Source organism: Lissotriton helveticus, chromosome 2_2 (genome assembly GCF_964261635.1).
Source record: "Lissotriton helveticus chromosome 2_2, aLisHel1.1, whole genome shotgun sequence".
NCBI lineage: Eukaryota > Metazoa > Chordata > Amphibia > Caudata > Salamandridae > Lissotriton > Lissotriton helveticus.
The window spans coordinates 36,301,869-36,373,957 of NC_136060.1; positions in this window are offsets into that span (position 1 = coordinate 36,301,869).

Genomic DNA, 72,089 nt, shown 5'->3' on the forward strand with positions numbered 1-72,089 from the left:
ACAACGCCCACAACAGCAAGGAATTATTCAACATCGTCAAAGAATTTACCAACCCATCAGCCAAATCCAACGACATCACCCCCTCCCAAGCCCTCTGCAACTCCCTAGCTTCCTTCTTCCACAACAAAATCGCAGACATCCACAACAGCTTCAACAACCGACCCGAAGAACAACCCCCCCAACCTTCCGCAGGACCTTCACCCCCCTTGAACATCCTTAACGACTGGAACCCAATCTCCACTGAGGACACCATCCGCCTGATGAACTCCATCCACTCAGGATCCCCAACTGACCCATGCCCTCACCACATCTTCAACAAGGCAGACTCCATCATAGCACCACACCTCCGAGACGTCATCAACTGCTCCTTCAACTCCGCCACCTTCCCGGAAAGCTGGAAACACGCAGAACTCAGCGCCCTTCTGAAAAAACCCACAGCTGACCCCACCGAACTCAAAAACTACCGCCCCATCTCGCTTCTTCCATTCCCGGCCAAAGTCATTGAGAAAACTGTCAACAACCAGCTCGCCGCCTTCCTCGAAGCCAACAAATCCCTCGATTCTTCACAGTCCGGCTTCCGAGCCAAACACAGCACTGAAACCGCCCTCATCGCAGCCACAGACGACATTCGAACTCTACTGGACAATGGAGACACAGTCGCCCTCATCCTCCTCGACCTCTCCGCTGCCTTCGACACAGTCTGTCATAACACCCTTCTACAGCGCCTCAGAGACGTAGGAATCCAAGGAAAAGCACTGGAATGGATCACCTCGTTCCTCACCGGAAGAACACAGAGAGTCCGCCTCCCACCATTCAAGTCAGAGGCCTCTGCAGTCATCTGCGGCGTGCCACAAGGATCGTCACTCAGCCCCACCCTCTTCAACGTATACATGAGCCCCCTTGCGGCCATCGCTCGCCAACACAATCTCAACATCATCTCCTACGCGGATGACACTCAACTGATCCTATCACTCACCAAAGACCCTACCACCGCCAAAACCAACTTACACGAAGGAATGAAAGAAGTAGCCGAGTGGATGAAACACAGCCGTCTGAAACTGAACTCAGACAAAACAGAAGTCCTCATCTTAGGCACCTCCCCCTCCGCCTGGGATGACTCTTGGTGGCCAGAAGCCCTTGGAAAAGCACCCATCCCGACGGACCACGCACGGAACCTGGGCGTCATCCTGGACTCCTCACTCTCGATGACCAGACAAGTCAACGCCGTTTCATCATCTTGCTTCAACATTCTTCACATGCTCAAAAAAACATTTCGCTGGATCCCCACCGAAACTAGAAAAACGGTCACCCACGCACTGGTCACGAGCCGCCTGGACTACGGAAACACACTCTACGCCGGTACCACCGCAAAACTCCAGAAAAAACTACAACGCATCCAGAATGCCTCAGCCAGGCTCATACTAGACATCCCACGTAAAGAACACATCTCTGGTCACCTGAAAAATCTCCACTGGCTCCCCGTAAATAAGAGGATTACTTTCCGCCTCCTAACCCACGCACACAAAGCACTTTACGAACTTGGACCCGAATGCCTCAACACACGATTGTCCTTCTACACCCCCTCCCGTCAGCTGCGATCCTCCAACCTAGCCCTTGCCACTGTACCTCGCATCAACAAAACCACCATGGGAGGTAGATCCTTCTCCTACTTGGCAGCTAAAACCTGGAACTCACTTCCCACTCACCTTCGCCTTACTCAGAACCACCTAGCATTCAGAAAACAACTTAAAACTTGGATATTTGAGAAGTAATTTCCCCACCCTTCCTCTAGCGCCTTGAGACCCTATGGGTATGTAGCGCGCTATATAAATCTCTTGACTTGACTTGACTTGACTTGACATGGGTAGTATCTGATTGAATCGATTAGTGAAAGGGTAGTACCTGGCGCATTTGGTGAGTGCCTGGGTAGTTTCTGTGTGATTGCATGAATGTATGGGATCTGCCTCAATCACTGCATAACTGCATCAGCAGTGCCTGAGTGAATCAATGACTGCATGGGTAGTGGCTGGTTGAATTGGTGAGTGCAAGAGCAGTGTCTGGGTCATTCTTTGTATGCATGGATAGTATCTGGGTGAATGAATGAGTGCAGGGTGTGTGCCAGGGTGTTTGGATTAGTGCATTGGTTGTGCCTGGGAGATTGGATGAGTGCATGGGTAGAACCTAAATGGATTAGTTTAAGGGTAGTACCTGGCCCATTCGGTGAGTGCATGGGTAGTGTTTGTGTGATTGCATGTATGCATGGAGACTGCCTCAATCACTGCTTGACTGCATGGGCAGTCCCTGAGTGAATCCATGACTGCATGAGCAGTGGCTAGATGAATTAGTGAGTGCAAGCGCAGTGTCTGGGTGATTCTTGAGAACATGGATAGTATCTGTGTGAATGAATGAGTGCATGGGTAGTGCCTGGTTGTTTGGATGAGTGCATGGGTTGTGCCTGGGAAATTAGATGAGTGCATGGGTGGTCCTGGATAATTGCATAGGTGCATGCGGTGTGACTAAATGGATTAGTGTAAGGGTAGTACCTGGCCCATTCGGTTAGTGCATGGGTAGTGTCTGTGTGATTGCATGATGTATGGTGACTGCCTTATCACTGCATAACTGCATGGGCAGTGCCTGAGTGGATAAATGACTGCATGGATGAATTGGTGAGTACAAGAGCAGTGTCTGGGTGATTCTTTGAGTACATGGGTAGTATCTGTGTGAATCAATGAGTGCATGGGTTGTGCCTGGGAAATTGGATGAGTGCATGGGTGGTATCTGGATGATTGCATAAGTGCATGCGTAGTGCCTAAATAGATTAGTGTAACGGTAGTGCCTGGCCCGTTCGGCGAGTGTATGGGTAGTGTCTGTGTGATTGCATGAATGCATGGGGACAGCCTCAATCACTGCATGACTGCGAGGGCAGTCCCTGAGTGAATCCATGACTGCATGGGTAATGGTTGGATGAATTGGCAAGTGCAAGAGGAGTGTCTGGGTGATTTTATGAGTGCATGGATAGTATATGGGTGAAGGAATGAGTGTGTAGGTAGTGCCTGGGTGATTGGATGACTACATAGTTAGTGCCTGGAAGATTGCATGAGTGCATGTGTAGTGTCTGGGTGTTTGGATGAGTGGATGGATAGTGCCTGAGTTAATGGATTAGTGTAAGTGTATTGCCTGGCTCATTGGGTGAGTGCATGGGTAGTATCTGTGTTATTGCATGAATGCCTGGGGGCTGCTTCAATCACTGCATGACTGCATGGGCGGTGGCTGAGTGAATTGATGACTGCATCGGTAGTGGCTGGCTGAATGGGTGAGTACAAGAGAAGTGTCTTGGTGATTCTTTGAGTGCATGGATAGGACCTGGGTGAATGAATAAGTATAGTGGTAGTGCCAGGGTGATTGGATGAGTGCATGGATAGTGCCTGGGAGACTGAACGAGTGCATGGGTAGTGGCTGGGTGATTGCATTAGTGCATGGGTAGTATCTGATTGAATGGATTAGTGAAAGGGTAGTACCTGGCGCATTTGGTGAGTGCCTGGGTAGTTTCTGTGTGATTGCATGAATGTATGGGGTCTGCCTCAATCACTGCATAACTGCATCAGCAGTGCCTGAGTGAATCAATGACTGCATGGGTAGTGGCTTGTGATGTATTCTTATAGGTTCTGTATCGATCCCCCTATTCCTGACCCTGTTCTGGTTAACAAGTTAACTAGCAGCCATCCCATGATGCAGAAACCGTTATCTGATTAAGCCACACTACGGCACAGGAACGTGTTATCTGATTAGGTCATAACGCTTGCCATCTAATTAGACAAGCGATATTCCTCCAGCCCCTGATAAGGCATACGGAGTTCTCAAAACAAATCAAACCTATGACAACCTGGGAAAAACCCTGCGGCCATTGTTTTGATTTCATCGAGAACTTCAGCAAAAGAATGTGCTAACGACCAAGTCGTATGACATCCTTATTGACGTATCTATGTCCATCCTTACGTCAATCTCGGCACCTTACAGGTATAAATATTAGCGGTATTGCCTTAAGCAAACACACGCGGTGGTGACGAGATTGGAGCAGCCAGACTTGCCGAAGCCCAGAGCAGAGCAGACCCCGCTGGCGCAGCCCCGCCTTCCTGACGCGCTGAGAACGAGACGCTGCTTTCTCCTGCCGAGAAATCCAGCTCCGGCGCTTCCGGGTAGCCCTCGCAGGCAGCCTGGAATATCGAGACCAGAGACGAGAGATACCATCCCTCATTCATCCTAGATTCAAGGTACAGAACTGAATAACCCCTTGCAGAGAATTCTTGAGTCAGTCACTTGGCAAAACAAACTTAACTTAAACTGCTACTTTCTATTCCCGCCCCCGTATTAGGCTTAGGTCAGGTACACCGGGGTAGGCGTAGTTAGAAACACCAGTTGAGTACGATTAGTCAAATGTATATGTGTATGTAGCTATTTTATCCATTTTAAACCACCTTATGGCTTAGAAACCATATAAATGTTTTTACAGTATTATTTTATACTTCTGCTTTTATTGTATGCACTTTACTTAACCATAAGTATTGCGATAATATCGATCCATTTCTCTTGTATGAGAAAAGAGACTGATCAATAAATAACATCTTTTATTGAACACGCCCGTCTCTTCCTTTTCTCTACAATCTGGTGAAACTAAGAATGCACGTACTGACTGAGTAAAATAAGTTGTCTTTTGTTTTCACACGACTCTAGAGATACACTCTTGATTAGGGGAGAGCAAAGTTGTCATGTTCTATGGTTGTCAGAAACTAAATCCCTTCTTGTCTATCCAGGGAGGTTCAACTCCTCCTTGCCTATTCGAGAACGTTTCTAGTGAACTCTGAGCTAGCTGGCAAACCCAAAACTTTAAGTCTAATATCGACAATAGAAGACCTAGTTAACGTCTGGTCTAGGCCTATACTATTGAAGGTATTATTCCAATGCGCAGAGCCTATTGGGATAATAGGAACTACACTACATGGCGCCCAACGTGTTTGGATAGGCGATAAAACTAACGCAAGACATTAGAGTAACTCAGTCGTGCTTTTTCACTCAGACCCCTTTTTTCCCATAATACTCCAAAGACGTCTGGAGTGGGTGAAAGGTCATATCCGCCAAACCTCGCAGGAAGAAACTCCTATGTATGGTTCTTGGTTTAGTCAACGTTGAAGGATACACCGTTCCAAAATATTGTGCATCTAACCTGATCTGCAAACAAACAAAATAACCTTCCTGACAGTAGAATGTCAGACACTGAAGAAGAAAGAGAGATAGCTAGAGTAGCAGCTGAACTCGTAGCAGCTGATAATACTATGCAAGAAGCAGACCCGGATTTAATACTCATCCCGGTCAACATAAGGAAATCTATAACTTTAAAACTTATAGAAAATGGACTGACACCTAGAGGTGGCACAGTCATATTCGTAATAGAGGCACACGAATATCGGCAGACATAGGTATTCTATTCATGGATACACTTTCCAGCAGCAAACGCTGTAACAAAGCACTTCCACTATCACAAAACAGAGGAACCTCCTGAAGAGTACACTCCTTTCGAGGAGGTGGAAGTACCACTTAAATTTCAAGAGCACCTGCTCTTGTTTAATGGCGCCCTAAAACACAACAATCACATCACCAGGCTCGGTCCATTAGGTAGACCAGGAGCAACGTGGCCGGTCCTAGCCGGATACACACCACATCCAGACATCGAAAGAATGTCTGCGGCAGATCTTTTAATACAAATAAAACAATTAATAAAAGTACATAGACAATTAGTCCAATATGTAATGCGGACTTCAACAATTCAACCAGCAATTAAAATTCCACAGCTGACCCCTCATCAGGGGAACACAAATAAAATTACACCACAGAACATACAGTCCTGCCTAGGTAAAGTACCAGCTAAAAGGGAACAAATACCATTCTGGTTAGCACAAAAAATCACCCAAATAGAGGCGGTGTTTCCAGACACCACCCCTGTGGATAAACACAGGATTCTGACTATCTGTCTTCCAATGGGAATCGCACCACACGTGGAGGACTGTGACACTTGGGGTACAGTCTTTGCGTCCATCTACACAAAAACGCATGGTGTTCCATCCATCTCGGTAATACCAGATGTGCTAAAACAAATTCAAGACGAATACGGTCCAGAACCCGCTTTAACTCTTGGTATGAAATTACTAAAAGACTTCAAGCAGGTCTCGGCAATACTATTAGCCAACATAAAGGGAGAAGCAGCAAACGTGGCGATCCGCCAAAGGTTAAAAGAAACAGATATAGCAGACCAACCAGCTGAAATTGCCAGAATTATAGAAAAATCCTATGAGGAACTAGGTAGAGATAGTTTAGGTGGAATACCAGTAAAACCCCAACTGATTGAAAGTCCTGAAAAAATATTTATTAAAAATAATCTAAACAGTCAAAAAAAGAAATGGGATGGAAACAAACAATCCAATCCAAAAGAAAAGAGATTCCAGTCCAGAGGAAGGTCTCCTCGGCGGAGAGAAAGATCTCCGGACCAAGGACCCAAGTCTCCCCAAAGTGAGCCCTCTGGGAAAAAATACAACCTCAGAAATAGGGATAATATAAAGAAACCGGATAGATATCAAGATTTTGATACACGTCCCTCTCAATCTTTTCAGACTTCCTCGCAGAAATCGGAAAGAAGAGGACGATCGGAACCCAGGGAAGGGCACGTCAAGTCCAAAGACAAGGAACCTGCTCATCCAAATAAGAAATTACAATTTCCAAAAAAGAAGGTAGCCAGTATTAAAGTAGTTAACAATGCCGAGAATACTGAGGACACAACTGAAAAACGGAGAATGGGCTCAGACAATGCTAGACAGCGCAGCAGAAGTGAGCATAGCTCGCAAAGTCCTTATGAATCATCTGGAGACAGTGGACACGAATGAATATCTTCAAGTGGAAACTGCAGACACCAGAGTTAGCAAACCTCACAAAATATATGAAATAACTTTACGTATAAAAGGGGATAAGACTAGAAAAATAAGGGGACTATTTTGGGATAATCTCTCCAAGGGCTATGACATCCTTCTAGCTGAAAAAGACTGGCCACCAGAGTTTGTCAGGGACTGCCCACATGGCGAAGAAATAATTATGCCTGCCTTCTCAAATCATATCCCAATTCATAAAAAATACACACTTGCTAGAAAGTGGGCAGTAGCTCAAGCTCCTGCTTTATATAAAAATCACGCAGGATGGGATGAGGACTCTCCTCCTCACAAAATCCAGTTAAAATCACAACCTACTGCACAAAGACAGTACCCAATTAAGCAAGAAGCTAAAAAACAGGTAAAAGAAATCCTAGATCAACTAGAATACCAGGGGGTGATTGAAACTTGCACCTCACAAATGAACAACCCTTTGTTTCCTGTCTCCAAACCAGACAATTCATTTAGTCTAGTTTTGGATTACAGACACCTTAACTCATGTTGCAAAACTTTTGCAGTGCAAAACTCGCATAGTGCAGCGCTAATGAATAACATAGTGCGCAAAAAATACAAAACAACATTAGACATCTCTAATGGATTCTTTTGTCAAAATATAGCACCAGAGAGCAGATATTTGTCTGCGTTCTCAATAAATGGCGCTCAAAAACAATTCTGTCGGTTACCCCAAGGGTTCAAGAACAGCCCAGGATTATTCTCAGCGAGAGTAACAGAGTTACTACAAACATATGATGACGAAGCATTATCTTATGTCGACGACATATACCTAACAGATGATGACTTGGATACTCACTTGAAGAGAGTGAACACCATAATACTTGGGTTCGCAGCAGAGGGTTACAAATTCAACTTTAAAAAATCTCGAATTGCCCATCTAACAGTCCTGTTCTTAGGATATGAATTATCAAGTGAAGGCAAAAGCCTGGCTGACAATTTCCTCGAGAAATGTGCCGTACTCCAAGCACCTAGAACACTAAAAAACCTACAGTCAATTCTAGGCTTCCTAAATTTCGGAAGAACATACATTGCAAATTACGCAGAAAGGGTCAAGCCCCTTTATGATCTAATAAAACCAGATTTTAAAAGAACCAATTGGACTCAAACACACACAGAAATTTTGAGATCCTTACAAACAGACATGTTAATAAAAACAAAATTAGAAACACGTGATAACACACGCAATCTTGTGATTCGAGTCATCCCAGGAAGATGCGGATTCACATACCTGACCTCTAATGAGGGAGAAAAGGTACCAGTTGCATTCAAATCGCACTTGTTCACAGAAGCTGAAAAGAAATTCAGCATTAAAGAAAACATTATTCATGCAGTTCAAACCGCAATAGCTAGAGAAAAAGATAAAGCTGAAGGTAGACACATCGCAGTCAGAACAGCAAAATCAGCCTTTGAGGCATTAACAACACCGTGTAATTTACCAACAACAGCATTGAATCCGGAATGGATACAATGGGTGAACTCAATTACAACGGACAAAGTAAAATACTACTTTGATCCAGAATTAAAAGAATTGAAAAATCTAGAATATGAAAGAACATTCCCTCTGCCAATCAACATTCTGCCATTACGACAGTACGCATGTGTAATCTATACAGACGGACATGCTCAACCCTCCGTTTGGGGAGAACAAGCATACAACCCCACATGTGAGATTACAAAGAAAGTGTGGCGCGGAGGTAAACTAAGACCTCTATTAACAAGAACACACTCAGTAGAAACTAATTCAGAACAAGAGACTGAAATAATAGCATTGAAAATGGCGCTAGATAATGCAGATCGCGAATTCCCGACACTCATAGTGTCCGATTCATATTACTGCGTCAAATCATATAACAACGATTGGCAGACATGGATTCAAAACGGTTACAAAGATGACACAGGTGCAACAATAAAGCAAAAATTGCTTTGGGAACAAATAGTTCTGTTACAAAAAGAACTACCAAAGACTCACGTGATACATACACTGAGTCATCAACGTGATGGCGTTCACGTTGCAGGGAATTCATTGGCTGAGACAGCCACAGCGGTAGCAACTAAATCGGCTTCCGTAGCTAGAAAAAAGCGTACAATGAAATACATTGACGGTGAAACAGTGCTGGCGGTAAAAACGTCATCAAAAGGCGACTGCTCAGCGCTACCGATCAACTATCCACTCAATTATACATACATAATCGATGCAAACTCCGTCCCTTTTGCTCGAATCCCTGGAGTGGGGGATAGAGTAATTCCAAACATGGACAGGAGAACTTTGTTAATTACAGACGCACATATGGGCGAGGGTCTCAGACACCTTAAACTAAAAGATTCTCTGGAAGAACTACAATCAGTGTACTGGTGGCCAGGCATGAGCCTGCAGCATCACATTTTTGTAAAAAAATGCCCGGACTGCAACAGAGATCGCAGTGGAGAGAGAAACGGTATACTCCCGTGGCGTTTCACTCCAGAAAGGATCAGCAGTAAAAAGCAAAGCGTCCGATTAACATATACAGGCTAGTTTCCACTTATAATGTAGATCCCCAGCGCTCGGCTGACGTCTGGACTGTTATACAAAGATGTGCGAGTCTAAATGGCATATACGCTAGGAGCATGCTACGTTTGACCAATGTTTTCACTTTAGCCCTCAAGCTTGTGGGGAAGCACGGCCAAATGAGCATAGCGATGCGGGATTCTTCTCACTTCCTTCCTGAGGGATACGGGATGGTGTAAAGAAAAAACCAAGGCATAAAGCTATCTATAACAGAAAGGATATTAGGTTCGGGAGCTGGGTGGGTCAAACATCTAATAAGTGTCCAACGTAGTCTAAATAACCTGCCAAGAAATTCTCTAAAGGGATTCAGTCCGTACGAATTATTGTTTGGAACTAGGATGTTAGTCTTAGATCTTGACAGTCAGACTTCAGTGGTAAAGGAAAAAAGCTTTGATATCAAAGATCGTTTGGTTATTTTGCAGGACTTAAACAAAACAAGAAAAGACCTGAGCAACATAAAGTTGAAACAACAGCCAACAACCACTGAAGAACCACCACCTGTCCCAGCAAGACCTGTCTGGATTCCAAAAGTCGGGGATCTAGTCAGAGAAAAGATCGCGGTAAAGAAGGAATTTGGGCCTTCTTACAGAAAAGAAGTTCCTGTCTTGTCTATCAACGGGACAAGATCAGTTGTACTACCGCCGCTTGCTGGAAAAAAGGAGAACCGAGTTGTATCCATCGACCTGGTAAAACCACAATCATGTGGCCGATAGCAAACAGTAGGCCAAGTGGACTCCCAATAAGTAGTAGAACACCAAGATTTGCTACCAATACAGAGGTCCAAACTAAGAGGCTAATCACATTCGAAACGCCTACAGAAGAACAACGAGGACTATGCAACAATGCATTGGAACTTAAACCTCTGAAAACCCAAATAAAAACATTTAGTAAAGACACACCAACCTACAATGAAGTAACAAACGAATATGCAAGAAACAGTAATCCTGAAGCAATTGGAACAATTGACAGAACTGCATCCGGCTACTTCATAAACTTCGATGATTCCTCTGAAGACCTCAGTGAATCAAAAACACAGCCATCAACAAAAACCTTTAAAGATAAAGCTAAAAAACTTTTGAAACAACTGAAAGAAACCTATCTGATTTCTCCATGGATTGAATTTTGGGTGGGCTTTGGTGCATTTATCCTCATACTTTGGCTCATCATGGTACTAACTTTGGGACGCTTCATTGAGGGAAAATATGCTAAAATGGACACAGCAAGTCAGAAAATCAACTTGATCCTCAAACCACACACATCTTCACACGTCGAGAAAAGAGAACTTTCTTCAGTCAACTTCACAGCCAATCCTATACCGGGTGGGGTAGCATGGGACAATACTGACTACGAAATGTATGGTCCGGTTGAGATCCTGAAATATCCACACCAAATTAAGATCTCGTTGAGTGACTTTGTAAAAAAAAACTCATTTGCTGATGATTGGGACTTTGAAAGTATAAATAATATGATGTCTGACTTAGTGATGTCTGCTAAATTTACAAAACATGATTATTTGCAGGGTTCGACTAATTATGATAGTATGTACTGTTACAACCACTATGGTAACCATTTTCTACATAAATCTGCACAACTTAGAAATGTTTTAAATTATAATCAATGGGAACATTGTGCAACCCCTCCAAAAGGAAGCTCAAGAACCTTTTACGACAAATATTCATACTTTTCAGGGTTCAACACAAGTAATGCTGAAACATTTTATTTTAAATTGTCAAATAAGACAGGGACAAAGACCATGCTAACAAACACGAAATTGATATATTCAGACTCATTTTTTGAACAAATGAATACTTTTGGTTTTGATTATTGGGACAAAAATGTTGAAGTTAAAAGTGTTTGGGGTACAAAAGAATGGCAAGTACAAGGTATAGAATCATTGTTTAGAGCCTGCATGATCCCAGAACAAATTATATTTTTAAATGACACTGTTCAACAAACTACCTGTCTTGGCCTAGCCAAAATCAAAGACTTAAATAAACCGTCTATTCCAAAGCCAACAATGAACAGCAATAGCTCTACAGATGAAGAGATAGACGTAAACTATATATTAAACCAAAACAGAACACATCCTGATTGGAAACAGTGGTTGATCTGGCCCACAGATACTAATAACTGTCAAGACAGATTCCTGAACAAAAAACAGGGGTTCAAATTGACCAGGCCAGACCCTAGATATTCCCAAAGACAACACCCAGGGATAATAACCACCTACAGTGTGGGCAAATTATGCCTTCAATGGCTACAAACTTCCACACTGACAGAAATTAAACAACACCTAACTTTACTTACTGATGGTGCTGACTTGCGTGATTTCATTATGGGACCGCGCAAACAGCGTCAAAAACGCTTCATAGCAGCCTCTGTATATGCAGCTTACAATGAGGCCTGGAAGGTTACTCAAATTGAGACAGCAGAAAGTATACGGGAAATTGACCGTATTAATTTGGAAACATCACTTTCTGTAGTGGACAATGGGTTAATGACTCTGTCCTCCAGAATTTTTTCTTTGGACAACATTGTGTCTTCAGCAATCGACATAATATCGCAAGACTTACTTTTGTTACAACACGGTCAGTCTCAATTGCGTTCTATTGTACAGCTTGGCTGGACGTTACAAAATCTGCGTTCAGGCTATGTGCCTTGGCGTTTAATCAACACAGCGTCACTTTTTAATATCTTTAACCTTACTGATAAACAAATCAGTATGGCACAAAAGGGTGCTGATTATACAATCCTGAGCATTGAGAAACTCGAGAGATTACCAGTGACAATGTCAGAACGACCTGTCAGTGAATGGATAATACATGGGATAATTAATATTCCAATATCAACCTTCAGGTTTCAATACTGCCAAAAATATATACAGGCTGGCATGTACGAAAAATTGGGAAACGGGTACATTAAGACAACATGGAACTTGCCCTATTCACATGCATGTGTCAGTAATAAAGGACAGAAAGTGTTTCTTAGTGGCAATAATTGTGCGATGTCACTAAGCGGTACACTTCTGTGTAATGGAATTAGTTTGCATGGAGCCTGTGAAGGGAACTCAAATAACCTTTCATGTCACCAGCTAGGCGCACCTGCAACAGAGATAGAACCATTCCTTAAAAGACTCTATAACGGGAGTTACATTCTAATTGTGGATCGCAGATGTTGTAGTCTTATGCCCGGGACTCCTTATCTCGTAACTACGACTGCGAAGGTCATGTGCTGTGGACACTCATTGTTCCCCAGCTCCTTTCCAGACAGGGAGGCAAGGGCATGGCCTAACTTGAAAATTACTTCTATTCGAATAGATACTTTAAGCAGAATGAAAACAGTGCTTCTTCAGACGCCGACCAGACTCACGTCATCAAAAGAAACGTATGATCTCCTAGTCGCAAGGACGACTGCAGAGATTCACTCATTGTTATCAACTAATTCCCCCATACATTTCGCAGAAATCCTGAATGAAATCTTAAATATTTCTGATACCAATGGAGTCTCAAAGGTATTTAAGACATCATTTTCGATGGCATTAACACCATTCAAAGCCATACTGGGTATTTTTCCAGATTTCGTCCATTCGATTTTTGGCGGACTTCCCCTCATTTTAGGACTAATTGCAGGAATCCTATTCTTGGTCCTTATATTTCGTTATGGCAAACCGTGTCACAGACAAAACACCTGCGACAAGGGAAGAAACAATCCGAGCCATTGGATACCGGGACCGGATATCAAAAATCCTGGGACTATCCCGGCTTAGAGACCTGAACATGACTTGGTTTCTTTCATTTCGACCAATGTGGCATCGATGTGTTTTACCTGTATTAAGGTGCCTGCTGTGCGGAGAAGAATGCGTGTTGGACACCTGTCTGACGCTACAATCAGATGCGCCAATGGATGCAGAAACATTGTTGAGTCCAATAAAGGCTCATGCTTTGTGCTGCCCTCAACGGCTGCCAATCCTGATGACGGCATTCGTGGAAACTTCACCACTACGATTAAGGGGTAGTGGAGTTCAAGATGAAAGCAGCATCGATCAGGTACGACCTTCTGTCAGCAATACTAATCAAAACGTCAATGGAGACAATCATGCGCACAAATGCATGGTTACACCTTTTTCCGAGTTAGTGGAACTCTCCCAGGAAGCTGTTGACAGCTTTTTCGACAGTCTAAATGATATGATGTTCTCACCAGAGCAGAAATAGAGACTTTTAAGCAAGCTAGCACACGGCGTTCCAAACACCCTGAATTTGGCCTTCAACTTTAATAGCAAAATAACATGAACAATTTTCCCTCCAGTTCACGGACAGCAATTTTTTCAGCAGCCCCAAAATATTTTTACGATTTTTCGGGACACTTATCTTCTGCTTAAAGTAAGAACTATTCTTAGAGAACTAAAATTTCTATTTTTAGAAACTTTATAGACATTAGCTGCCCGCTGGTATGTTCATAATTATGTTTATTCTGTGATGAAATGGTCTCGAACCTTTTTCTTCTGTATTAAGAGCCATTTCATGTGTAAATTCTCATATACCAATTAGCAATAATGTAAACATATGCGTGATCACTTTAGCATTATTCTACAGCTTGAGTGCATATAGTGCATGTGAATATTTTTTCCATATCTTACATTATTCGGAATGCATTATATGTATTTTGGGGTGGTAAGGTATACACGATACTCTACAGTATGTTTTACTATGCCTAGATTTGTAAACATGGCCATAGTTAGCGTGGAGTGGGTGTGATGTATTCTTATAGGTTCTGTATCGATCCCCCTATTCCTGACCCTGTTCTGGTTAACAAGTTAACTAGCAGCCATCCCATGATGCAGAAACCGTTATCTGATTAAGCCACACTACGGCACAGGAACGTGTTATCTGATTAGGTCATAACGCTTGCCATCTAATTAGACAAGCGATATTCCTCCAGCCCCTGATAAGGCATACGGAGTTCTCAAAACAAATCAAACCTATGACAACCTGGGAAAAACCCTGCGGCCATTGTTTTGATTTCATCGAGAACTTCAGCAAAAGAATGTGCTAACGACCAAGTCGTATGACATCCTTATTGACGTATCTATGTCCATCCTTACGTCAATCTCGGCACCTTACAGGTATAAATATTACCGGTATTGCCTTAAGCAAACACACGCGGTGGTGACGAGATCGGAGCAGCCAGACTTGCCGAAGCCCAGAGCAGAGCAGACCCCGCTGGCGCAGCCCCGCCTTCCTGACGCGCTGAGAACGAGACGCTGCTTTCTCCTGCTGAGAAATCCAGCTCCGGCGCTTCCGGGTAGCCCTCGCAGGCAGCCTGGAATATCGAGACCAGAGACGAGAGATACCATCCCTCATTCATCCTAGATTCAAGGTACAGAACTGAATAACCCCTTGCAGAGAATTCTTGAGTCAGTCACTTGGCAAAACAAACTTAACTTAAACTGCTACTTTCTATTCCCGCCCCCGTATTAGGCTTAGGTCAGGTACACCGGGGTAGGCGTAGTTAGAAACACCAGTTGAGTGCGATTAGTCAAATGTATATGTGTATGGAGCTATTTTATCCATTTTAAACCACCTTATGGCTTAGAAACCATATAAATGTTTTACAGTATTATTTTATACTTCTGCTTTTATTGTATGCACTTTACTTAACCATAAGTATTGCGATAATATCGATCCATTTCTCTTGTATGAGAAAAGAGACTGATCAATAAATAACATCTTTTATTGAACACGCCCGTCTCTTCCTTTTCTCTACAATCTGGTGAAACTAAGAATGCACGTACTGACTGAGTAAAATAAGTTGTCTTTTGTTTTCACACGACTCTAGAGATACACTCTTGATTAGGGGAGAGCAAAGTTGTCATGTTCTATGGTTGTCAGAAACTAAATCCCTTCTTGTCGATCCAGGGAGGTTCAACTCCTCCTTGCCTATTCGAGAAAGTTTCTAGTGAACTCTGAGCTAGCTGGCAAACCCAAAACTTTAAGTCTAATATCGACAATAGAAGACCTAGTTAACGTCTGGTCTAGGCCTATACTATTGAAGGTATTATTCCAATGCGCAGAGCCTATTGGGATAATAGGAACTACACTACAGGCTGGTTGAATTGGTGAATGCAAGAGCAGTGTCTGGGTCATTCTTTGTATGCATGGATAGTATCTGGGTGAATGAATGAGTGCAGGGTGTGTGCCAGGGTGTTTGGATTAGTGCATTGGTTGTGCCTGGGAGATTGGATGAGTGCATGGGTAGAACCTAAATGGATTAGTTTAAGGGTAGTACCTGGCCCATTCGGTGAGTGCATGGGTAGTGTTTGTGTGATTGCATGTATGCATGGAGACTGCCTCAATCACTGCTTGACTGCATGGGCAGTCCCTGAGTGAATCCATGACTGCATGGGCAGTGGCTAGATGAATTAGTGAGTGCAAGCGCAGTGTCTGGGTGATTCTTGAGAACATGGATAGTATCTGTGTGAATGAATGAGTGCATGGGTAGTGCCTGGTTGTTTGGATGAGTGCATGGGTTGTGCCTGGGAAATTAGATGAGTGCATGGGTGGTCCTGGATAATTGCATAGGTGCATGCGGTGTGACTAAATGGATTAGTGTAAGGGTAGTACCTGGCCCATTCGGTTAGTGCATGGGTAGTGTCTGTGTGATTGCATGATGTATGGTGACTGCCTTATCACTGCATAACTGCATGGGCAGTGCCTGAGTGGATACATGACTGCATGGATGAATTGGTGAGTACAAGAGCAGTGTCTGGGTGATTCTTTGAGTACATGGGTAGTATCTGTGTGAATCAATGAGTGCATGGGTTGTGCCTGGGAAATTGGATGAGTGCATGGGTGGTATCTGGATGATTGCATAAGTGCATGCGTAGTGCCTAAATAGATTAGTGTAACGGTAGTGCCTGGCCCATTCGGCGAGTGTATGGGTAGTGTCTGTGTGATTGCATGAATGCATGGGGACAGCCTCAATCACTGCATGACTGCGAGGGCAGTCCCTGAGTGAATCCATGACTGCATTGGTAATGGTTGGATGAATTGGCGAGTGCAAGAGCAGTGTCTGGGTGATTTTATGAGTGCATGGACAGTATATGGGTGAAGGAATGAGTGTGTAGCTAGTGCCTGGGTGATTGGATGACTACATAGTTAGTGCCTGGGAGATTGCATGAGTGCATGTGTAGTGTCTGGGTGATTGGATGAGTGGATGGATAGTGCCTGAGTTAATGTATTAGTGTAAGTGTATTGCCTGGCTCATTGGGTGAGTGCATGGGTAGTATCTGTGTTATTGCATGAATGCCTGGGGGCTGCTTCAATCACTGCATGACTGCATGGGCGGTGGCTGAGTGAATTGATGACTGCATGGGTAGTGGCTGGCTGAATGGGTGAGTACAAGAGAAGTGACTTGGTGATTCTTTGAGTGCATGGATAGGACCTGGGTGAATGAATAAGTATAGTGGTAGTGCCAGGGTGATTGGATGAGTGCATGGATAGTGCCTGGGAGATTGAACAAGAGCATGGGTAGTGGCTGGGTGATTGCATTAGTGCATGGGTAGTACCTGATTGAATGGATTAGTGAAAGGGTCGTACCTGGCGCATTTGGTGAGTGCCTGGGTAGTTTCTGTGTGATTGCATGAATGTATGGGGTCTGCCTCAATCACTGCATAACTGCATCAGCAGTGCCTGAGTGAATCAATGACTGCATGGGTAGTGGCTGGTTGAATTGGTGAGTGCAAGAGCAGTGTCTGGGTCATTCTTTGTATGCATGGATAGTATCTGGGTGAATGACTGAGTTAATGGGTAGTGCCAGGGTGGTTGGATGAGTGCATGGGATGTGCCTGGGAGAGTTCATAAGTGCATGCGTAGTGCCTAAATAGATTAGTGTAAGGGTAGTGCCTGGCTCATTCGGTGAGTGCATGGGTAGTGTCTGTGAGATTGCATGAATGCATGGGGACTGCCTCAATCACTGCATGAGTGCACAGGCAGTCCCTGAGTGAATCCATGACTGCATGGGTAGTGGCTGGAGGAATTAGTGCGTGCAAGAGCAGTGTCTGGCTGATTTTATGAGTGCATGGATAGTATCAGGTGAATGAATAAGTATATAGATAGTGCCTGGGTAATTGGCTGAGTGCATAGGTGGTGCCTGGGAGATTGCATGGGTGCAAGTGTAGTGTTTGGGTGATTGCATAAGTGCATGCATAGTGCCTGAGTAAATGGATTAGAGTAAGGGATTATTGCCTGGCTCATTGGGTGAGTGAATGGGTAGTATCTGTGTGATTGCATGAATGTATGGGAACTGCCTGAGCGAATTGATGACTGCATGGGTAGTGGCTGGATAAATGGGTGAGTACAAGAGCAGTGTCTGGGTGATTCTATGAGTACATGGATAGTACCTGGGTGAATGAATGAGTATATGGGTAGTGCCTGGGTGATTGGATGAATGCACGGATTGTGCTTGGTAGATTGGATGAGTGAATTGGTAGTGCCTGGGTGATTGCATAATGCATGCATAGTGCCTGAGTAAATGCATGAGTGTAAGGGTAGTGCCTGGCTCATTTGGTGAGTGCATGTGTAGTGTCTGTGTCATTGCATGAATGAATGGGGACTGCCTGAATCACTGCATGACTGCGTGGGCTGTGCATGAGTGAATCGATGACTGCATGGGTAATGGCTTGCTGAATTGGTGAGTGCAAGAGCAGTGTCTGGGTGATTCTTTGAGTACATGGATAGTATCTGTGTGAATGAATGAGTGTATGGGTAGTGCCTTGGTGTTTGGATGAGTGCATGGGTTGTGCCCGGGAAATTGGATGAGTGCATGAGTGGTGCCTAGATGATTGCATAGGTGCACGCGTAGTCCCTAAATGAATTAGTGTAGTGGTAGTTCCTGGCTCATTCTGTGAGTGCATAGGTAGTATCTGTGTGATTGGATGAATGCATGGGGACTGCTTTGATGATTGCATGACTGCCTGGACAGTGTCTGAGTAAATGGATGAGTACATGGATAGTGGCTGCATAAATGGGTTAGTGGAAGAGCATGAGTGCATGGATTGTGAACGAATGAGTATGTAGGTAGTGCCTATGTGATTGGATGAGTATATACATAGTGGCTATTTGGTTGTATAAGTGCATGGGTAGTCCTGAGGTAATTCCATGAGTGCGTAGGTAGTGCATGGGTTAATAGAGGAGTGCATTGGTAATGTCTGGGTGATTGGATGGGTGTATGCATAGTGCCTGAGTGAGTGTATAAGTGCAAGGATAGTGTTTGAATGATTGGATGAGTGTATGGGTTGTACTGTATACAGTAGTTTCCAACCTTCACATTTTAAGCCTATTAGCTCCATAATATGTCTTAAAATACTACTTCAAATGAGAAGATACATCATACTTCAAAACTCTCCCTATTTTAAATGTAATAAAAAGAACTTTCCATACCCACCTCTGTTGTATGAGAAGGAGAAACTAATACATACACCTTATTGAACAAAAATTTAGAGAACATGTGGTGTGAAACAGATGTATTTTAGTATGTGTTGGCTTTACAGAAATATAATGATACTTTTCAAATAGTCTAAAGAATGAACAATATTTATCTTAGAAACAAATAACATATAATTACATTTTAAACATTTTTCCAGGTTATCGTGCATATTGTATTATGTATTCTTACATTTCAAGTAATTTAGAAACATCATTCAGTAAATCTATTTCACATTAGTAATATTCTAAACAGTTTAAAAACTATTTTCAAACTTCAACAGTAGCTACTATAAAGAAGAAAAAGAAGAAATGTTATTTAATAATGATATATTAGAGAAATGATAGTATTATATTTTTGAAAACGCATAATTAATTTAGAATGACATAAGATTCTCAATTTTCCTTTTTTGCTGTTCTCAGATTGCGCATAACTTCACCATACACAGTGATTTCAATGTACGATCTTCATTTAAAAGTGGGGAAAAAAACAATCAATTTTATTGTCAAAAAACCCCTCAAATCAGCATAGAACATCATTATCAATATGCGTAGCTTTGTGTTGTCCTTTCTATATTTTGTTAATCAGTGCTTTCATCTACATTAACTCTATTATTTATCCCAAATACAGTTCACAAAATGTATAATCTCATTTACATCTGCTACAAAATAGACAACAAAGGTATAAACTATTTGCTTTTAAAAACAATTTTAACAATGTAACATCAATTAGGGCAATTAAGAATCCAAACTCTACTTATAAACACTGATAGTTTCCAGTGCTGTCTACTTTCTCTTCACATTTTCCCCAATAGGCCGAATGATGTACTCAAAACTTTGGCTGCAGAAATAACATATAAGAATTTAGTAATTCATTAGGCAATCTAGCTTTGAATTCCAAGTGGGCATCATTGCAATGCGTCCATCCTTTAAAACACTTTAAATAAACAGTATAGTGTCCAGATGTTGTGATATGTCCATCATGGAAAATAATAGCCATTGCTATAAAAGTTCTTCCTGAAATAGATATTTGACTTCCTTTAAAATTTGTAATTTTTGTTTGAAATGTTCTTCCATATGCTCTACAATGTTGTAGCATTAAAATGAGACATTTTCTAAATCGTTCTATATGTAATGTAGACAATATCTCTGATCTACAATGTGAACATCTCACATCCAGATCTGCTGTTTTTATCAGTTTGTTAAAAGGTACTGATATGCAATCTGATATTGATAAGTATAGGAATCGTTCTGTGTATATTTGAGTGGTAGAAGTAAATGAACACTCTTCGCACTTAGTCCGAATAAGTTTTCAATGTATATTCCTTTACATGTTCTAATACTCCCATCATAAGCATTAGAAATTCTTGTGCATCTTATTGTATGTTAAGAGTAAATGTCAATGAACCAGTACATATATCTAAAAGATGCTGAATACCCGAAGCAATATGCATTTAATTCTGTCAGTTCTAACTGTTAAAATATATGATGTAGTGCAGAACAGAATCTTTTTTCATTATTTCCCATGATATCTTGAAGAAGATGTTGTAGATAAAAGACAATATTCAGAATCACATTAGCATAACAGCTGATACCTGAACTATTTTCCAACTAGTATCCTACATGTCATCAACATTTTCCATTTTTTATTTCTTTACTCCTTTAAGTTTCAATTGTTTTCTTTTTTGAACCTCAGTTGAATATTTGACATATTTCCATTTTGGACACACTACACGTTTCTCATATATGGGATATTCACCTAAATCAGGAGCATAAAGTCTTCTTAAATGATTGTACTCTCTTACACAATTTGCATCAGCACTAACCTTTTTCTCTCAAAATCTATCAAATACAAACCAATGTTCTTACTCGAGACAATGCAACATATGCAATTTCTTCTTTGAACACTGTATTTCCAATATTTACAAAAACTGTCTATACTTAAACCTTGAGATTTATGAATAGTTATTGCATATGCTAGAGACAGTGGAATCTGCAAATATACAAGTCTTTTACAAGCAAATAAACGTACAACACAACGCCCAATCTGTCTTACATCATTTATTCGATCAAATTTTATAATCAAAAATTCTATTTGATGTCTATTTAGAAAATTTACAAAATCAACAACTTTTCCAATTGCTCCATTAACGTATCATTCGTCTACATTCAAATTACGCTGGAAAATTACTTGATAGTTTTTACATACGTGTAAACTCTTTTCTAATCCTGCAGTTTTATATACAGACTTTTCCAAAGAATCCACTTTGGCCTGTAGTTTCTCAGTAAGAAGAATTGTTACTCCCTGGATTTTGATTATTTACAATAGCTTTAATTTCCACAATTTCTTGTTTTTCCAGTTTGAGAGGTCATTGACTAAATTTAGAAAACTCTTGCAGTGTAGGCATTAGACAAACTATAGACTTGTTTTCTGCAAGCATACTGTACATTACTTCAGCTGCTGGTTCTCCAGTTATAAATAAGTTCCTTAGTGGTCGACTTTCTAAAGCTTGCATTCCATGATCGGTTAAGACGCCAATTCTTATGTCTTTACGACTATTTCCATAATCTTCATCACTTGCTTGTTGCATATTCTTACAAGTTCTTTGTATTCAAAGTGTAACCAAATATTTACATTCCCAATGCTTCCCAAAGATTTTCATGTGTCATCATAGAAAAGAGTTTCAAACTTAGGTTTTCCTTTTGCAGGAGTAAGTTGTAGTAAGTCTCCAAATACAATCAAATGTTTTCCCCCAAACAGAACATCGTAATCTGTTTTCAAAATCTGTTGCATTCTCAAAGTGTACAAAGGCATGATCACCTCATCAATGATTAAAAGTGTCATTGTCTTCAGTACTCTTGAGTCTTCATAACTAGCTTCTCCGGATAGCTTCTGATATTCAGATTTATTATGTTCAACAGGTAGCATAAGTAATTGATGTAAAGTAATACCTTTAATGTTGTGTGCTGCTAATCCAGTTGGAGCTTTTATGACAGAAGATAAATGTGAGCCTGTAGTCTTGTGTAGATAACTGGTCAAAACTTTAATTAAGAAGCGTTTGCCTGTTCTAGCTTGACAACTGATGTACAACAGAATAGGTTTAAATAACATTCTTTTTGCCGCAAACCATGTTATACCTGCTCTTTGACTTGTAGATATATTTCTTTTTGTTCAAAATTTAGTTTTTCTTCTAACTTTTCCAATTGAGTAATATCCTGTTGTGCTTGTTGCATTGCAGTTTGTACCTCATTCATGGCTATTGCTGCTTCATTTTCAATAGTGGGTTGTCCCAATGGATCTTGACCCAGTGGACCAGAACTTTGAAAGCTTTGTGAAATTTATCTAGCTATTTCAGCTGCAATAGGACTTTCTTGTTCAATCTCATCATTTAACATTTGTGATACGTTTGGAAAATTATTCAGTTATATTAAAAGAATCTTCATAGCAGTCAAAATCTCTAAGTAATTCTGTTTCACTATGCCAAGGCAAAAGTGATAAATAGAAAATCCTCTCTTATCTGGACTTTTGCAACTGAGTTTTCTGTGGTTAATAAGATTTCCTTTCGCATGTTTGACTAAACATCCATCACATCCAATTACTGCATAGTTTTCATCTTTCATATTTTCTGTAGGTTTCTTTTTAAGCTATACGGTTTAAGTATTTCATACAGACATAGCTTTTCAAGATGTGGACTCCTTTTGGGATAGTTTGTACCCAACTTATTAGTTCTAATAATATCAGTTATTTCTGGCTCATACTGTGCTAAGTATTGAATTTCTTGTAAAGATTTCAATACTCTTTTTCATGTGGAGGCAAGACCTAGACTTAGGCAAGACCTAGACTTACCCAAATGATTCCTCTTGACTTTGAATATAAACTGTCTGAGCTCAAGTGATCAGACATTCATAGGATCCAATCTCTCTATGGGAAACCATTTACAAGCTGAAGCTGTACAATGTCTTGCTAAGTCTCTTCTCTGCTGAAATTTCTTCCCACAGTTCATTATCTCTGTCTTTTCAGATTTTGTAATATATGATGTAACGTAGTGAGCAACAGCAATTGAATTATCTGCAACATACTGAATATCCATGTTTGCATTCCACATTTTCAAAATAACTGGATTGTAGTCATTAATGTACTTTGAAGCTTCTGTTCTTTTTAAATTGTATGTATTCTTGGTAGATCTCCGAGTTATTGTATGTTTCACTGATGAAAAACAACTATTTACTCTTCCTTTAGAAATTATAGGATGTGGGAATCCAAAACGACATTTTGTATACAATTTCCCTTTACATTTGTATTTCCATCTGCAGTATTTTCCACATCAAGGACTTTGACAGCATAACATTTGCCTCAAGCTCTTTTTTCCTCCTTCTCTTGGAATAGCACATGTCACATACTGTTCGATGAAAGACAAAACAGTTTCAGCACTATCTGTTCCAAATGTTGGTGCATTCTTCATCCATAATAGTATGTGTATATGAGGAGCACCTCTGGCTTGGTACTCTTTTCGCCAAAAGAAATCAGTTACCTCTCCAAGCGGTGGAACACTTTTATTGCAGATAAATTATATCATACTTTGAAACCTATGGTTAAATTACCTGCACACATTTACAGGATCCAAGGAACAGAGTTCTCCAGCTGTCTTTATTCAAATGTTTTTAACATTTGAATTTGCTTCCCGTAGAAATTCAAGTAAATCTTCCCATGCATATTCAGCACAGCTAAGTGTTAAAAACCATGTAGGTGTACCTAAGTTTCTTAACATGCAATGACGACGATACCAATATTCATTGGTACCACGTTGGCACGCCATCAAATTAATTACCTGATGTTCTACATTTTCATCTCTTTGTTGAACTTTGTCCATGAACGCTTTTGCAGAAACAAGTTGAACATAAAGTCCAGTTTTTAATATGTGGTTCACTACATATGAAAGTGCAGACAAATTGCTTCAAAACAGAAGATGAAATATATATGGAATACTTTGTCGAAATCTTGGATTTTCAAAGTACATTCTTGTTGATTGATATTCTGAAGCTGGAATCCGTACAGCTCGCTCCTCAAATCTTCCACCTTCTCCAGTGGAGAATAGCTGCGGAAAACAACGAGCTTCTAAACTTTTTTCCCATACACTCATGGGAGCTCCATTTACTTCTTTAATTTGAAATAATTCAGTACTGTTTCCTATCATTTCTTTTGAATTCAGAGGATGTAATGTATAATGTACATGAATTTCTTCAGTCCTCCACTTGTCCTCTTTTTCAATTTAGTTACTTGAAATTTCTGTTTCATCTTCTAAGCATATTACCTGTTCATCAACATTTACATTCTTATAATAAATATTATTCTGTAGTAGATACAGTGTAGCCTTTTGAAGTTTATTAACATCTACAAACTCTTGCCAGATTTTTCGACTCTTTTTTGGTACACCGTTTACTAAAATAACCACTTGCTCATTTTCTTCACTATCTACACCAACAGTTTCAATGTTTTTCTTAAAATCTAAAGGTAAGTACACAACTCTTCCTTTTAGACATTTTTGTAAATCTGTTGGCATCAACGTACCTGTTTTAGGCTCCATGCAAACTATGGCCTGAAATGGGTGTACAGATTGAATAAGAATAGATTCATAAGCATTTAAATCTGTCCGTTACTTAGGAATAGGCACCACCTCTAAGTGTTTATGTACAGCTCTAGCTGGCATTTTGTTTTCTACTAATTAGTAGTAACAGTACTTACAAATAACTTGATCACTAGCCAAATCAAACGGACCTTCTACCAAGAAATAAACACCAAATTGCTCCCACTTATTATTGTTTTCCTTTTCACTTTTGTAAATATAAATCAATATCCAGTTTGAGTTTTATAGTGAGTACGTCGACAACTAATAAAAATATAGTTTGGTTTTCAGATGAAACTGTGTTAAACTTTGTCATTTCTTCTGTAAATTCTTCAATACTAAGCTCTTTCTCATGTTCTTTAACACCTACAATTATCAAACTGGGGTTATTCACAAGGACTTATCTCCGATTTATCCCCACCTTAATGCATCAAAAGTGGAGATAGATATAACACCCCATTCACACGCTGGTGCAAACTGCCGACATCACCTGTATTCCTGCGATAACTGCCCCAAAATGTATCTCCACGGTGGACACCGCCAACTAACCTTAATAAGATGCAGAGTAGGTGTTCCTGTGACAAAACACACAAAAAAACCACAACACCACTTTCACAACGAACTGCCAGATCTGCAAAGCGCCACAAAAACATGCGATAAGCCGTGATAGCACCAGGGATTTAACACCTGCCTTGTGCTGGTGCTAAGCAGGATGACTACCCACAGCATGAAAGGGAGCCCAGCCAGGAGCCAAACCTGAAGACCCACAGATGCCATGGAGACAAGGATCATGCAGATCCGATACTCATGAAGGCCACAACATCCCCTGCAACCACCCCAGCCCACCTGCCCCCCTCCAGACAAACACATACCATGCACGACACAAGAGCCACAGCAAATGCATGATGACGCACATTGCCAAAATAAATACACACATTTGTGGCCAGAAGAATGAGAAACAGTCACAGAGCACTGAAGTAACAACCAAAGCCTTTATTGAAACACAACATAAAACACCAATGCGGAAGACTCCTGTCGGGCCCAGCAGGTCCCACACATGACGCTGAGTCCTGAGTCATCAATGGCGGAGACTATATCAGTGCACACGTCATTATCGCAGGCTGCACACCCACTCAGCTATTACAGGTGCCACTAACCCTGTGCAATGCCAGTCAGCGCCATGTGGTGGTAGGCCTGTGATGGCCGCAAGGCTTTGGGTGCCACTAACCCCGTGCACAGCAACTCATGGACCCTATATGATTTAGCAGCGTGGGGCGTCTGTCATCCATTCACCACTGGCAGAGGGGAATGTGACGTTGTCGGCCCCTTATATTTGCGGGGTCACATGGCCTGTGACGCCTGTGCCTAATGGGTGTGGTGTGTGTGCAAGCCTGCCCTCAGGAAGTGGCCGTGACATGCATAAAACTAGACCAGTGACCTGCACACCACCAGCAGGTACGCATGCGACAGGTAGCTATGTGGGTACCTCCTCAGAGCATAAGCGGTGTGGTCTAGCCTGGTGTATGCCAGACCAGCGCATGGCTTGCAATAATGACTGGGGACTCTGGGCGTGGTTCAGTCCATGTCCAGACAAGGAAGTGACTAATGAGTGTTTCCCTGTTGTAGTGTCCACGGTACCCGGAACGCAATAGGCAATGTAGCACACGATGACTGGCATCCCACTAGATGAGCATCATTGACGTAAGGGAATCACTGTCTCTACTTTCATCCACACATTCATACATGGATGATGAAAGACATGACACAACAGTGCATTACTGGATGTTTATTGCACATCCAGTGGAGTTTTGCAGCTGGAGCTGTACAGGGACTTGGCAAGCACACCACACAAAATGGGCCCATGGAGGGCCAGCCAGTGTCCATCCGGGGATGATAGGTACTGCGGAAGAGGAAGGGTACAGTCTGCAGTCTGTTCACTGGGTCATTGGTCATCAAACAGGATATGGCAGTCCATGTCCCGGTCCAAGGTGAGTGCAGCAGAGTGTATCTGGGGTTAGTGGAAGGTCATGAGCTCTTGTGCGGCACCAAGCAGAAACAGGCCAGGTAGCGGAAATGAATGCTAGTGTCTCCTTACGACAATAATCCCATCCACGTCCTCGTCCTCGTATGGTTGCTCTGCCCCACCTATGGGTGTTACTGTACAGCTGTGGCACTGTGTGCCACTGACACATCAGGTACCGGAGGAGATACGCCTGCCTCACTGTGAGGCACTGACACACCAGGGGGTGGAGCTGTGGACGGTGTGGGGGCAGAAGCATTCAACAGTGCCACGCCTTGTGGCAGCAATGCTATGATGAGGATCTTCAGGGCATGATAGATCCCAGCTACATTTCGCTGATGTGCAGCGGTGGCTGCCATCCTTTCCGCCTCCATCCGCACCATGTCTTCCATGAGCCTCCGCATGTGTGCCAGCTCACGGCTGGAATTGCTGGAGCCAGTCTGAGCGGACAGGTGTCCTTCTCTCCGCGTCATGACTCCAGCGATGTCAGTCAGGGCTCATTGGAGACCATGAAGCGGGCCGTGGGTGTCCGTTAGGGACTGGAGATGGTCCCTGATGGGACCTAGACACCCATGGATGGTGTCCAGTTTGGTAGCCATGAGGCCGAACCCCACCCAAACCTGCTCAGCTGTCTCCCTCTGGTCCTCCAGCACACGGCATTAGAAGGCCATGGTTTGTTCCTGGGGGTCTTGGAAGACTGCCCGGGCTGTGGGTGCCTCTTGCTGGGTGGTTTGGGTAGTGGGTGGGGTCTCCTCAATACAGCTGGGCTGCCCTGATCCTGGAGGTGAGTTGCGGATATGTCCATGATGAGTTGGAGGGCTTGGGTGTCGATGCTGGGGGTGTCCTCCTCGTCATCAGTGAAAAGTGTCTGGAACTGCTGTGCAGGAGGTGTTGACGGTGCCCCTGCAATGTGAAGGGGAGATGGTGTATTACAATGTGTCCACATGTGTGTAGTCGCATGGTACATGTTGACATAGAGACAGCATGGCATTGTACATTGTGACAGTGTGTAGATTGTTTGCATTTACTGGTGATGTTTAGCACACGTTCTTGTGAATATACCCCTTAGTTTCTCTACACTCGTCTTCCGAACCAAAAACCGAAACTATATATCATCACAAACTTTCTCTATATCTGATAGAGAACCATGCAAAAGAGCTGTATTCATTTCACTTAAACATAATGCAGGATTATTTACATAATAGAGTATCCTTACTAACTTCCACGTTTCAGAAAGGTGTACAGCTAACATTCTTAAATGATGAAAGTGCTTTGGCACACTTTTCTTGAAAGATAACCCAGTGAATGACCTTGCAACTTAGTATATTTTCTCATTTTACATGGATCTAGCCCTTGTAACATCTTAATCTTTTGTTTAACACTTTTTTGGTATATTCTTGTAAAAAAATCATGATATGTCAATAGATTCCTGTCAAATACTGCTACAATCCTACTCATATACTGGAGCTTGTGTACACCTCCCTTGAACTTCTTCAGTTATTACTTCTTCCACATTCCTCTGAACCATTTTTTCCTTTGGAATCGGAGAACCATCTTTCATCTCATAGCATTTAGGACTATTAGTATCAACTGCATTTACTAATGAGTTCTCTTGAAAATAGCTTTCTTCATTAAAGAAAGGCTCAGTACAGTGTGCTTCCATTCACCAGTGAAAGTTTTTCTAAAGTTTCTTCTATTACCAAGTCTTTTACTTTTGCATTTCTCTTTCATAAACACCATTGTTTTATCCACTGTTGTCATTCTCTTCAGTGTTAATATAAACAGTTTTCGTTTTATTTCAAAAGCTTTATCTACTACACTTTCAATCTGTTGCTTTTTCTTGTAAGCTGCTGATCTTTTTTATATTTTTACAATCTTTCAATACATTTTGTAGTATTCTACCTCCTTATTTATTTATGTTCTTTTAGCCTTCTTGTAATATGCATTGTTTTCCCATAGAATGATTTTCTTTTATCATGTACTTTCTTCATTTCCTTTTGTTTTGTTGTAGAACTTTTCTTTTTCTTGTCAACATGTTCAAATTGTTTTAAACTCTGTAAAACTCATTTCACACACTGTTTAGTTCTCTTAAAAGAAGACTATTTTTCCTGTCTAATGTTTTGCGCTTCATTTAATTTCCTCTTTTCACTTTTCTTTAAGTAGTACTTCTTTTTTCTTCTCTTCTCTTTTGATCTTTTCTTGCCATCTTCAATTCCTCCACCCAAAAAGTAAATACCTAAAAAACAAACAATAGTTTTAATACTTTTTTACATCATTTTAAACTTTGCAAATAATTATATATTAATATTCACAATAATAAATAACCAGTTGGTTACAATTACATTGGAAATCTCTCCAATACAACTAAATATGTAAATATACTTTGCATATTAGTAAACCTGTGACTCTAGAACACAGACTTTTAAACAGTCACATGGGAAGGATTGCTCTTTTAGATTTGTATAGGCCTAACATTCAGAGAAGTCAGTGAATAGTGAAGCTGCAAGAGAAAAGTGAGGTTTAAGACATGTTACAGAGGGATTAGTGATTAGGCTACTTCGTATGACAGTGAAAATGTACACTCAAAGTAGACTGAATTAATTTAGGGGTCTGCTTGAAACAGAAAGTGTAGACAGTCAAGTTTAAAAGTCAGCGTGCTCTCGTGACTGAGGTATGTGTCTATTTGAACATGTATTCTCAGGTATATTATGCATGTGAACATGCTAGCTTCAAAAGCTGGTATCTTCTCCTACAGGTCCCATTTCAAGCAGACACCAGAAAGAAGCAAGAGAGCTGCAGAAAGAAGCAATAGGAGGACAGAAAGAAGCAAGGGAGTTGCCAAAAGAAGCAAAAGGGATGCAGAAAGAAGCATGAGGGATACAGAAAGAAGCAAGAGAAGTGCAGAAAGAAGCAAGACAAGTGCAGAAAGAACAAAGAGGACGGAGGAGTGCAGAAAGAGGCAAAGGGGTGCACAACGAACCAACCGAGGTGCAGAAAGAGGCAAGAGAAGTGCACAAAGAGGCAAGTGAGAGGCAGAAAGAGGTAAGAAGGATACAAAAAGAAGGAAGAGGGGTACAGAAAGAGATAAGAGGGGTGCAGAAAGAAGCAAGACAAGTGCATAAAGAAGCAACAAAGGTACAGAAAGAGGCAAAATAACTGCTGAAAGAAGCAAGAGAGGTACAGAAAGAGGCAAGAGAGGTGAAGAAAGAGGGAAGAGGGGTGCAGAAAGAAGCACTAAAAGTACAGAAAGAATCAAGAGTTCTCCAGAAAGAAAAAGAGAGATGCAGATAGATATAGAAAGGTGCACTGAGAAGATTTCTCCACCTGTTAAAGAAGCTACCAGCTTTTTATGCTAGCATCTTCAGAGAATACATGTACAAGTAGATACATACCTCAGTCACGAGAGCATGCAAAACTTTAAACTGCACAGACTACACTTCCCACTTCAAGCACACACCTAAATTTATACTTCCTTCTTCAAGTGTACCTTTCCACAGATAAGAAATAGACTAATCAGTAATTGCTCTGCTAACATGTCATACATATCACTTTTATCTTGCATCTTCACTATTAACCAACTGCTCAGAATGTAATTTATAAGAGAGGGGCAGAAAGAAGCAAAAGAAGTTCAGAAAGAAGCAATAGAGGTGCGGAAAAAAGCAAGACAAGTGCTAAAAGAGGTACAGAAAGAAGCAAGACAGGTGCAAAAAGAGGCAAGAGAGGTACAGAAAGAAGAAAGTAATGTGCAGAAAGAAAGAAGGTGTGGTATAGAAAGAGGCTACAGAGGTAGGGAAAGAAGAGAGTGAGGGACAGAAAGAGGAAAGAGAGGTGCAGAAAGATGCAACAGAGGTGCAGAAAGAAGAGAGCATTGCTGCCAAGGTTCCATATTGCAATGTGTGACATTTTAACAATTTCAGTGTAATTATGAGTGATATTTCAACGACTATAAGTGACACTTTCTCGCAGGGAAAATCAAGCAATGAAGACTTGGAAAACATCTAAATATCAGAAATTACACCCCTTTGAGCAAGAGAAATTTAGAAGATCTTAAAATTACTACAAAGGTCCAGAAGTGGAGGGGCGCTAACCAGAGATAGACTGCCTGACTGCAGTGCTCAGTAACAGAGGGCAGGCAGGCACTCATTCATTGGGTGTCTTGGCTGCTTCTTTAATATGTGACTTGTCCTTTCATTGGGTGAATCAGCCTTTGATAAATTTATGATGGTCATTGGAGAAAAGCTATTGAAAAGTGAACAGAACAAGGGTCTGTTGCCATTCACCAATCTAAATCATATTTGGGGATCGAGTTACTTGTGACATGAAACATGCAGGCAGTGGGGATTCACTTGGCTGCAATGACCTACAGAATGAATCTAATGATGCAGAAATACCTTTGGTTTTAACTGTGCCAAAGCCTGACCCAAGCAGGAGGCTCGTGAGTTTTAAAGTATAAAATCTGACCGTGGCCGCCACAGAAAGTGTCAAAGTCACTGGCGCTACACCTGTGGAGCAGTGCCAGTTGCTGAAAAGCAACACTAACAACAGGCAAGGCATCCCCATGCGGATTCTCGTAAGGGCCCTGCGGGGTATGATATGTGAGAAGCAGGTCACTAGTACGGACTCTGAGGCAGCGTCGCACCTCGGGTGACTTTGACACTCCTACCGAGGTTTCTATGGCAGGTTGAAGGAATGCCAGTGGGCAAGCTGGATGGAGAAAGCAATGTGCAGGGTGTGGCACTTCCCAGCCCCACTTCTGCTACCGCATTGAGAGTCTGGATGTTTTTGTCAGAAATGGTAGGTCCAGCTAGGTTGGGTCAGTGGTAAGAGAGGTGCAGAAATAGGCAAGAGAGGTACAGAAAGAAGAGAGTGAGGTGCAGAAAGAGGCAAGAGATATACAGAAAAAAGAAAGTGAGGTGCAGAAAGAAGAGAGTGAGGTGCAGATAGAGGCGAGAGGTGCAGAAAGAACAGAGTGAGGTACAGAAAGAGGCAAGAAAGGTGCAGAACGAGGCAAATGAGGTGTGGAAAGAGGCAAAAGAGATGGAGAAAGAGGCTAGAAAGGTGCAGAAAGAGGCAAGAGAGGTGAAGAAAGAAGGGAGTGAGGTGCAGAAAAAAGAGAGTGAGGTGCAGAAAGAGGCAAGAGAAGTATAGAAAGAGACAAAAGAGGTGCAGAAAGAGGTAAAAGAGACGTACAGAAATAAGAAAGTGAGGTGCAGAAAGAAGAGAGTGAGGTGCAGAAAGAGGCAAGAGGTGCAGAAAGAACAGAGTGAGGTACAGAAAGAGGCAAGAGAGGTACAGAAAGAGGCAAATGAGGTGCAGAAAGAGGCAAAAGAGATGCAGAAAGAGGCAAGAAAGGTGCAGAAAGAGGCAAGAGAGGTGAAGAAAGAAGAGAGTGAGGTACAGAAAGAGAAGTATAGAAAGAGACAAAAGAGGTGCAGAAAGAGGTAAAAGAGACGTACAGAAAAAAGAAAGTGAGGTGCAGAAAGAAGAGAGTGAGGTGCCGAAAGAGGCAAGAGAGATACAGAAAGAAGAGAGTGAGGTACAAAAAAAGAGAAGATAGTTGCAGAAATAGGCAAGAGCGGTGCAGAAAGAACAGAGTGAGGGGCAGAAAGAGGCTACAGAGGTGCAGAAAGAAGAGAGTGAGGTGCAGAAAGAGGCAAGAGAGGTACAGAAAGAGGCAAGAGTAGTGCAGAAATAGGCAAGAAAGGTGCAGAAAGAGGCAAGAGGGGTACACAAACATGCAAGAGGGACACAGAAAGAAGCAAGACAGGTGCTGAAAAAAGAAACAGAGGTACAGAAAGAGAAAGAGGGAAGGCAGATGGAGAAAAAGGAAACAGAGGTGCAGAAAGTTATAAGAGGGGTGCAGAAAGAGAATAAAGGGGTGCAGAAAGACGTAAGAGAAGTGCAGAAGGAAGCAAGAGAAGTGGGGAAAGGGGCAAGAGAAGTGCACAAAGAGGTAAAAGAGGAGCGGAAAGAGGGAGGAGGGGTGCAAAAAGAGACAAGAGAGGTGCAGAAAGAGGCAAAAGAAGTGCAGAAAGAAGCAACAGAGGTTCCCAAAGTGACAACAGAGCTGCTAAAAGAGGCAGAAAGAGACAAGAGAGCTGCCGAATGAGGCAAAAAAGGTACAGAAAGAGATAAAAGGGGTGCAGAAAGAGAAAAAAAGGGGTGCAGAAAGAAGTAAGAGAAGTGCAGAAAGAGACAAGAAAACTGGGGAAAGAGGCAAGCGAGGTGCAGAAAGAGGCAAAAGAGGTACAGAAAGAAGCAACACAACTTCTGAAAAAAGCAACAGAGCTGCAGAAAGAGAGAAGAGGGGGTCAGAAAGAGACAAGAAGTGTGCAGAAATAAGCAACACAATTTCTGAAAGAAGCAACAGAGCTACAGAAACAAGCAAGAGAACTGCAGAAAGAGGCAAGAGAGGTGCAGAAAGAACCAAGTGAGGAACAGAAAGAGGGAAGGGAGGTGCAGAAAGAGGCAAGAGGGATGCAGAAAGAAGCAACAGAGGTAGTGAAAGAAACAAGACAAGTGAAGAAACAAGCAACACAACTGCTGAAAGAGGGAAGAGAAGTGCAAAAGAAGGCAAAAGAGGTGCAGGAAGAAGCAATATAGGTACAGAAAGAGGGTACAGAAAAAAGCAAGAGGAGTGCAGAAAAAAGTAACAGAAGAGCAGATAGAAGCAAGAAAATTGCAGAAAGAGGAAAAATAGGTGGAGAACGAGGAAGAGAGTTGCAGAAAGAGAATGAAAAGTACACTGAGAAGATTTCTCCATCTATAAACGAAGATACCATCTTTTTAAGCTAGCATCTTCAGATGTATAACACGTACGAGAATACATGTACAAGTAGACACATACCTCAGTCACGAGAGCACTCAGACCTTTAAGTTTAACAGACTACAGTTCCCATTTCAAGCAGACACCTAAATTTATATGGACTACTTTGTACATTTCCATACACTCATATGAATGAGCCTAATAACTAATACCTCTGGCAACATGTCTTACACCTTACTTTTGTTGTGTAGCTGCAGTATTCACTGACAACTCTGAATGTTGGGCCTAGCGAAATTTAAAACAGCAACCTTTCCCATAACACTCTTGTAAGTCTCACCATATTCCTGCACACCTTAATGTGTGTGTCTGTACCTTGTGCTAGTGCCATGATACATAAAAATAAACATACAAATAATTGAATACCTGTGTAACAGACTTCATGCTCTCTAAATCTATGTACAAGAGAGTGTATGTATTCCTTTTTACTCATAGAACAGTGCACATGGGTACTTAATATGCCATTTGAGGGGCTCTATAACACCTTCATATGTAAGACATGTCTACCTGTGAAACCAAATAACAAAACTAAGAAGATGTATCCACCTGTAGGAGAATATATCAGCTTTTTAAGCTAGCATTTTCAGATGCATAACACATGTGAGAATACACTTACAGTAGACACATATGTGGAGTGGTGTGGCTCACTGGTTAGAGGCGGCAGACCCGAGAGCAGAGGACGGCCCGGGACCAGGGTTCAATTCCCGACGCGGCAGGATCTTGGACCAGGGTCAACGGACTCGATAATTCTCGCCTCGGTGCCTACTCTAACTAGGGATCACACTCGGCAACTCTGGGCATTAGCTTACCTCATCTCCACAACGGCCCCCCACATACGCCGGGGATGCCTGGTTTCACCTTGGAGATACCCAGTAGGGACCATCTCACAGGGATAGCCAGGACGGGTTCCCCAGCGGTCTACAGCGCAGAGATACTCCATCGGGAGTCGATTCTAGCACTTTAGAAACCCACAATCAACAATCAATCATATCTCAGTCATGAGAGCATGCAGACCTTAAAACTTGACAGCTTGCACTTCCCATTTGAGTAAAGAAAGAGACGGGAGAAGCACAGAAAGAAGCAAGAGAAGTGCAGAAAGAAGCAACAGAGGTGCAGGAAGAAGCAAGGCAAGTGCAAAAAAAGGCAAGAGAGGTGCAGAAAAGAGCAAGAGAGGTGGAGAAAGAGGGAAAAGAGGTGCAGAAAGAAGCAAGGCAAGTGCATAAAGAAGCCAAAGAAATGCAGAAAGAAGCAACAGAGGTGGACAAATCAGCAATGGAGCTGCTGAAAGAGGCAAGAGAGGTGCAGAACGAAAAGAGTGAGGTGCAGAAAGAAGCAAGAGAGGTGCAGAAAGGGACAAGAGAGGTGCAGAAAGAGTTGGGAGGGTGCATAAAGAGAAGAAAGGGAGCAGAAAGAAGTTAGAGAAGTACAGAAAAAGGGAAAAGAAGTAGAGAAAGAGGCAAGAGGCAAAAGATGTACAAAAAGAGGAGATAGGGGTGCAGAAAGAGACAATAGGGGTACAGAAAAAAGCAACACAATTGCTGGAAGAAGCAACATAGCTGCATATACAGGCAAGGGAGCTGCAGAAAGATGCAACAGAGGTGCAGAAAGATTTGATTTGATTTGGGATTTATAAAGCGCACAAATGCCCATGGGCGTCTTGGCGCTATGTGACATAGTAGACCAGCTAGCTTCTGTTTGAGATAAAAACTTGCAGAGAACAACTAAGTTGTTATCTCTTTTCTAAAAGAGAGCAAAGAGGGGCTGTTTTTGATTGACATTGGGAGCAAGTTCCAAATCCTGGCTGCATGCAGTCTGAAACTTCTACCACCCCATCGAACCTGACTGAATCTAGGTACCTGAATCATTTTCTGATGGCTGGATATCAAGGATCTGGAGGGCTCATACCATTTCAAATGATGTTCCATGGACTGCCTTGTATGTCAGACAGAGGGATTTGAATTTAACTCAAGTGCAGAAACAAGCAACAGAGGTACAGAAAGGGTGAAGAGAAGTGCAAAAGAGGCAAGAGAGGTGCAGAAAGAGGCAATATAAAAGCAGAAAGGTGAAGAGGGGTACAGAAAAAAGTAAGAGGGGACTGAAAACAAAAAAGGAAGAGAGATGCAGAAAGAGAAAGAAAGGTGCACTGAGACGATTTCTCCACCTGTAAAAGAAGTTATTAGCTTTTTAAGCTAGCATCTTCGGATGCATAACATGTTCGAGAATACATGTACAAGTAGACACATACCTCAGTCACAAGAGCATGCAGAACTTTAAACTGCACAGACTACACTTACCAATTCAAGCACACACCTAAATATATACTGCCTATTTTGAGTGTACCTATCCATACTCATTAGAAATAGCCTAATCAGTAATTCCTCTGACAACATGTCTTAAATATCACTTTTATCTTGCAGCTCCACTATTCACCAAGTGCTCAGAATGTAATTTTTAAGAGAGGTGCAGAAAGACGCAAAAGACGTGCAGAAAAAAGCAATAGAGATGCAGAAAGAAGCAAGACAAGTGCAAAAAGAGGCAAGGGAGGTGCAGAAAGAAGAGTGAGGCAGAGAAAGAGGCAAGAGAGGTAAAGAAACAGAAAGTGAGGTACAGAAAGTAGCTACAGAGGTACAGAAAGAGTGAGGTGCAGAAAGAAGCAAGAGAGGTGTGGAAAGAAGAGAGTGAGGTACAGAAAGAATTAAGAGAGGTACAGAAAGAGGCAAGAGAGGTACAAAAAGAAGAGAGAGTGAGGTACAGAAAGCACAAACACAGTTGCAGAAAGAACAGAGTGAGGTACAGAAAGGTACAAGAGAGGTACAGAAAGAAGCAAGAAAGGTGCAAAAAGAAGAGATTGAATTCCAGAAAGAAGACAGTGAGGTACAGAAAGAAGAGAGTGAGGTACAGAAAGAAGAAAGAGAGGTGCAGAAAGAAGGCATTGAGGTATAGAAAGAGGCAAGAGAGGTACATAAAGAGGCAAGAGAGGTGCAGAAAGAAGAGAGTGAAGTGCAGAAAGAGGCAAGAGAGGTGGAGAAAGAGGCAAGAGAGGGACAGAAAGAAAAGAGTGAGGTACAGCAAGAGACAAGAGAGGTACAGAAAGAAGAGAGTGAAGTACAGAAAGAAGAGAATGAGGTGCAGAAAGAGGCAAGAGAGGTACAGAAAGAAAACAGTGAGGTGTAGAAAGAGGCAAGAGAGGTACAGAAAGAGGCAAAAGAGGTGCATAAAGAAGAAAGTGAGGTGAAGAAAGAGGCAAGAGAGGTACAGAAAGAGGCAAGAGAGGTGCAGAAAGAGGCTTGAGAGGTACAGAAATAGGCAAGATAAGTGCATAAAGAGGTAAGAGAAGTGCATAAAGAGGCAAAAGAGGAGTAGAAAGAAGAGAGTGAGGTGCAGAAAGAAGAAAGTGAGGTGCCGAAAGAGCCAAGAGAGGTGCAGAAAGATGCAAGAGAGGTACAGAACGAGGCAAGAGTCAGGCAGAAAGAGGCAAGAAAGATGCAGAAAGAGGGAAGAGGAGTGCACAAACATGCAAGAGGGGTACCAAATGAAGCAAGGCAAGTCCTAAAAAAAGTAACAGAGGTGCAAAAAGAAAAGAATGAGGTGCAGAAAGAAGAAAGACAGGTAGAGAAAGAGGCAACAGGGGTGCAGAAAGAGCTAAGAGGGATACAGAAAGAAAAAAGGATTGCAGAAAGAAAGAGGCAAGAAAAGTACAGAAAGAGGCAAGAGAATTGCAGAAAGAAGAGAGTGAGGTGCGGAAAGGAGAGAGTGAGGTGCAGAAAGAAGAGAGAGGTGCCAAAAGAGTCAAGAGAGGTGCAGAAAGAAGACAGTGAGTTATAGAAAGAGGCAAGAGAGATGCAGAAAGAGGCAAGAGAGGTGATAAAGAAGAGAGTCGGTACAGAAACAAGAGAATGAGGTGCAGAAAGAGGCAAGAGAGGTGCAGAAAGAAGAGAGTGAAGAACAGAAAGAAGCTAGAGAGGTGCAGAAAGAAGAGAGTGAGGTGCAGAAAAAAGCTGGAGAGGAGCAGAAAGAAGAGAGTGAGGTGTAGAAAGAGGCAAGAGAGGTGCAGAAAGAGGCAAGAGAGGAGCAGAAAGAAAAGAGTGAGGTGCAGCAAGAGGGAAGAGAGGTACAGAAATAAGAGAGTGAGGTACAGAAAGACAAGAGTGAGGTGCAGAAAGTGGCAAGAAAGGTGCAGAAAGAAGAGAGTGAAGTGCATAAAGAAGAGAGTGAGGTGCAGAAAGAAGAGAGTGGGGTACAGAAAGAGGCAAGAGAGGTGCAGAAAGAAGACAGTGAGGTATAGAAAGAGGCAAGAGAGGTACACAAAGAGACAAGAGAGGTGCATAAAGAAGAGAGTGAAGTACAGAAAGAGGCAAGAGAGGTGCAGGAAGAAGATAGTGAAGTGCAGAAATAGGCAAGAGTGGTGGAGAAAGAGGCAAGAGAGGTACCGAAAGAAAAGAGTGAGATGCAGCAAGAGGCAAGAGAGGTACAGAAAGAAGAGAGTGAGGTACAGAAAGAAAAAGTGAGGTGTAGAAAGAGGCAAGAGAGGTGCATAAAGACACAAGAAAGAGGCAATAGAGGTGCAGAAATAGGCAAGAGAAGTGCAGAAAGAGGCAAGAGAAGTGCAGAAAGAGGCAAAAGAGGAGCAAAAAGAAGAGAGTGCGGTGCAGAAAGAAGAAAGCGAGGTGGAGAAAGAGGCAAGAGAGGTGCCGAAAGAGGCAAGAGAGGTACAGAAAGAGGCAAGAGTGGGGCAGAAAGAGGTAAGTAAGATGCAGAAAGAGGGATGAGGGGTGTACAAACATGCAAGATGGGTACAGAAAGAAGCAAGACAAGTGCTGAAAAAATTAACAGAGGTGCACAAAGAAAAGAGTGAGGTGCAGAAAGAGGGAAGACAGGTGGAGGAAGAGGCAACCGAAGTGCAGATAGAGGTAAGAGGGGTACAGTAAGAGAAAAAAGGGTTGTAGAAAGAAAGAGGCGAGAAGTACAGAAAGGGGCAAAAGACACGCAGAAAGAGGCTAGAGAGGCATAGAAAGAAGAGAGTGAAGTACAGAAAGAAGAGAAAGGTGCAGAAAGAAGCGAGAGGTGCCGAAAGAGTCAGGAGAAGTACAGAAAGAGGCAAGAGAGGTGATAAAGAAGAGAGTGAGTTGCAGAAACAAGAGAGTGAGGTGCAGAAGGAGGCAAGAGAGGTGTAGAAAAAAGAGAAAGAGGTGCAGAAAAAGGCTATAGAGGTGCAGAAAGACAAACGTAAGGTGCAGAAAGAGCTATAGAGGTGCAGAAAGAAGAGAGTGACGTGTAGAAAGAGGCAAGAGAGGTGCAGAAAGAGGCAAGAGAGGTGCAGAAAGTAGAGAGTGAGGTGCAGAAAGAAGAGAGTGAGGTGCAGAAAGAAGAGAGAGTTGCTGAAAGAAGACAGTGAGGTGCAGAAAGTGGGGAGAGAGGTGCAAAAAGAGGCAAGAGAGGTGATAAAGAAGAGTGAGGTGCAGAAAGAAGAGAGTGAGGTGCAGAAAGAGGCAAGAGAGAGGTGCAGAAAGAAGAGAGTGAGGTACAGAGAGAGGCAAGAGAGGTGCATAAAGAAGAGAGTGATAAGTAGAAAGAGGCAAGAGAGGTGCAGAAAGAGGCAAGAAAGGTGCAGAAAGAGACAAGAGGGGTGCAGAAATATGCAAGAGAATTGCAGAGAGAGGCAAAAGAGGTGCAAAAAGAAGAGAGTGAGGTGCAGAAAGAAGAAAGTGATGTTGCGAAAGAGACAACAGAGGTACAGAAAGAGGCAAGAGAGGTACAGAAAGATGCAAAAGTGGTACAGAAAGAGGGAAGAAAGATGCAGAAAGAGGGAAGAGGGGTACACAAACATGCCAGACGGGTATAGAAAGAAGCAAGACATGTGCTAAAAAAAGTAACAGACGTGCAAAAAGAAAAGAGTGAGGTACAGAAAGAGGGAAGACAGGTGCAGAAAGAGGTAAGAGGGGACAGAAAGAGAAAAAGGGTTACAGAAAGAGGCAAGAGGTACAGAAGGAGGCAAGAGAAGTACAGAAAGAGGCAAGAGAGGTGCAGAAAGAAAACAGTGAGGTACAGAAAGAAGACAGTGAGGTGCAGAAAGAAGAAAGAGGTGCCGAAAGACTCAAGAGAGGTACAGAAAGAAGACAGTGAGGTACAGAAAGAGGCAAGAGAGGTGCAGAAAGAGGCAAGAGAGGTAAAAAAGAAGAGAGTGAGGTGCAGAAACAAGAGAGTGAGGTACAGAAAGAGGCAAGAGAAAGGTTCAGAAAGAAGAGAGTAAGGTGCAGAAGAGTCAAGAGAGGTGCTGAATGAAGAGAGTAAGGTACAGAAAGAGGCTATAGAGGTGCAGAAAGAAGAGAGTGAGGTGCAGAAAGATGCAAGAGAGGTACAGAAAGAGACAAGAGAGGTGCAGAACGAGCCAAGAAAGGTGCAGAAAGTTGGAAGAGGGGTATACAAACATACAAGAGGGGTGCAGAAAGAAGCAAGGCAACTGCGGAACAAAGCAACAGAGGTATAGAGAGAGGCAAGAGAAGTGCTGAGAGAGGCAAGAAAGGTGGAGAAAGAGGCACCAGAGCTTCAGAAAGGGTAAGAAGTGTGCAGAAAGAGAAAAAAGGGGTGCAGAAAGAAGTAAAAGAAGTGCAGAAAGAGGCAAGAGAAGTGCACGAAGAGGCAATAGAGATGCAGAAAGAGGGAAGTGGGTTGCAGAAAGAGACAAAAGAGGCACAGAAAGACGGAAGAGGGGTGCAGTAAGAGGCAATAGAATTCCAGAAAGAGAAAGACAGCAGTAGAAAGAGGAGGAATGGTGCTTGTGTAATTAAATCAGTACATGAGTAGTGGTTTAGTGATTGTATGAGTGCACGGGTAGTGCTTGGGTGGCTGCATCAGTGCATGGGTATTGCCATAAAAAATTAAAAAGTGCATAGGTAGTACCTTGGTGAAAGTATGACACATGCAAAGTAACTGAGTGAAGAGTTGAGTGCAAGGATAGTGCTTGAATGATTAGATAAATCCATGGGCAGTGCCGGGGGGACTGGATGACAGCAAGAGTAGTGTCTGCATCAAAGTGTATATATTCCGTTCTACTCATAATACAGAGCAGCAGGGGACATTCTTATATTGACAAGGATACCGTTCAATACATCTGCCAACATATTCTAAATCTCATTTTTCTCTAATACTTTCATTATAGACTCAACAAAAGCGCACATATTAGTATGCACAACGTTTTTCAATCTTTATTTCAGTACAATAAAACAAACAACAATACACATTTGTACATTTGAAAACATATTTCAAACATCACATTTCTCTAATGGTTTGCAAGCTGTATAAATAATGCATTATGAAGTTAAAAATATCATTACAAACACTGAAGCACTCCTTCGCAATACATTACACACCTTACACTTATGTAACTCACCTCTGAAATACTATTGCAGAATATGAAAATGTCAGAAACTCCCAAAAGATGTTCTTTCCAGCCCATTAAATGTGGTGCACCACTCTCAACAAAGTAAAACCAGTAATGGCAAACTTTCCCTCTCTTTTTGCACGCAAATAAATGTAAGTAACAAATCAAAATGCTCCCTACAGTTTTTCATATTCTAAAGCCCATTTCTATTTATTACACATATTTACCCTATATTACTCTCTTCTAAAACTACCCAATTTGCTTCTGTAATTTATTGGAATCGCAACTCCACTGCGATGCTACAGTCCAGCATTGCATGAAGTCGGGAACCCTGACAAGAGTTCAAAAACCTATTTCCAATAACACTAGTATTATTTTTTGACCACTTCCATGCTTCCGGCCGTCCTCATACATGGCAGGGGAAATTCATCTGGTACAGGCACTAGAGGGATTTCCTTTCCCCCTGACAGCCTCAGGAGCTGGGGAAGGGCTACCCCAGCTACAGAGGCTGTCTCTGTTGTTTCTGTGCAATGAAGATCAGCACACGCATCGCGCACTTCATTGCACAGAAACCAAAACTAAAATGAGCCAATAGGGTCATTTCAATTTCATTTCCTACGTGCTCAGGGGGTTATCTCAGGCCCCGAGCATGTAAAAAGACAGGAGAGGTATCATTGGAAAGGGAAGAATCTCCCTCCCTAGAGGATCCCTGCTTGGGGATTGTCCCAGGAAGGCGATCCCCAAGCAGGTATCCACCCACTAGACACCAGGGAGGGGGAGCGACCCCTTGTGCAAGGGTCTTTGCTCCCCCAAATTACTTTTGGCCACTACAGTCTTTCTGCCCCCCCCCCCTTGGGGGGCAGATGGGGCAGGAGCCCCACACGTGCCCCCCAGGGTTGGCAGAAAGCCCACTAGAAACCAGGGATTTTTTTATTTAATGTAGGGATGGGTGCTGCCCAAAACGGGCATGACAGTGCCCCCACCCACCCACAACCAAGAGAAATTCCAGTCTTTCTACCCCCCGGGGAGTAGACGGAGACAGTAGCCCCCAATCTGACCCCCGGGGGGCAGAAAGCCCCCTAGAAGCCAGGGATTTTTTTTATACTTACTTTAGGGGTAGGGGCTGCCCAAGATGGGCAGGCCAATGCACCCAGCCCCCCCAAAAAATGCAACAGTCTTTCTGCCCCCCTCAGGGGCAGATGGGGTAGTAACCCATGATCTGCTCAGGGGGGGCAGATAGCCAACTAGGCACCAGGGATTTTTTAGGGGCGGGGCTGCCTAGCATGGGCATGCCAATGCCCCCAACCCAAAAACAATTACCACAGTCTTTCTGCCCCCCCCTGGGGGACATATTGGGGCAATTCAGGGGTGAGGTCAGCCCAGAATGGGCATGCCCACACCTCCCCAAACAAATGGCACAGTCTTTCTGCCCCACCGGGGGCATATCGGGGCATCCCCCCCAATTTCTCCCACATTTTCCACATATTTTTGTGTGAAATCGCTGTGCTGGCAAAAATGTCCTACCCTACAGCATTCCCCTCAGTCTCCCGAGTAAAATGATACATCACTTGTGTGGGTGTCCAATGCTGAATTGGCTAAAAATGTATTTTTAAAAACCATAGCGCTAAGAAAATGTCGGTGCTATACCCTTAATCCCTATGTTTTGGGCTCTTCCCAGTCACAAACCCTTGCCCACCCACACAAGTGAGGTATCATTTTACTTGGGAGACTGAGGGGAACGCTGTGGGGTAGGACATTAGTGCCAGTACAGTGATTCCACCCAAAAGTATGTCGAAAATGTGTTTTCTGTAGCTATATTTAAGGTTTGCAAGGGATTCTGGGTAACAGTACCTGATGAGAGCCAGACAAGTCACCCAATACTGGATACCCCTGGGTGTCTAGTTTTCAAAAATATATAGGTTTGCTAGGTTTCCCTAGGTGCCGGCAGAGCTAGGGTTCATAATCTACAGCTAGGCACTTTGCAAAAAAGGGCCAGTTTTCACTGTGAAAATGTGGTGTGTCTACGTTGCATTTTGGGCCGTTTCCTGTTGCGGCCACTAGGCCTACCCACACAAGTGAAGTACCATTTTTCTCAGAAGACTTTGGGGAATGCGGAGTGCGTGGAATTTTGTGGGTCCACGCAGATTCCAGGACTTTCCACCACAGAAATGTGAGGAAAATGTGTTTGTTTTTTACAAAGTATGAGGTTTGCAAGGGATTCTGGGTAAAAGAACCTGGTGAGAGCCAGACACGTTACCCCATCCTGGATTTCCCTAGGTGTCTAGTTTAAAAAAATGTATAGTTTTGCTAGGTTTCCCTCGGTGCCAGCAGAGCTAGAGTTTGCAAAAAAAGGGTCCGTTTTCACTGTAGAAAAAGAGTGTGTCCACGTTGCATTTTGGGCCGTTTCCTGTCGTGGGCACTAGGCCTACCCACACAAGTGAGGTACCATTTTTATCTGGAGACTTAGGGTAATACAGAATTGTAGATAAACTGTTATTACCGACGCTGGCAGTTCGGGCTGGACTGTTCCCATGCGGCACAGGGTCAGACTGATTTGCATACGGCCATGTCTGAACTGGGGTGGCTGAGTGAACTAAAGAATGGTGATGGATTAAACCCAGATCAGTTGACTGGGGGTGAGTGTTTGATTTGCTCAAACGCTCCGTCCATCATCCCCTTTTGTATCGCTTTGTTCGCCCTAAATTGACAGGGTATGCTCAGACGTGAGTCCCTTGTTCACTTGGCCACTGGATTCAAGATAGCCTGGCTGATGAGGATTATGAATCCGAAACCGGTCCCAGAATGCTTGTTTCCGGTCCAGGGAAGACATGGCTTGGCAGTTCGGGCTGGACTGTTCCCATGAGGCACAGGGTCAGACTGATTTGCATATGGCCATGTCTGAACTGGGGTGGCTGAGTGAACTAAAGAATGGTGATGGATTAAACCCAGATCAGTTGACTGGGGGTGAGTGTTTGATTTGCTCAAACGCTCCGTCCATCATTCCCTTTTGTATCGCGTAATTTACATCCTAGCCATACTTATACAATGTTATTTGGGTTGCAGCCCTGAAGAAGTCGACTGCTATATTTAGCAAGACGAAACACGTGTTGGCTGTTTATAATTCTTGGAGCTGTCTGTGGATTATGAACCTGTGGATAATGAACCTGAACTTACAATAAACAATTTGGAAGATTACATATTGGAATGTTCTGACTGAACCTCTAAGTACTACGGAGACAGACTTGAGTGGACATTGATAAAGACCTTGTGTGCTCGGAGGGGTCTTTTGTATTGTTGTTTCCACCAGGTGGATTAAGTTGGGGTCGTGGTAACCAGCCTCGTTCCAACCTCCTGGAGCACCACCCTGTATTACTACTATTGTTATTACTTTCCCAGAAATTGCTGAGCGCCCAGGGTTCACTACTGGTTACCAAAAGTTCATTATTGTTATTTCAGTGTTGGGGGCAGCCGCGTGGGATAAACATGAATAGAGATAAGGAGGCACAAGATTTGTTTAAGAATTTGTTAGCAGGAGATTCCGTTGGGGCAGCAGTTGGGACCTCTCAGAATGTGAAAAAGGAGGAACTTGGAGCCAAGTTTGTGAAACTTGAATCCCTTACAAGAACTGAATTACATAAATGGTGGGATGCTGCGACACTGAAGCAATATCTTACTCTTAACAGGATACCACAGGGTGTGAGGTCACAGATCATACCCACTTAAGAGGATTTGGAACCTGATCTGTACATTACTTGGGAGAAAGAGCTGAATGATTGTTCTATGAATTTGATACAGATTCTAATTGAGAATGCTGAGAGGAAGATAGTGAAACTTTTAGTTGAAATTCAGAAGGTGGAGGCAACAGTTAAGAACTATTTGATTCTTGACGAAAAACTTAATGAATTACAGATTAAGATTAGGAGGAGGAAGGCAACGAAGCTAAAAAAGAGACGAGAACGATTATAGATCAGGACGAGTATATACATTTGCCAAACGATTTGATTATTTAATGACGAAGAATGTGGTACCTAAACAGAAAGCCAGCATACCCTCCACTAGCAAGGTGGACGCATCATCTAGTAATCTGTGCAGTAGTGAGAGTGAAGACTTGACAGAATCTACTGGTACTCTCAATGTTGAGAATAATTTTTTAGAGGAGGTACGGAGACTGAGGATTGGGAACCGAGATACGGGGAGCAGGAACAGAGAAGTTGTTACAAAAAGACAAGGAGAGGCAAGAGAGGGAGGGGAAGGGCAGGGAGAGAGACAGGTGATGAGGACCAGATCATGGAAAAAGTGATTAGTACTGAGAATGTGATTGCTAATGAAATTGAAATTGTGAATTTGTCATCTTTGGAACTGACACAAACTATGACCTCACTTCTTCAGAAGGGATTGGGATTTTGTCCTATGACACAAGCAGATTGGTACATGATTAAGATTGATTTATATAAATTTGTGAGGCGATTGAAGTTAAAGAAAGTTTTTGTGAATGTACCAGAGAAAGTACGACATGCAAGAATAAAAGATGTGAGCAACTTAACTATACAGAATTTGAAGGATACACAATTACTTATGTCTCTGACTGAGAAAGAAGAAGATCCAGTGATGATTTCTCAGTTACTTGATGACTTTGAGGTCACCCGCTTCCAGAGTGAAGGGAGTGGGTTGCGCCTTAAGTCCAAATGGACACCGCAGCTGGTGACAGGCAATATAATTGATGCATTCTATAGATCAGTGAGTTGTGATCTGGATAGGATGATTGATAAATGTGAAAAAAACAGCTTGAAAGGGGACAATTTGACCAAAGGGGAGAGAGCAGCCTTGAAACAACTAGGGAGGAATCAGGATGTTACCATACCTATGGCTGATAAAGGGTGAAATATAGTTCTCATGGATACTAAAGATTATAAGGATGAGATCTAATCTCAACTTGATAATGTGACATATTATGAACGACTTGCAGGTAACCCTCTGGTGGCATTGACTCAGGATATTAATCAGCAGCTTAAGGTGTGGTATGAACAGACATTACTTGACTATGATGAGTACACATACTTGCAAGTTGTAGCACCTCGAGCACCATGCATGTATACCTTGCCTAAGTGGCACAAGTGTAGGGATAAACCTCCTGGAAGACCGATTATATCGGGTATTGGAGGACCGACGGAGAGGTTATCACAATTTGTCGATACTTTTCTGCGAACTTATGTACACAATCTGCCTTCATTTATTGAAGATACCAAACATGTGCTTAATATCATGAGTGATATTATATGGGAGCCAGGCATGATTATGGTGACACTCGACGTAGTGTCATTGTAAACTAATATTGATCACGTATTAAGACTGCAAACAGTTGAAAACTTCGTGAATAGGAGACCTGCAGAGTATTATGATCATACTCAGATGATTCTAAAGATGACAGAACTGGTTTTGAAAAACAATGTCTTTTTATTTGATGGTAAGTGGTACAAGCAACGCCTTGGGACGGCTATGGGATCCAGATTCACTCCATCTTTTGCCAACGTGTTCATGGGGTGGTTTGAGGAGGAGTGGATCTGGGGGCATAGGTGGCAGGATTGGATTGAGTATATATACTACTGGGGACGTTTCATAGACGACTGCTTACTGATTTGGATGGGTTCTGCAGACCAACTGAAAGTTTTTTTTGAATACTTGAATGATAATGATCTTAATCTACGTTTCACAACGCAATATGATAGTGAACGCATTACGTTTCTGGATATAGAATTCATCGTAGTGGGCAACAGACTGGGGAGTAGAATGTTTAGGAAGGCTACCAGCTGCAACGCACTGTTGCATGCGAGCAGCTGCCATCCTAACAGCTAAATTGGAGCAATACCCTATGGAGAAATGGTGCGTGCCAGGAGGAATTCTACGGAAGACTTAGATTTCAGACATGACCTAGAAGACATGTCATGTAGATTTCAAGAGAGAGGTTATGACATAAGAGTGATTAATAAAGCTGTAACCAGAGCGAAATGTCTTAAGCGCACTGATACATTGAGAACCAGGTCACCGGGTACTAGGAACCGAGGTGAAGGTACTGTGCGAATGATTATAAACTATAGCTCTGAAAGTGGTAAACTGTATTCGATCTTGAATAGACATTGGCACCTGTTAAGGACAGATAGTGATCTATTGCCGTTTACTACTGAGAAACCAAGTTTGACGTTCAGGAGGGCATGACATTGCTAACATAATTAGCCCAAGCTACCCGAGTCAACGAGAACAGGGGACGTGGTTGTCTAATAACCTGAAGGGCTTGTACAAGTGTGGGAGGTGTAGCTCGTGTAGATGGGCCAAACATAAGGTTACTGCTTTTAATTACAATGGTACAGGTACCCATATTATCAATATGTTTATAAATTGTGATACTACGTATGTAATCTATGTCATAGTGTGCTCCTGCCGGATGATTTATGTGGGAAGCACGATCAGGAGACTAAGAGACAGAATGATGGAACATTTCAGGGCCCTTAAAAATGGAGGTACCAGATACCCGATTGCGTGCCATGCTGTACGAAATCATGAGAACATGAAGGAACATGTGTTTAGCTTCCATGGAATTGAACATGTGGAGAAAGATCCGCGGGGAGGCAATAGACAACTTAAACTGAGGAGACGCGGAGTTCTTTGGCTTATGAAACTTAAGGCTGTGGAACTGGCCATGAATACAGATAATGAATTTCAATATTACCTGGGGCAGGATTAAGACTTTACTGTGTAACCATTTCTCAATTTGGCATATACAGTGTACGTAGTACGAATGTTATACCTGTTGAATTGGTTCTGTTCTATGATAATTAAGTGTATGTCGTCTGTGAAATCCTGTGGAATGGAATTGAACTTAGGAAGGAAACCTTATGTTGTGAATAGGATGTATTCTTTGAATATGAACTTGTTACAGGTTTCTGCATATTAATAGTATTGCTGATTACAAACAGATGTAAATAGTAGAGTATATATAGCCAAGAATATCATGATGTTAACAACGTTTGAGACTCTCAGTAATACTGGTTTGACTACCAATGTAAATGGGAAGGTGGAATTATGACTGACGTAGTAGTATATTTTACTGCGTGATACCTCATACCTGCTCCCTCTCAGGCGGGTACCCTCTTTCTTCTTTATCTCTCTCTTGCAATACTCTGTCCTAATATTTCAATTTTTTTTTTTTACTTTGATTGGCATGAATACAGACTACAGAAGCTAGTTATGAGTGTTGATCACTAACGAGTTCTACCAGGCTATCAACTAAGTAGGATGCGAAACCTATTGGACGTGAGGTCTCTTGGATGACTTAGGTTGGATTCAAGATATACCATTTTTCGATCCAGGTATAGAAAGGCTGTTTTATTTACAGGGACGCTTGTGACTATCTGGGTATCTTGATAATAGTAATACTCGCGGAATAATGTCCCGGTTATGGGATGCAGATTCTGCTTTACGGCTTTATATGGCATTGGTACATTTACAGGAGAACTATTAACTGAGCGACGTCCGGACTACGGGACGAGATTCAGTACATTGGGTATCGCAATATTACGCGAGTGAATTTGATCCATGATATTTGCGAAAGTTGTACTCGTGGTAAAAAGGACTTGGCTGATAAGGCATTTACTAATGTACTTAGTAACAGTATAGTTGAATAATCTTGGTAACCTTTGAAATATCAAGGATTATACTAGTCCAAGATGGCGCTTACGGAGGAGTAGTACTTAAGACCATTCCAAGATGGCGCCTGTGTAGCACACCGGCGTCACTTGCAGGAGAGCTGCCGTTTACTGGTGGTGAGTTACCGGGCTCAGGAATATTTTTATATAATTAGAGGTGTGTACTAGGGACAGAATTGACTTATTATGCCTTATTAACTTGCAGAAGCGTACTCGTGAAATATTTACTGTGGAAGTATCGAATATTGGATAATCGGGATTTTTTAGACCTCGAGTGACGGACTACGTCAAGGTTAGCACTGAGTGTTTGTTTAGCAGCCACACAAGTACGAGTTGGGTGGTCGCATACTGTGGCAATTACAATACTGGGCGATTGATCTTTTGCAGGAATTGCCTTGGGATATTTAACCGGGGGTGTGGTTACGAACTTTCTGAGTCTGACAGTGGATATAGGAAGGTGAGCAAGATACTGATATTTGGTCGTGTAATTGAATATGATATAAGAACTTGTGGCTCTAACAGGATATTGGGAACATGGGAGTTAGCAGCTTGGTGGAACTTGGAGTATGTATTAGATATTATTGATGTACATTTACACACCGGAGGGAGTGCCAACTAGATGGTGGTGATATATTATATCAGGTCAAGTCCTTTACTTCAAGCATAATTGGTTGGAGTATTTATATATGCATGACTTTTGCTGTTTAATTTGTTATAGGGACTTGACAGATTGATTCTGAGTATGTTTTAAATGGTGGATACTATTGAGGATTATTACACTGAAGACAAAGTGGAATATAAGGTCGGTAATTTTGGCTTAGTAAGAAGTTTTGATTTTGATTGCTTGAGCACATACTTTGGGTGACGATTTTCTTGGAACTTGGGACTTTCCCTCTATTTTCCTGTCTGACATGGGCATTGGCTATGGGTGTATACTGTTTTTTACTCTTATTTTGAACAGTTGAGTTTAACTGTGCTGTAATTTACATCCTAGCCATACTTATACAATGTTATTTGGGTTGCAGCCCTGAAGAAGTCGACTGCTATATTTAGCAAGACGAAACACGTGTTGGCTGTTTATAATTCTTGGAGCTGTCTGTGGATTATGAACTTATGGATTATGAACTTGAATTTACAATAAACAATTTGGAAGATTACATATTGGAATGATCTGACTGAACCTCTACGTACTACGGAGACAGACTTGAGTGGACATTGATAAAGACCTTGTGTGCTCGGAGGGGTCTTTTGTATTGTTGTTTCCACCAGGTGGACTAAGTTGGGGTTGTGGTAACCAGCCTTGTTCCAACCTCCTGGAGCACCACCTTGTATTACTACTATTGTTATTACTTTCTCAGAAATTGCTGAGCGCCCAGGATTCACTACTGGTTACCAAAAGTTCATTATTACCTTTAGAATCCCCATGATGTTGGAAGAAAAGGAAGCAAATTTTGGCATGGATACCTTTAAGTGGTCAAAAAGTTACAGGGGCCTGAGCGCAAACTACCCCAAATATTTAAAAAAGGCTTAGCACGAGGGGGAAAGGCCTAGCAGCGAAGCAGTTAAGAACATACCACTTCTAACAGAGTACTGATTTGGAAAATCTTATTTTAGTAGCATATCACTTATATATAACTTAGCAATTCAAATTTTAAAACCACAGTTAAGTTTCAATTTTTCCCCATTCTGTTTAATCTTAGTTTCCATAGTAACACTTTCTGCAACATTCAACTGTACCAGCATGCAACAAGTTCACCATATTTTGAAATTCAGCACACTAGCTTACAAATGCAAATAGCAGGTGTGATTGACTTTTGCTAAATATTAGCTTATTCAGTCTATGGTACCTTTCAAACTTTTTTGCATAACCCACAATAAAGATGCTTGTTCAGTAAAGTAACCTGAATCCTATTTTTGAGTGCATAATGTTGATGAACAGCCAATCAGCTACTGGCTTTTTCAAAAACACCATTTTAGATACCTCTCATTCTACCAACTGACTACCTCAGCTACAGACATCTTTTCTTTCCTTCCAGACGTCCCTTCAAGATGCTTGCAGTGTGGATTGTAGGGCACAGATATGTTTTCAGGTGCAAAAAGTATGCTGAACACACAGGTATTGACAAAGACCTAGGTTTGCAAAATGTGGATATTAAATGGTTTGCACAGAGAGGATTAAAGTAGCACCAAAGGCGACCTTCGGTTAAAATATATATGCATCTCCAACCCCGGGACCTCATGATTCTGCACTGTGGTGGCAGGATTGGAAATCATAATGAAGGATACCTTTGCACAACTGATGTCACTCACAGTAACTTTGTATACTCTAATCTATGCCAAAGACAAAAATGGAAGTGGTCAAATCAATTCCGTCCACAGATTGAGAAGGCTTGAAGAAATGTCAATAAAGCTGTTTCTGCTCACCTCAGAGACCATAACATGAGCTCTATCTATAATAACAATCTACATTTTGACTTGCATAACATCTACAGAAGTGATGGACAACCTTAAGCTATGCATCCGGACTTACATGTAGCTGGAACAGAGTCATAATGAACACAACGTTTCTTCCTAGAGCCAGCCTATAACCCAACAGTGAAAGATATATATTTTTATGCATATATACTCTTTCTAAATATTTCCCGGATTCACAAACCCGTTTCGAATCCGCAAAACACAAGCCCGAATTCAAAGTACTACAACACATTTCACTCTTCAATTTCAACTTTTTATTTATATTTTTTTATATTATTTCTAACTCTCTGATTTTTAAAGTTATTATGAACTTCAATCTCACTAGCTCTACAACAACCTTCACAACTGCAACACTACCTTCTGAATTGTATACTATTTAATTATTTATTTAAGATGGATCCGCGAATCAACTGCGACGTTACACAGGGGGCCATGCTGAGAGTCGCGTTAGTGGCGCGACTTCCATCACAAGAGAAAAATATATATAATTATTGCCTCCCCCAATTCCATGGTCCCATTTCAACCCCGGGGACGCCATTCCCAAAGGCCCGGCAATTGTTTAAAAAATAAGAAATCAAAAAGGTTGGGGGCCAACGAGCCCCCCTCCCCAAGCCAAATTTGGACCCCATCCCATGAGGCCCGGAAATTTAAAAAATTATTTTTATTTCTCTAAGGGAGGGGGCCGAGCCTCCTCCCCAGGCCACTTTCAGCCCCAGGGACCCCATCACTCAAGGCTTGGCCATTTTCTAAAAGAATGTAAAAAAAAAGGGAGGTGGCTGCTTGGTCCCACTCCCAGGCCATTTTCGGCCCTGGGGACCCCATCCTCCGGGACTTGGCCTCTGTGTTGGGGACCAGTGGGATAGCCCCAATGCCCCCACAGTCCCTGCTGGCTCCCCACCTCCTGTGGGATCTGGCATTGCTTTTGGGCAGGGAGCTGCTAACATGCAGCTCCCTTTGCCCAAAAGCAATTATGCTTTGCTGCATGAAAGCAAGAGCAGTTGTCCTTTTCTCACTTCCATGAAGCAAAGCACAAGTCACCCCGGGACATTGCTGGAGCCAGCCCTGGGGGTGACGGTCCCCAAGGCCACGGAGGGCTCCTGGAGGGGGGAAAGATGGCTCCCGCCCATCTTTTTAATAGCCCTGGGGAGGTGGTGGTCCCCGCATCTAATCAGTATTGCCGGGGAGGTGGTGGTCCCCGGGGAAGTGGGGGTCCCCACGGGCCCCTGCACCACAATAACGCATTTATCCCGGGACCTGGCCCACCCGGGGGCTTAATAGAAGCAAAGCGCGGGAGACATTCTTCGATTTAAAAAAATGTTTCAGCGGAATTCGCGCACTCTATGTGGCTCCCAACAAATTTTTTTTTTTTTTAAATGACATTTTTGGCCTTCGGGGTCCCTGAGGGACTCCAGGAGCATGCCTAGGGGTTCAGGGTGTTGCTACCCTGCCCCTTTTTCTTTTTTCTGACCTTTTTTCTTGTGACTCGGTTCAACCGAGTCACAAGATGGCTACCAACACTTCTTGGTTTGAAGTGTTGGCAGCCAATCAGATCTCGGGTTCGAAATCGGGAGGGTTCACGGATCCTTCGCATCCCCAATTGTATGTCTGAAAATATTTAAATTTCTCAAAAACTACCAAACGGATATACATCATTTAACAAAAAGAACGCTTTCTGAACCAAGAGCTACATTTTTGCCAAATTTGGTGTAATTCCATTCAACAGTTCGGGTTGTAGCCTTGTCTAAAGTTTCCCTATTGAAATTAACATGTAGAAAATGTGTTTGAGACCAACCTTTTTTCTCAGCTCCCGCTTGACGAATCAATCCGAAAAGTTCAAGACAGGAGCTAACCTGAGCGCCACATTAGATGTAAAAAGGGGCGTGGCCTCATTACACCTCTCTGCAACGCAGCCCCCTGGCTCATACTGGTGGTTCCTGGTGCGCTAGTTGGCCCCCAGGCACCCCCTGTATGCTAGGGGAATTAGTTTCCCCTCTGCAAACGCTCCAGGGGGCTGCGTTGCAGAGAGGTGTAATGAGGTCACGCCCCTTTTTACACCTCTCTGCAACACATCCCCCTGGCACATACTGGAGGTTCCTGGTGGGCTAGTTGGCCCCAGGGGCTCCCAGTATGCAAGGGGAATTAGTTCCCCCTTTGCAAACGCGCCAGGGGGCTGCGTTGCAGAGAGGTGTAAAAAGGGGCGTGGCGTCATTACACCTCTCTGCAACGCAGCCCCCTGGTGCATACTGGAGGTTCCTGGTGGGCTAGTTAGTCCCAGGGACCCCCAGTAAGCAAGGGGAATTAGTTCCCCCTCTGCAAACGCACCAGGGGGCTGCGTTGCAGAGAGGTGTAATGAGGCCATGCCCCTTTTTACACCTCTCTGCAACGCAGCCCCCTGGCGCATACTGGAGGTTCCTTGTGGGCTAGTTGGCCCCCAGGGACCCCCAGTATGCAAGAGGACTTAATCTTCCAACTTAGAACATGCTGCGGGGCGCGTTTGCACAGTGGTGAAGGTAGGGGGAGGGGCTTGAGATGATATGTGTGCAAACATGCCCTGTGACGCGTTTTAAGTTGGGAAATTAATTCCTCTTCAATCCAGAGGTCCCCTAGGGGCCAACTAGTCCAACAGGTACCTCCAGTAAGCGCCACTGAGCTGCGTTGCAGAGTGTTGTAAAAGGGGGCGTGCCCTCTGAACACCTCTCTGCAACGCAGCTCCCTGGCGCATACTGGAGGTACCTAGTGGGCTCACAGGGGACCTCAGGATTGAAGAGGAATTAATTCCCCAACCTAAAACGCGCCAAAGGGCGTGTTTGCACACATGTCACCTCAGGCCCGACCCTTTCCTTCACTATTGAGCACAATATTCCTCTAAAATCAGCGGAACTACGAATTCCGATTTACTCACCTGTCATCACGAGAGACGTCAGTGGTGCATATTTGAGCCCAGTATGGACCCTGAAAAGTAAATCTAAGCGCACTTACAGTAACTTGAATTTCCTTCCATAGGCTAACATTGACTGGTTTCACTTGGAAATTCTTCTGTGTGTGGAGTTTTGGAACTTAAAAGAATTCCTCAAAAATCAGCCAAACTACGAATTCCGATTTACTCACCTGTTATCAAGAGAGACCTCAGTGCTGCATTTTTCAGCCCACTACTGATCCTGAAAAGTAATTCTAATCGTAGTTACAGTAACTTAAATATCCTTCCATAGGCTAACATTGACTGGTTTCACTTGGAAATTCTTCTAAGTGTGGAGTTTTGGAACTTTAAAAAATTTGTCTAAAATCAGCCGAACTACGTATTCCAATTTACTCACCTGTTATCAGGAGAGACCTCAGTGCTGCATCTTTCAGCCCACTACTGATCCTGAAAAGTAATTCTAACCATACTTACAGTAACTTGAATTTCCTTCCATAGGCTAATATAGACTGGGTCCACTTGGAAATTCTTCTAGGTGTGGAGTTTTGGAACTTTGAAAAATTCCTCTAAAATCAGCTGAACTACGAATTCCAATTTACTCACCTGTTATCAGGAGAGACCTCAGTGCTGCATCTTTCAGCCCACTAGTGATCCTGAAAAGTAATTCTAACCATACTTACTGTAACTTGAATGTCCTTCCATAGGCTAACATTGATTGGTTTCACTTGGAAATTCTTCTAGGAGTGGAGTTTTGGAACTTTGAAAAATTCCTCTAAAATCAGCCGAACTACGAATTCCAATTTACTCACCTCTTATCAGGAGAGACCTCAGTGCTGCATCTTTCAGCCCACTACTGTTCCTGAAAAGTAATTCTAACCATACTTACTGTAACTGGAATGTCCTTCCATAGTCTAACATTGACTGGTTTCACTTGGAAATTCTTCTAAGTGTGGAGTTTTGCAACTTTAAAAAATTTGTCTAAAATCAGCCGAACTACGTATTCCGATTTACTCACCTGTTATCAGGAGAGACCTCAGTGCTGCATCTTTCAGCCCACTACTGATCCTGAAAAGTAATTCTAACCATACTTACAGTAACTTGAATTTCCTTCCATAGGCTAATATAGACTGGTTTCACTTGGAAATTCTTCTAGGTGTGGAGTTTTGGAACTTTGAAAAATTCCTCTAAAATCAGCTGAACTACGAATTCCAATTTACTCACCTGTTATCAGGAGAGACCTCAGTGCTGCATCTTTCAGCCCACTACTGAGCCTGAAAAGTAATTCTAACAATACTTACTGTAACTTGAATGCCCTTCCATAGGCTAACATTGACTGGTTTCACTTGGAAATTCTTCTAGGAGTGGAGTTTTGGAACTTTGAAAAATTCCTCTAAAATCAGCCGGACTACGAATTCCAATTTACTCACCTGTTATCAGGAGAGACCTCAGTGCTGCATCTTTCAGCCCACTACTGTTCCTGAAAAGTAATTCTAACCATATTTACTGTAACTGGAATTTCCTTCCATAGTCTAACATTGACTGGTTTCACTTGGAAATTCTTCTAAGTGTGGAGTTTTGCAACTTAAAAAAATTCGTCTAAAATCAGCCGAACTACATATTCCGATTTACTCACCTGTTATCAGGAGAGACCTCAGTGCTGCATCTTTCAGCCCACTACTGATCCTGAAAAGTAATTCTAACCATACTTACAGTTACTTGAATTTCCTTCCATAGGCTAATATAGACTGGTTTCACTTGGAAATTCTTCTAGGTGTGGAGTTTTGGAACTTTGAAAAATTCCTCTAAAATCAGCCGAACTACGAGTTCCAATTTACTCACCTGTTATCAGGAGAGACCTCAGTGCTGCATCTTTCAGCCCACTACTGATCCTGAAAAGTAATTCTAACCATACTTACTGTAACTTGAATATCCTTCCATAGGTCCATAGGCTAACATTGACTGGTTTCACTTGGAAATTCTTCTAGGAGTGGAGTTTTGAAACTTTAAAAAACTCCTCTAAAATCAGCCGAACTACGAATTCCGATTTACTCACCTGTTATCAGGAGAGACCTCAATGCTGCATCTTTTAGCTCTCACTACTGATCCTGAAAAGTAATTTTAACTGTACTTACCAGTAACTTGAATTTGCTTCCATTTGATATCATTGCCTGCTATATAAAATATATATAAATTAAAAAAATATTTAAAAAAATTACAATTTCAATATTTTTAAAAACATTTTTTTCAAATTTATATTAAAAATATGTAATGTAATTTAAAAATAAAATATCTAAAAATAAATACTTTAAAACAATGTAGTAAATCAGTATAAAAAATATAACAATTAATACATTTAAAAATTATCATTTAAAAAACCTTTGAAATTCACTGAAAAAACCATAGGTTTCAGCCACGTTATAGTTAGGAATTAGCATTTAAAAAACCTTAGAAATTCACTGACAAAACCATAGGTTTCAGCCACGTTATAGTTAGGAATTAGCATTTAAAAAACCTTAGAAATTCACAGAAAAAACTATAGGTTTCACACATGTTATAGTTAGCTGGACATTTCACTCATACAAAACCATTGAAATTCCCCTGTTATAGTTAGTTCAGCTAACTATGACTCGCGCAGCCCGCAATGCACTGCTGATGAAGTCACATATTACATCACTCATGACATGGTCAGTGACATCACTCATGACAAAGGGGTTTGTTAAATGCTATAACTGCAAGGTATGCGAGATCGCTAAACCCACAAAAGAACTAATCATGGCCAACAAAAAAATTTGGGAAATAAAAGAACTAATAACTTGCAAAAGTCAATATACAATCTACATGATAGAATGCCCTTGCAAGTTAAAGTATATAGGGAGCACTATATGTGAACTGAAAATACGAATCCTACAACATGTCCGCGCTACAGTCAACAAGGACAGAAACAACGCGGTAGCCAAGCACATGGAGAGCCATCACGATGGAAATTGGAAACTCTTAAAATTTTGGGGAATAGAAACAATGTCCCTATCTGATCGAGGTGGCCCCCGTGAAAAACTTTTAAGACAAAAGGAGTCACGTCATATTTTGAATTTTCAAACCATGACCCCCCTGGGCTTGAACCAGTCGGAGGAACTGTATATCCACTTATAAATGGAACTTCTCGAATTTAATCATTGCTGCTCACACCCACTAAAGCCCACTGGCGGGCATTAGAAACTGCAAAAAACTAGGTGGTAAACCCACTTGAGGGCTTTTATTTACAGTGCACTATTTGTTGGCGCGGCGTAAATGGTATGATGAAATAGACAGAATGTAAAAAAATACTGTTTAAATTATTATTATGAGAGTATTGGAAATAACTTAGTGTAGAACTCCCAGTTTCGAGGGTATTAGAAACTGCGAAAAACGAGGAAGCAAGCCCACTGGAGGGCTGTAATCCACAGTGCACAAATTATTTGCGCAGCGTAAAGGGTATGATGAAATAGACAGAATGTCTAGAAATACTGCTTAATAATCATGATGAGAAAACTACATAGTCCAGAATTCCCGGCTTCGAAATAAACAGGAAGTTGTGGGAATCACATGCTTTGTGGGTAATCTGGGTGTGTTTAAAATAATGTGTAACTTCAGGCGTAATAAACCGTGACCAAGGTAGTTGCACTACCGAAACGCGTTGGTTGAAATCTGTGCGTGAAAAGGAAATAAAGGACTGTTTAGAAAACAACAGTGGCTGAGAGTGGCGGCTCTAATCGTTGGTGCTTCGGAATTTGCGCTGGTGGATATATATAAGGAATATAGGAATAATATAGGAATAACTCCCCATGTATTCCTATGGGCCTGTAGGCCCATAGGAATGCATGGGGAGTTATTTCTTATTAGCGATTAGCAATTAGCTAATCGCAAATAAGGAACATGTAGGAATCGCAATATTTATTGCTATTCCTACATGAATCCCGTTTTGCAAGTCCTTAATAGCGATTCGTTATGAATCGCTATTAGGGGCTCGCAAAACGGGAGAATGATGAATCAGGCTGTAAATACCTACCAAAGTCAGACTGTACAATATCTTACGCATGCCGTAATACTATTGGTCAAAACCAATCCTCCTATTTGCGAGGTTTTCTATAGTAAAATGTTTTACGATTTCAAAAATGAAACCTGTGGTGTGTGCTTTGTGATCTGCTAATCACTTCAATTACCTATTATAAGCACTTTTCTTTTCTGAGTTTCCTCTTCATAATGAGTACAGGCCTGTTGAAATGCCCCATCGCTAACATTAACTTCAATTAGCAGTCTACTTGAGGGATACCGTGAAAACCTGTGTTGACCTTAAAACTCCGGAGAGGCATACAATGTGTTAAGGGAACTAGCATTTATCTTACCTAATGTCTGCAATCTTTCCACAACGTATGAAAAGCCCTGGGGATGTCACAGAGAATGCTGTGTGTGCAGGGAGTGATGAGCAATAGTTAGCGTTAAAACCAACAGCAGCAAATGACTGAGCCTAGATTATACACCGCTCATAAAATGGCCACCAATGTGTCGCAGAAATGCAGCAGGGATTCCAAGGCAAGGACTGCGCCCAACGCCAACATGGAGTTCAGCCCCGTAGATGACGGGTCGCTTCAGAGGATACAGAAGTAACAAGCAGCTCCTGAAAGACACGGACAGCGGGAGGGGGGCAGGATACGACCACACGGGACCGGGAGACACGCAAACACGTAAAACAAACAGGGAGACGACATGAGACGGGGTAGAGGTACAAAGTGACAAGAAAATATAAACAAAATGCTGCTTACCTGATCGCAAATACAAAGTACTTCCTGGCAACTTCAATCGCGCAGCCCACTCCTGCAAAGGACACTTCGAAAAAGACCAAAACATGCCGAGACCAAAAAAAAAAATAACATCCGCCCACCGCCGCAATGATGCACGAAAATGGGCGGGATGAGTAAAAATCGCGGGAACGCCCACGAATCTGCTCGGGGAATGAGTGACGCATCCCTGTTCCAATGGCTAGCCTCCATTTATGGAGCTAGCCAATGGGACAGAGAGGCGGAACGAAGCCTCATACTTGTAAACAAAAGTTTTTCGCTTGCGCGAAAGTCTGCTTGCGCAGCCTTTCGGCGAGGCGAAACCTAAAAACGCACACACACAAAAGGCGGATGCTAAGGTGAAGTTGGCTCTAGCTGGTCCAGGGTCGGACTGGGACATAAAATAGGCCTGTGTAGCCAGAATAAAAGTGGACCCAATTAACAAATCTGATAGCTGAAAAATTGGCCCACTTTGTAAAACATGCAATTCTGAATTTGCTAAGACACGCTGTCAGAGCTTTAAGTGGGATGAGAAAGTGGGGGGGGGGTTCTCTAAAAAATGTGTTGTCCATGTAATTAAGAACACAGTTTAAGCACGTAAACTACAGTTTAGTGATTTCCGATCAATGCTTTGGTGCCTCCCTGAGTTTTCTGTATATATATATATCACTGTTAGCTGTTTAAGGTGGAGGAGTGTGGCTCACTGATTAGAGCGGCAGACCCTGATGCAGAGGTCTGGCCCCGGACCAGGGTTCAATTCCCGACGCGGCAGGGTCCTGAGCCCAAAATGTCCACGGACTCGATAATTCTCGCCTCGTGCCTATTCTAATCATGGGGCCCCACGCTGCAACTCTGGGCAATAGTTGCTTAATCTCCACTACGGCGGCCCACCCGCTGCGGGATGCCTGTCTTTCACCTTGGGGATACCCAGTAGGGGTTATCTCACAGGGAAAAACCAGGACGGGTTCCCAAGGCAAGCGCATTGATGCCTTCGGGTGATACGTGCGCTATATAAGTCGCAATACATACATAAGATATACGAGTAACAATGATATTGTTGTAAATAATACTGAAAAAGGTTTCATTCTGAACTTATGAGACTGTCAATTAAACATTACTGAGGCCTGTGGAGAGTGTATTGGTCTTCAGAGTGTCTCAATCGCTCTTGTTATGTTCACTCTGCATTAGATGTCTATGTCCTTTTTCTCTCCACATCTCCTCATGTGTATATCTTCCACTTCATCTCTTTCAGCACCCTTGTTTCACTCTCTCCTGTATGCACTTCCTCTGCTTCACTTCACCACCGCCCAAACACACAACAAAACCCACTCACCTGTAAGCATCAAATTTTCTTTTACTTTCACCTTGTCAATAGTTTAAACACTGTGCATCTCCTTCATACACATTTGCACAGAATCACAATTACAGCTGGAATACGTGACCATTGCTCAATGCAGTCTGCAGAGAGGCTAAGGGTTGGATGACTACGTATTCAGAACACCTTTCCAACCATCTGACAGGCACACTCAGAAACTTGCACTGCCTTTATCCTCAACTCCAGAGCTCTCAATTGTGGCCAGCTAAAAACAACTGGAAGCGGCTCCATACAATGAACACACTATACTCGAGTAATACATTGCTGACATTGATTACCTTAATCAATCAATCAGAGGTTTTAAAGCGCACTATTCACCTGTGAGGGTCTCAAGGCGAATGTCTGTTATATTCATTGTTCACAAATAGATCTGTGTTTTTGCCTTTACAGTTAAGGACATGAATATAGGCTCTGATAGTGACCCGTTTTAATGGCGGTTTTGTTTACTACCCAATCAGAGACTGGGAGGCCCACTTTAAGCCCTGTACAGGTGTTTTGCAATGCACTGAAGCATTTGTGCTTGCTGCAGGCAATATTTGTGATGCTATCAGGGAAATCAACACTAAAAACATACCCGCTAGATCATAAAATAGGCAACAAAACATTCCAGACACTGACCTGTCATGACTAGCACTTCTTGCACTGCCAGATTGCCCTAAACCAGTCCAAATCTGAACCAATCCTTTGTTCTCTAAGCAGCTTAGTCACCACCAGCTCACCTTCTCTCATTACGCAATCCCTCCGTTGCTGGCTTGGGGGCATGGGTGCTATTATATCATTTATATCAGATCATTGGAATTATGTGGCAGGGGAGCATCACTATATGCAGCTGATTTGACTACATTTTACAGTAAGAGAGGCCAAATTATGCGACAAATTGCAGTACATTGTTTTATAGTATTAATTCATTATTTTGACATTTTAACACATAGTAATACTGTTTAGGCAAAGATTATGTGGCAAATGCGGTAAATCCATAGTCTGGGTAAACAGCTATGGTGGGAGAATCGCGTAATTCCAGTTGACCTCTTTATGTCCCAGGCTCCTGTCATGTTCTAATGCAACGTCGTGCGACATATGTGGTAGTCCAAGAAACAGTCAAGAGGTAACAAAAGCACTCTGACTGAAGGTCCTTAACTTTCTTCTTCCAGGTACTAACTACACTACACACGGCCCCTCTCATGCCAACTATCTAGTGATTTCACTCATGAATCAGGGTTCAGGGAGCAGCAGTGGGAGTGCCTATTTGTAAAGGCAAATAAAGAACAGCTGCAAAACAACAACTGAAATGTATTGCAGAAACAGGCTCTGTCTGTATTCGTCCATGAGCCACATAGATCTCACGCAAGCCTTCGCCAAGGGAATTCGGCCGAGAACCAAGACCCGGGCAGAGGCACTCTTGAGAGATTTAACTGTGGAGAAGGGCCCTCCCTATATGGAGACACTTTTCTTTAGGAACATGTCGGAAACATTCATCTGACTGGCAAACATGTACGCACGCTTCCTTCTCAGCTCGCCGATAACATCTCAGGGCTCCCGAGGCAAACATACTGTAATACATATTCCACAGGACAACAGCTGTGCCTAAAAAAAACTCAAGGTCAATGAATGATTAGGTCTGCAAAATGCACGAGCAACTTCGCCCAAACAAATTAATATTTCAAATGTGGGTACTGGTTCTGGGAGCCCTACCGCTTTTGATATTTGTGTTTAGATGTCTGTTTCGAACACCAAACTTCCTTTTTCCCCTTTTCTGTGCTGCAAAAAAACACAGCCTTCAGATGAGTCATAGGGCATACAGATGTTACTCTGCTCTTCGTGTCTGAAGTGGCAAGATAGCTCAACGGACAAATGCAATGCCGCGCCAGGGGTACTAAGCGCTATATAAATGTGACGACTTGCAGACATGTATGACACAATTGTGCTACTGCTAGCTGCGCACGCATGACTGTGCCTATTGGGCTCACACACAGGAAACGTGGCTGCAAAGCACACCAACCGACCCAACAGTGTATAATCAGTTTAGTATGTGTCTATTCTGGGTACTCGCTTCATCCTTCAAACTGACGGCGGCAGGAATGTTAGGACAGATAATGCCATGTAGCCGATTCAAGCTTATTTGGGAACGTATTAACCCGTGGTAAGGCAGTTAAGACAGCAGCAATGCGAGTTAATGCGCCTGCAGTAAAGATCAGAATATAACCACAAGGCGCTACAAACCACCTTCAATTTCCGATGTTTAAGAAATAAATACCGCTTAATGGGGTAACGGTAAGCTATTGCATGTGACACCAAGAGCTCCGCACAAATATTAAAATATCAATGAGCTCATTAAAACTGTTGTAAACCACACATCAGATTACCTCCTCCGACCTCCTTCGCTTCCCCAGGACAATTCACCAGCCCATACCTCGGCATCTGCACGCAGCACGCGAGAGTCGGATTGCTTGCCCTGCACCCGATTTCTTATCTAAAGTTTATTTTCGTGCACGCGAGGAGAGAGGATGGTAACTGCAATAGGCGCAGGTGACATGTCACTGACTCGACCCCGGCCCCTCTGACCTGTCAAAAGCAGCGTCTGGTCTGAATAGCCCCATTAGAGCCTCAAGAGCCGTCCGGCGGCTGGCGCTCACCCACCTGCTGCAGCGTGGTGTGCGGTTTGGTCTTGTCCAGCTGACGCATGTTGCCAATGAAGGGCCAGGGCGGCGGCCCGGGGGGCAGGTTGGGATCCCTCTTCTTCCAGGAGGCCAGAAACAGGAAGAGCGCCAGGGCCACCAGGGCTCCCGCCACCAGCAGGGAGAGCATGGTCGCAGCGCAGCCTCCCTGACTGAGCTCGAGCACACACAGCACCTGTGAGCGAGGACTGCAGTCTCCCCTCCCCCTCGCCCCGGCAGCAGCACGTACACACGTGGCTAGGCAACCGACTATCTCTGCGGGCCATGATGCTATCTCAGCCATGCGGCCTGCTGTCTGATGGAACTTAATGGCTTTTCCCTTGATGGCGCGCGGCAACACTTTTGCAGAGAGGGGGAGCGACCTCCGCCGCAGCGGGAGGATGAGGCTGCGCGCTCCACACTGGCCTTGAAACGAAGGGCGCCTCCACCGCTGCCAAATGCAGCAACATGCGGGAACAAACTAGAGCGAGGTTCTGGGAAAGGGAGATGCGGACCTTCGTGGGAGAAGGGATGTTTTGAGGGAGAAGTTAAAATGCTGAAATAAAAAACTGTTGGCAAAAAAAAAACAAGTCCTTTCTTTGTTACTCTCGTTTTTGTTCGTTTGTCTTTTTTTAAACAAGCTAAGTAAAGTTATTTATGAATTCAATTCAATATGGCTGCTTCCATGTTACGATTCACAGGTAAACCTTTTACTTTCCTTCATACGAAGTAGAGGGTATTATGGTGTATTGCATAGACTTATGGAATGCATTATGTTGACGGTAAAATAAGCCCAAACCTGATCGGTAGGCTCAGGCAAAAACAAGTCAGGTCCCGGGCCGGCAGCCAATCACAGCGCGGCCCGGGAAATGACGTCACGGGGGTGCCCCGGGCCAGCAGCCAATCACAGCGCGGCCCAGGACAAAGGGGCGGGACTTAAAAAAAGACCGAGAAACGACCCCGAATCACTTTTTTAACGGGGAAAGCGTGATTGACGCTGATGTCTTCCAATGGCTAGCCTCTATTTATGGAGCTAGCCAATGGGAGACAGAGGCGGAACCAAAGCCCCATATGTAGGATCATGAGATTTCGCCCTGGGCGGAGCAACTGCTACGAAGTTGCAACGCCAGGGCGAAACCTAAAAAATATATATATATATATATATATATATATATATATTACCTACTGCCAGTCGGCAGTAGGTATATATAGTTAGGACCTAGTTACCATAAGAAATCCGCAACATTCTTTTGGGAATAACTTTGACGTCGATTGAGGAAATTGCGTGCAATTTTCCAAACTTTTGGCCAGCTCAGTTCCGCTCCTTCCCTGAAAGGTTTGGGGGGATTCATCAAGCGGGGGCCGAGATAAAAGGGGGGTCCCAAAACATGTTTTCCCCGTGTTAATTTCCTTAGGACGTTTTGACACGGCTACAGCTCGAACCGCTGAACGGAATTACGACAAACTTTGCAAAATTGTAGGGACTGGTACGCAGATGTGCCTTTGCTATATTTGGTGAAAATCCCTCCAGTAGTTCCTGAGAAAATCAAAAGAGAAAAAATATATATATCTAAAGCAGCTTACGTGTAAGCTTACTGTAAGCTTACCTTTCCGAGCACGAGCTGCATTCTGATTGGCTGCCAATGTCTGTCAACACTCCAAACCAGAAAGTGTTGGCAGCCATCTTGTGCCTCGGTAGACTGAGGCACAGGAAAGCAGAAAAACCAACATGTAGAACTCAAAAAGGGGGCAGGGTAGAAGCACCCTGAACCCCTAGGCCTGCTCAGGGGGTCCCACAAGGACCCCCAAGGCAAAAAAAAATTGTTGGCAGCCATCTTGGGACCAATATACATGATAGCACCTCATTAAAAAGCATTGCAGTTATTAGAAGGTTTTTGGACTTTAGTTACATTATAAATCATTTGTTGATGGTACCATACTCATTTTAGGAATTGTGGTGTGTTCTAAGGTGATTTTACCATGTGAAAAAGCCTTCTGCTGGGATATCATGAATCATGTTTGAAAGAAAACTATTAACTCATGCTTTTCCCACAGTGGTTTGGAAGGGGATCTGTAAGCTAAACTGAAAGCATATTTAATTCTGTAAATTCACATTATCTTTCTCAGTCATGTGAGAATGAAGTCTGACATTCTCAGTAAAACATGTACTTCCAACAAGGACAGAGACTGTCAGTTGATTCCTTTGTGTTCTACTGCAGCCTCCTAGAGTGTTCTAAAGAACGACTAGAGTGCTAACAGTCCTACTTATTACAAAGGTATGGCACACCTTAAGCCATCTTGATTGGAATAAAGTGGTAACTCTTAAAACATTTAATTTAAAAAGGAACAAAATGAGGGGGTATATTTTGCCATAGAAAGTATGATTATTGATGCAGAAAGAAAAATTAGGGCACATTTTGAGTGACTTCTCAAATCCTCTTCTATTTCATTAAAAGATTCTGACATGCAGTCTCCCAAGATAGCCACCAGAGACAAAAGAGCCCAAATGTAGCCCAAAGAGCACCCAGATGTAGCCCAAGTATAGCCCAATGACAGAATGTCCCAGAGTGTTCTAAAGAACAACTAGAGCGCTAACAGTCTTACTTATGACAAAAGTATGGCACACCAGAAGCAATCTTGATTGGAATGAAGTGGTAACTCTTAAAACATTTAATTTAAAAAGGAACAATATGAGGATATATTTTGCCATAGACAGTATGATTAGTGCTGCAGAAAGAAAAATTAGGGCACATTTTGAGTGACTTCTCAAATCCTATTCTATTTCATTAAAAAAGTCTGACATGCAGTCTCCCAAGATGGCCACCAGAGACAAAAGAGCCCAAATGTAGCCCAAATATCACCCAGATGTAGCCCAAGTATAGCCCAATGACAGAATGTCCCAGAGTGTTCTAAAGAACAACTAGAGCGGTAACAGTCTTACTTATGACAAAAGTATGGCACAACAGAAGCCATCTTGATTGGAATGAAGTGGTAACTCTTAAAACATTAAATTTAAAAATGAACAAAATGAGGGGGTATATTTTGCCATAGAAAGTATGATTAGTGCTGCATAAAGAAAAATCAGGGCACATTTTGAGTGACTACTCAAATCCTATTCTATTTCATTAAAGAATTCTGACATGCAGTCTACCAAGATGGCCACCAGAGACAAAAGAGCCCAAATGTAGCCTAAATATCACCCAGATGTAGCCCAAGTATAGCCCAATGACAGAATGTCCCAGAGTGTTCTAAAGAACAATTAGAGCGCTAACAGTCTTACTTATGACAAAAGTATGGCACAACAGAAGCCATCTTGATTGGAATGAAGTGGTAACTCTTAAAACATTTAATTTAAAAAGGAACAAAATGAGGGGGTATATTTTGCCATAGAAAGTATGATTAGTGATGCAGAAAGAACAATTAGGGCACGTTTTGAGTGACTTCTCAAATCCTCCTCTATTTCATTAAAAGATTCTGACATGCAGTCTCCCAAGATAGCCACCAGAGACAAAAGAGCCCAAATGTAGCCCAAATAGCACCCAGATGTAGCCCAAGTATAGCCCAATGACAGAATGTCCCAGTGTTCTAAAGAACAACTAGAGCGCTGACAGTCTTACTTATGACAAAAGTATGGCACACCAGAAGCCATCTTGATTGGAATGAAGTGGTAACTCTTAAAACATTTAATTTAAAAAGGAACAATATGAGGATATATTTTGCCATAGAAAGTATGATTAGTGCTGCAGAAAGAAAAATTAGGGAACATTTTGAGTGACTTCTCAAATCCTATTTTATTTCATTAAATAATTATGACATGCAGTCTCCTAAGATGGCCATCAGAGACAAAAGAGCACAAATGTAGCCCAAATATCACCCAGATGTAGCCCAACTATAGCCCAATGACAGAATGTCCCAGAGTGTTCTAAAGAACAACTAGAGCGCTAACAGTCTTACTTATGACAAAGGTATGGTACACCTGAAGCCATCTTGATTGGAATAAAGTGGTAACTCTTAAAACATTTAATTTAAAAAGGAACAAAATGAGGGGGTATATTTTGCCATAGAAAGTATGATTATTGATGCAGAAAGAAAAATGAGGGCACATTTTGAGTGACTTCTCAAATCCTCTTCTATTTCATTAAAAGATTCTGACATGCAGTCTCCCAAGATAGCCACCAGAGACAAAAGAGCCCAAATGTAGCCCTAATAGCACCCAGATGTATCCCAAGTATAGCCCAATGACAGAATGTCCCAGAGTGTTCTAAAGAACAACTAGTGCGCTAACAGTCTTACTTATGACAAAAGTATGGCACACCAGAAGCAATCTTGATTGGAATGAAGTGGTAACTCTTAAAACATTTAATTTAAAAAGGAACAATATGAGGATATATTTTGCCATAGACAGTATGATTAGTGCTGCAGAAAGAAAAATTTCGGCACATTTTGAGTGACTTCTCAAATCCTATTCTATTTCATTAAAAAAGTCTGACATGCAGTCTCCCAAGATGGCCACCAGAGACAAAAGAGCCCAAATGTAGCCCAAATATCACCCAGATGTAGCCCAAGTATAGCCCAATGACAGAATGTCCCAGAGTGTTCTAAAGAACAACTAGAGCGCTAACAGTCTTACTTATGACAAGAGTATGGCACAACATAAGCCATCTTGATTGGAATGAAGTGGTAACTCTTAAAACATTTAATTTAAAAATGAACAAAATGAGGGGGTATATTTTGCCATAGAAAGTATGATTAGTGCTGCATAAAGAAAAATTAGGGCACATTTTGAGTGACTTCTTAAAATCCTATTTTATTTCATTAAATAATTCTGACATGCAGTCTCCTAAGATGGCCATCAGAGACAAAAGAGCCCAAATGTAGCCCAAATATCACCCAGATGTAGCCCAACTATAGCCCAATGACAGAATGTCCCAGAGTGTTCTAAAGAACAACTAGAGCGCTAACAGTCTTACTTATGACAAAGGTATGGCACACCTGAAGCCATCTTGATTGGAATAAAGTGGTAACTCTTAAAACATTTAATTTAAAAAGGAACAAAATTAGGGGGTATATTTTGCCATAGAAAGTATGATTATTGATGCAGAAAGAAAAATGAGGGCACATTTTGAGTGACTTCTCAAATCCTCTTCTATTTCATTAAAAGATTCTGACATGCAGTCTCCCAAGATAGCCACCAGAGACAAAAGAGCCCAAATGTAGCCCAAATAGCACCCAGATGTATCCCAAGTATAGCCCAATGACAGAATGTCCCAGAGTGTTCTAAAGAACAACTAGAGCGCTAACAGTCTTACTTATGACAAAAGTATGGCACACCAGAAGCAATCTTGATTGGAATGAAGTGGTAACTCTTAAAACATTTAATTTAAAAAGGAACAATATGAGGATATATTTTCCATAGACAGTATGATTAGTGCTACAGAAAGAAAAATTAGGGCACATTTTGAGTGACTTCTCAAATCCTATTCTATTTCATTAAAAAAGTCTGACATGCAGTCTCCCAAGATGGCCACCAGAGACAAAAGAGCCCAAATGTAGCCCAAATATCACCCAGATGTAGCCCAAGTATAGCCCAATGACATAATGTCCCAGAGTGTTCTAAAGAACAACTAGAGCGCTAACAGTCTTACTTATGACAAGAGTATGGCACAACAGAAGCCATCTTGATTGGAATGAAGTGGTAACTCTTAAAACATTTAATTTAAAAATGAACAAAATGAGGGGGTATATTTTGCCATAGAAAGTATGATTAGTGCTGCATAAAGAAAAATTAGGGCACATTTTGAGTGACTTCTCAAATCCTATTCTATTTCATTAAAGAATTCTGACATGCAGTCTCCCAAGATGGCCACCAGAGACAAAAGAGCCCAAATGTAGCCTAAATATCACCCAGATGTAGCCCAAGTATAGCCCAATGACAGAATGTCCCAGAGTGTTCTAAAGAACAACTAGAGCGCTAACAGTCTTACTTATGACAAAAGTATGGCACAACAGAAGCCATCTTGATTGGAATGAAGTGGTAACTCTTAAAACATTTAATTTAAAAATGAACAAAATGAGGGGGTATATTTTGCCATAGAAAGTATGATTAGTGATGCAGAAGGAACAATTAGGGCACGTTTTGAGTGACTTCTCAAATCCTCCTCTATTTCATTAAAAGATTCTGACATGCAGTCTCCCAAGATAGCCACCAGAGACAAAAGAGCCCAAATGTAGCCCAAATAGCACCCAGATGTAGCCCAAGTATAGCCCAATGACAGAATGTCCCAGAGTGTTCTAAAGAACAACTAGAGCGCTAACAGTCTTACTTATGACAAAAGTATGGCACACCAGAAGCCATCTTGATTGGAATGAAGTGGTAACTCTTAAAACATTTAATTTAAAAAGGAACAATATGAGGGTATATTTTGCCATAGAAAGTATGATTAGTGCTGCAGAAAGAAAAATTAGGGCACATTTTGAGTGACTTCTCAAAGCCTCTTCTATTTCATTAAAACATTCTGACATGCAGTCTCCCAAGATGGCCACCAGAGACAAAAGAGACCAAATGTAGCCCAAATATCACCCAGATGTAGCCCAAGTATAGCCCAAGGACAGAATGTCCCAGAGTGTTCTAAAGAACAACTAGAGCGCTAATAGTCTTACTTATGACAAAAGTATGGCACACTAGAAGCCATCTTGATTGGAATGAAGTGGTAACTCTTAAAACATTTAATTTAAAAAGGAACAATATGAGGATATATTTTGCCATAGAAAGTATGATTAGTGCTGCAAAAAGAAAAATTAGGGCACATTTTGAGTGACTTCTCAAATCCTATTCTATTTCATTAAAAAATTCTGACATGCAGTCTCCCAAGATGGCCACCAGAAACAAAAGAGCCCAAATGTAGCCCAAATATCACCCAGATGTAGCCCAAGTATAGCCCAATGACAGAATGTCCCAGAGTGTTCTAAAGAACAACTAGAGCGCTAACAGTCTTACTTATGACAAACGTATGGCACAACAGAAGCCATCTTGATTGGAATGAAGTGGTAACTCCTAATACATTTAATTTAAAAAGGAACAAAATGAAGGGGTATATTTTGCAATAGAAAGTATGATAAGTGATGCAGAAAGAAAAATTAGGGCACATTTTGAGTGACTTCTCAAATCCTCTTCTATTTCATTAAAAGATTCTGACATGCAGTCACCCAAGATAGCCACCAGAGACAAATGAGCCCAAATGTAGCCCAAATAGCACCCAGATGTAGCCCAAGCATAGCACAATGACAGACTGTCCCAGAGTGTTCTAAAGAACAACTTGAGCGCAAACAGTCTTACTTATGACAAAAGTATGGCACACCAGAACCCATCATGATTGGAAAGAAGTGGTAAGTCTGAAAACATTTAATTTAAAAAGGAACAAAATGAGGGGGTTCATTTTGCCATAGAAAGTATGATTAGTGCTTCAGAAAGAAAAATTGGGGCACATTTTGAGTGACTTCTCAAATCCTCTTAAATTTCATTAAATAATTCTGACATGCAGTCTCCCAAGATAGCCACCAGAGACAAAAGAGCCCAAATGTAGCCCAAATAGCACCCAGATGTAGCCCAAGTATAGCCCAATGACAGAATGTCATAGAGTGTTCTAAAGAACAACTAGAGCGCTAACAGTCTTACTTATGACAAAAGTATGGCACACCAGAAGCCATCTTGATTGGAATGAAGTGGTAACTCTTAAAACATTTAATTTAAAAAGGAACAATATGAGGATATATTTTGCCATAGAAAGTATGATTAGTGCTGCAGAAAGAAAAATTAGGGCACATTTTGAGTGACTTCTCAACGCCTCTTCTATTTCATTAAAACATTCTGACATGCAGTCTCCCAAGATGGCCACCAGAGACAAAAGAGCCCAAATGTAGCCCAAATATCACCCAGATGTAGCCCAAGTATAGCCCAATGACAGAATGTCCCAGAGTGTTCTAAAGAACAACTAGCGCGCTAACAGTCTTACTTATGACAAAGTATGGCACAACAGAAGGCATCTTGATTGGAATGAAGTGGTAAGTCTGAAAACATTTAATTTAAAAAGGAACAAAATGAGGGGGTTCATTTTGCCATAGAAAGTATGATTAGTGCTTCAGAAAATAAAATTAGGGCACATTTTGAGTGACTTCTCAAATCCTCTTCAATTTCATTAAAAAATTCTGACATGCAGTCTCCCAAGATAGCCACCAGAGACAAAAGAGCCCAAATGTAGCCCAAATAGCACCCAGATGTAGCCCAAGTATAGCCCAATGACAGAATGTCCCAGAGTGTTCTAAAGAACAACTAGAGCGCTAACAGTCTTACTTATGACAAAAGTATGGCACACCAGAAGCCATCTTGATTGGAATGAAGTGGTAAGTCTGAAAACATTTATTTTAAAAAGGAACAAAACGAGGGGTTCATTTTGCCATAGAAAGTATGATTAGTGCTTCAGAAAGAAAAATTAGGGCACATTTTGAGTGACTTCTCAAATCCTATTCTATTTCATTAAAAAAGTCTGACATGCAGTCTCCCAAGATGGCCACCAGAGACAAAAGAGCCCAAATGTAGCCCAAATATCACCCAGATGTAGCCCAAGTATAGCCCAATGACAGAATGTCCCAGAGTGTTCTAAAGAACAACTAGAGCGGTAACAGTCTTACTTATGACAAAAGTATGGCACAACAGAAGCCATCTTGATTGGAATGAAGTGGTAACTCTTAAAACATTTAATTTAAAAATGAACAAAATGAGGGGGTATATTTTGCCATAGAAAGTATGATTAGTGCTGCATAAAGAAAAATCAGGGCACATTTTGAGTGACTTCTCAAATCCTATTCTATTTCATTAAAGAATTCTGACATGCAGTCTACCAAGATGGCCACCAGAGACAAAAGAGCCCAAATGTAGCCTAAATATCACCCAGATGTAGCCCAAGTATAGCCCAATGACAGAATGTCCCAGAGTGTTCTAAAGAACAACTAGAGCGCTAACAGTCTTACTTATGACAAAAGTATGGCACAACAGAAGCCATCTTGATTGGAATGAAGTGGTAACTCTTAAAACATTTAATTTAAAAAGGAACAAAATGAGGGGGTATATTTTGCCATAGAAAGTATGATTAGTGATGCAGAAAGAACAATTAGGGCACGTTTTGAGTGACTTCTCAAATCCTGTTCTATTTCATTAAAAAAGTCTGACATGCAGTCTCCCAAGATGGCCACCAGAGACAAAAGAGCCCAAATGTAGCCCAAATATCACCCAGATGTAG